This window comes from Mustela erminea, chromosome 17 (genome assembly GCF_009829155.1).
Source record: "Mustela erminea isolate mMusErm1 chromosome 17, mMusErm1.Pri, whole genome shotgun sequence".
NCBI classification, from domain to species: domain Eukaryota; kingdom Metazoa; phylum Chordata; class Mammalia; order Carnivora; family Mustelidae; genus Mustela; species Mustela erminea.
In genome coordinates, this window is record NC_045630.1 from 66,587,576 (window position 1) to 66,659,664 (window position 72,089).

General features: G+C 43.7%; 2 protein-coding genes across 2 annotated transcripts; both read right to left on the reverse strand.

Annotated features, from left to right (window-relative positions):
• Positions 1-38,069: 38,069 nt before the first annotated feature.
• On the reverse strand, positions 38,070-39,026 carry LOC116575667 (olfactory receptor 10J1). The gene has a single exon (XM_032316981.1). It carries the CDS (start codon positions 38,997-38,999, stop codon positions 38,070-38,072), a length of 930 nt encoding a protein of 309 aa, XP_032172872.1. The 5' UTR covers positions 39,000-39,026.
• An 8,254-nt stretch (positions 39,027-47,280) lies between these two features.
• Positions 47,281-48,216, reverse strand: LOC116576793 (olfactory receptor 10J4). Its single transcript, XM_032319359.1, has one exon. It carries the CDS (start codon positions 48,214-48,216, stop codon positions 47,281-47,283), a length of 936 nt encoding a protein of 311 aa, XP_032175250.1.
• Positions 48,217-72,089: the final 23,873 nt, after the last annotated feature.

Below are 72,089 nucleotides of genomic sequence, written 5' to 3' on the forward strand. Positions count from 1 at the left end.
CCGATGACCCTGCAATTTCACTACTGGGTATTTACTCCAAAGATACAGATGTAGTGAAAAGAAAGGCCATCGGTACCCCAATGTTCATAGCAGCAATGGCCACAGTCACCAAACTGTGGAAAGAGCCAAGATGCCCTTCAATGGACGAATGGATAAAGAAGATATGGTTCATTTATAGAATGGAATATTACGCCTCCATCAGAAAGAATGAATACCCAAGTTTTTTAACAACGTAGGTGGGACTGGAAGAGATTATGCTGAATTAAATAAGCTGAGCAGAGAAAGTCAGTTATCATATGGTTTCACTTACTTGTGGAGCATAAGGAATAACATGGAGGGCATTAGAAGGAGAGGAAAAGGGAATTGGGGGAAATCAGAGGGGGAGGCGAAGCATGAGAGACTCTGGATGCTGAGGAACAAACAGAGAGTTTTGGAAGGGATGGGGGTGGGGGGATGGGTAAGCCTAGTGGTGGGTATTAGGGAGGGCACATATTGCATGGAGCACTGGGTGTGGTGCTTAAACAATGAATCTTGGAACACTGAAAAAAAAATAAGGTTAAGGAAGAAGTGTTATGAGAAACTGTTTCAACCAGTTTAACCTCTTACATGAAGTTGATAAAAAAAACCTTTGGAAGTCAGATGATCAAATCTGGCCCAAGAAAAACTGTAAAATTTGAATAGCCTTTCCCCACTAAGAATACTGCAGGGCTCTCAGTGGCATCATAGGTAAATCCTATCAAACAGTTAATGAATTACTTGTATAAATTCTTTACAAACTTCTAGGTGAGAGGGAAAATGAGTATTTTCCACTTTGCGGCTAGCTTTATTTAAATCCCCAAATCAGGCAGTCTTTCTACATGACACACACAAGAAAACAAAAGAAAAATATCCCTCCTAAACCTACGTGCAAAACTCATTAAAAAAATGCTAGGAACTAAAATACACAAAATGGGAGTCTCTAGATGGCTCAGTCAATTAAGCATCTGACTCTTGATTTCAGCTTAGCTCTTGATCTCGGAGTTGTGAGTTTAAGCCCTGTGTTGGGTTCCATGCTAGGTAAAGAGCCTGCTGAAGAGAATTTATTTATATATATATAAGTTGGTTGGCTCTGTAATATATATATATATATATATATATTTCTGTATATATATGTGTGTATGTATATATGTATACATAAAGGGCATAAAAATGAAGATGCTATCATCTTCACCCTAACCGAGGTCTGTTTGAGACCTAAGAGGTTCTGGAGGATGTAGGGTGAGGAAACTTAAAAAGAAAATTATACAGAATGTATCCTATACAATGAGTAAGTAATGCTTTTTCAAGTAATAGAAGGTTTAACCTTTGAAAAAATGAAATTCATCATACATACCATATATTTAATAAAGGAGAAATTCTATGATTAACTCGGTTAAGAAAAAGGACAAAATTTAGCCCTGACTTGGGAAAAAAAACTGGCAACCTAGCAGAGAAGGGAGTTACTTGAACTGACAGGCATAACTGTAATTAATGGTGAATCATTGAAAGTTTTGTCTGTCAGAATGAGGGTAAGGTAAAGGTACCTTCTTTTGTCAATTATAGTCAACATTGTCTGCCATTTCCAGCCAGTGCAACAAGGAAAAGAAATTAAGGGCATTAAGATGGTAAAGGAATAAACCCAACTTGATTTTATTCAAATATAATCTGCTTGTGTATGGAGAAAAGTCTGAGAAATCAATAGAAAATATTCTAGAATTAAAAGTAAATTTAGCACATTTTTAGAATGAAAGATCAGTATGTAGAATCTTATTGTATTCAAATATTAGTGAACATTAGAAATGGAAACAATGTATATTTTTTATCAAAATATAATTTCTACAAGTAGGTGAAAACATCTGCACAAAAAACTATAAAATATTGCTGAAAGGAATTAAAGGCATGAATACACGAGGATACGTATGATACACATGGATTGGAGAGTAATTGTTGTTAGTTCTCCCTAAGTTAGTGCATAAATTTAAATAATCTCAACCAAAATTCCAGAAGGCTTTTAAAAATAGAAATTGACAAGTCAATTTAAAATTTATATGTAAATGCAAAAGACTTAGAACTAGCAAACCCATATTTAAAAAGGAGACTATCAAGGTTTACCATAAATCTACATTAATCTAGATACCATAGCTACAGGGTAACAACATATATGTCATTGTAACAGAAGAGGGAATACAGAAATAGATCCCATGCACATAAAGGAAATTATTAACAGTAAGGCTAATGTTTTTTAATACAAAAATACTTCTAAACATTAAAAAAATTATGTTCAGTTAGCCATTAGGTTTTGATGTAGTGTTCAACAATTCATTAGTTGTGTATAAGCACCCAGTGCTTTCAAACATTTTAAATTATTTGTCTTTATTGGGTTGTAAGAGTTCTTTCTATATTCTGGCTACTAGACCTTTCTGTAACTTGGAAATACTTTTTCCATCCTGTGGGTTGTATTTTTTTAATTAAATTAATTAATTTATTTTCAGAAAAACAGTATTCATTATTTTTTCAGACTCTGAGAAACAGTCTGAGGGGTTTGAAGTGGCGGGAGGGGTGGGTTGTATTTTTTATTAAGACTATTTTTAGAAAAAGCTTTAGGATTGCAGCAAGATTGAAGGGAAGGTACCAAAATTCCCCATATATCCCCTCCCTCCACACACAGCTTCTCCCCCATTACCATCAACCCCCAGTGAAATGTACACTTGTTACACTTGATGAACTAGCATTGATCATCTCGGCCTGGTGCTTTCTGTTTAGAAGTTTATCAATAATCGATTAGATTTCTTTTATACATAAAAGCCTATTCAGATTGTCTTTTTCATTTTGTGTGAATTTTAGCGGGTTTGTATTTCAAGAAATTGGTCCATTTCATTGATGTTACCATTATTTGTGGGCATTGAGTGTTTCATAGTATTCCTTTATTGTCCTTTTAGTTCATGGCCTCTGATATTGTAATCTGTCCCCTTTTTCTTGGTTAACCTGGCTCTGGAGGTTGAGTTTATTGATTTTTTTCCCCCAGGTTTTTATTTCATTGATCATCTTTCTTGATCTACTATTTTTCTTGTCATTGTTTTCTGCTTGGATTATTTTTTCCCTTCTGCTTACTTTGGATTTCTTGGCTCTTTTTCTAGTTCCCCTAGGTGGGAACTCACATTACTGATTTTAGATCTTTTTTCTTTTCTAATATATGGATTCAAAGCTATAATTTCCCCTCTAAGCACTATTTTTGCTTAATACCCAAAATTCTGATTAAGTCATGTTTTCATTTTCACAGTTAATTTTTTTTTAATTTCTCAATTTCTTCTTTGATCCTTGTGTTATTTAGAAGCATTTTGTTCAATCTCCATATGTCTTGGGATTTTCCAGTTATCTTTGTTATTGATACCTAATTCCACAGTAATTTGAGAACAGACACAGTGTAGATTTTGTCCTTTTCTGGGCTGTAAAACAAATTTAATATGGTCTGTCTTGGAGCACGCTCCACATGGGAGCTTGAGAAAGATGTGGAGTCCACAATTTGTTGGATGATATGTCCAGTTGTACTAGATCCATTTGATGAAAAGACTACTCTTCCCATCAAGTTGTCTTAGCACCCTTGTGAGCTGGTTGTCCAAAAGGTGAGTTTAATTTTGGACCATCAGTTCTATTCTACTGATCTATGTGTGTCTTTATTCAAGCAGCACACAGACTTAGTTACTCTGGTTTTATAGTAAGTTTTTGAAATTGGGAATGTGAGTGTTCCAGCTTTGTTCTTTTTCAAGATTATTTTGGTTATTTTTTATAAAAAAGGTAACTGTGTAATGTTAGAACCAGTGTGTTATGGGGTTTATAATATGTGTGGAAATAAAATGAATTTTGAAAAGCACAAGGAAGAGGAAGGACCATGGGATATTATACTAAATTTCCTAAAAATGATGTGAATTCAGGGTAGACACTGGCAACTTAAATGTCCATATTGTAAATTCTAGGGCAGAACTGAAGGAGGAGGAATAAGAGGAAATGAAAGGCTAACAGAGAAGATACAATGGAATTATGAAAATGCATGAATATTGCAAAGGGAAGTAGGAAAGAAGATACAAAGGAATGACAAATAGATAAAAAGTAGCCACATGGGAGACTTGAACTCTATAAATAATGTAATATAAATGGAAAAAATCTCAATTAAAAGATAGGTTGTCTACATGGATAAAAAAGCAGGACCTGTTACAGGTTTCTCTGTAATGAATATTAAATATAAATACCAGCTTATGTTAAAAGTAAACAAATGGAAAATACATGCCATATGAACCCAGGGCTTTGGAGGATATATGCTATCCGGGAAAGGAGACTTCAGGGTAAGCAATATTACCATGAATAAATAGGGACTGCTCAAAATGTGATAAAGGGTCACAGAAGGGTCAACCTCTCAACAGAACCTAAGTTGTAAATGTCTGTACACCTACTACCATGGTTCAAAACAAGTAGGAGTTTGAACCCTTCTTTCTTAATAACTGATGTAACAGACATAATATCAGTACAAATATAGAAGAAAAAGATCTAGAAGAGCATAGATGAAGAAGAAAAATATATTGAAGAATAAAGTCCGGTTTCATCTAAATTGGCTAATTGCTGTTTATTGAGTATATTTCTTCTAAAACCAGAATATACCTTCTTTTCAGGTATTCATAGGATGTTCACCAAGACAACCCATTTTCTGGGATTTAGAATAAGTCTGACTACATTGTAAGACAATTAAAATGATGCAGAATATCAAGACCATAGTGGAATTAAATTAGAAATTAATAACTAATATGTGTGAAAAATACTGGAATATTTGGAAATTAAACACAAGACTCCTAAATAATCCATTGGTTGATGGAGAAATCACAAGGAAAATTGGAACATATTTTGAACTGAATGAAAATGAGAACAAAGTACATAACATTTGTATGTGAGGCAGCTAAAGCCGTCCTTAGGGAGAAATCATAGCGTTAAATTTTCATGTAAGATTAAAAAATAGGCTAAAGTCAGTGACCTATCCACCTTAAAAAGCTGAAGGCTAGTTAAGCCCAATGTAAGTCAATCCAACCAAGTTGTTCTATGTATCAGTAGCTCATTCTTCAATATTACTGAGTAGTATTCCATGATCTGGATGCATTTTTTGTATCTATTTTCAGTTTGTTTTTCCCACGGTTGAATTTTGAGTTTTCATATTTCCCAGGACCCCACTGCCATTACCTACCAAGTCTTGGCCAGAATTAGATTATTGTAGCAGTAGTGGGTGGAACTCTGAGAAAAAGGAAGAAGTAGCAGTGTCTGAGAACCATTGTGAAGGTAATCCTTGATTATAATCATGGTTATTTAATGTTTGAATGTCGAAGTTTTTATTAGAAAAGAAGCAACATGTGGCTGCCCTTGGGAAATGTTTTCCTCAGAAATTTGAACATCTGCCATATGCATATTTGGAGTAGGTGCCAATAAGTCTTTTTGGTTTAGTAGTAGCAGAACTTTAAACTTGAACAGAAATTTATTAAAAGCTTAAGATGATAGGGAATACTACTTGCAGAACTAGCACCTTAGTGCATTTTTCTCTGACATGGTGCTGACTCCATGGTCTCATTTATGAGCCCTCAGCAGTTTCCATGTGTCCTCCTCAGACTATGAAGCAGAAATTATTTGTAAGTGCTGTTCGTTCTTATCTTTGGGTTTGGGGAAGCAGTAGGGAATTGTTTTTTCCAAAGATTAGGCCAGAGAGAGAGGGTTAAAGTATGGGTTTTGGGGTTCCAAGTGGAAAGACCCCTTAAATCTTCCTTAAGAAATTGCTCGATACAGTTTGAGCATGAGGGTGCTGAATGAGGTTGGGGGCTTGCGTACTGGGAAGAGAGACTGGGAAGACCCTCCCCCTGCCTGCCCATGGACGATGCAGTGGGGGCTGGTATGCAAAAAAGAAATGAATCAAATGATGACATCCCTCAACACTGAGGACAAGGGTGTCCCAGTCTCTTCCTGAGACCAGTGACCTGGGAACAAGAGACATTAGCCAGTTCTACTCTGAATATCCAGGGTACCCCAAGTGCTCAGCATTAGAAAAGGGTTCTGAGTCTGATGTTTTAGCTCTGAGGAGGAGAGGGAGAGGTTCCTGCAGGTCTGTAAAGACTAATGAAAAGGGACTGAGTGTAATGAAGGGCATGACAAGAGCTGAAGAGGGAGTTTGTGAACACAGTGTGGCAGGGGAACTGTAAGCTTCGGGAGGTCAGAGGTTAGGTTTATATTTATTTGTTTGTTTCTTTGTGTCCACCTCTACATGGCAATGTTGACTCCAGCTGAATGTTGATCTTTTATTGATGACAAAGCAGCAATGTTGAGGGATGTTTCCAAGACCCCAAGAGTGGGCCTGTCTCCATGCAAGTGTAAGTGTGTAACTAAAGGAGTGATCTGTGAAGGTGGGAGGTCCAACCCCACAGAGACAGGAGTACAGACAGCAGTGCCTTGGAGTGACCGGGTACTGGAGAAGTCCTCAGAGGCCATGTTGAGCTCAGGTCCCAGGAACAGCATGTGCTCTGGGCTCAGCAGTGATTCAGAAAGCCCTGGGAAGGAAGGAAGATGGAGGGCATTGTTCTGGAGAATGACTGTTCTGAGCAGGGTAGGAGAAGTCAACACGCATGCCCTGGGAGTCTGGTCTGGAGACGAGTTCAGGGAGAGCTTCCCATGGCTAAAGAGAATGGTCACCTGGCAGTGACCGTGGAAAGAGGTGTCCTTGGAGCATGAAACAAGGACCTCCAAGACTGTGCTCCTGGGACACTGAGGAGTGAGCTGTAACCATTCTTCCTCAGTCTGGCAATTCCTGGACTTCAGTGCCTTTGAATGATTCTGGGTCCTTTCGTTCCTGGAATCTGGGCCACAGAGGTTGGGATGCATGCAGTAATTGGTGCTTTTAATAATTAACTACCATTGATTTCTCAGCCAAGGGCCATTCCTTTCTTTCCTTTCAGAGATTCAGACTCTTGGCACTTGTGTGCAGACGTGAAAAATCATTGACAGACTGATACTCTGAAGCCCCCTCTCCCTCCCATTCCGTGTATGTAAATGAGCCCTGGAAGGTCTGAGCTCCTACCGACTGGCGAGCTCGCGCTTGGTGAGGTGGTTGTGCTGTGTGTGTGCAGGCACGGCTGTTGGCCGTAGGTTTTGCTCGGACAGGGAGGAGAGTTAGGCACTAACAGGAGCAAAGTGATCCCTTAAAAAAAATAAGTTCCATCTGTTTTTTCCTACCTGCTATTTTATTGTGTAAATATTTTTCTGCTTTTTCATGGACAACCATAAGGAAGGGTTTTTATTCTCCAGAGAACCCACTGTCTGCTGTGTGAGCTTGGTTGCGTAGCTGGAGCAGCTTCTGTAGAACGTTGTCCTTTGTCACAGAGCCTTCAGCGCCTTCTCCCTTAATGTCAGGCCCCTTTCCTCTACTACTTGGAACAAGGGCTCTGATTTAGCTCTTGCGAGACCTGTGATTGGAGAATACAGTTTGTAGAATGGGGCTACAATATTGCCTCCAACATGGTCAGCAACTTTACCACTCATTGCTCCTCAGTGCCAGTGCTGAGGGTCCTCCTGAGACATCAGTGGGCTCTGGGTCAATGGGGAGGCCTTGGTGAGGAAGAGTATGTGGTAGAGATCCTTAAGGAGGGCTCCTCCCAGGACTGCCGTGGGACAGGAGCAGGATTCCCGTGAGCAGTGGGTTTCATGAGGATTGCTCCTTGTGGAAATAATTGGATTTGACTGTCTGAGATTCTGGGTCTTGTGCATGTGAGAGGTGCCTTTCCAGTCCAAATATTCTAGGGTAGTTGAAAAGAATTTATCTTTGAACTCAGGTCAAGTATTTTGTGTCACCAAGTGGGAAACAAATATGACTGGCATCTGAAGGTCGTTGTTTCTAGAATCTCTTCCTTCTATTTCTAATACTACTTTTGCATTGTTTAAGTTGCCCATTAAGCTGCTAATTTCTTAAATGCTTTGTCGACATTGTGAAATGCTTCTTTTGTCTAAACAGAGGGCTTTTGTGTGTAGTTATTAAGCTCTTCATTAATCAGCTTTTTACTGCCCTGAGCAAAAAGGAATTAAGGAGCAAACCAGAATATATTTTGAACAGCCGGAATGCCATCACATAATCTATACAGTGTGTTTTCAGTTTTCCTATGGGATGCAAGTTTGCTGAGGTCCATCAGGATTGGATGCTAAATTTTGTAAAAGGCTTCTTCTGTGTCCATTGGGAGGATAGTTTTCTTCCTCCTTTCTATAATTGTGAAATAAATGGATTATAATGTGTCAACCTTATCTTGCATTCCTGGCATAAACCCAACATGATTTTGAGGTACTGTCAGTTTTGAATATGATTGCTGTCCTTTTCAGTTCGTGGTACAGGGTCAAAGTTGTAGAAAACTTGTTGGGGAGGGTGACATCTGCAAGATGGCTGAATAAGACCTGACCCGCTGCCATTTGTCCTCATGCTGAAGTGCCTCGGTGGGAGCTCTGGGGTCCAGGTGGGACCCTGTGAGGACCCCAGTATTACCCAAGACCAGGGAGAGCTGTTTGGAGAAGGCAGGTTCAAACAGGACTGGCTCTGACTGTGGTCCCAGTTATGCATCTGCAGATACCTCCGAACCCCTCGGACCTTGGCTACAGCCCTGTTTGGCTTTGGTTCTTTCACCAGCATCATACCCGGGAGGTATGACCCAGGAGGAGTCAGGCCTGACCAGTATGCACACAGACCTCAGTCCTGGTGGTGGGCCTCGAAGTGGGCAATGAACCAGCTCCAGCCCCTCTTGACTGATCTGAGAACTCCTGGGGGGTGACCCCATCAAAATGGTGACATCAATCATTCCCAGCTTCAGTCCCTCTCCTCCCAGGAAGACCACCTAGCAGCTCTCCCTTGCAAAGATCCCCGAATCTGGGGGTGAGGCTGAAGTGTTCTCCCCCAACTGCCAGAACTCAGACCCAGAAGGGGGACTGCATGAGAGGGGTAGAAAGGTGAGAGGTTCCGCTGACAGCATCATCCCTCTCCCAGGCTGCAATGACAGAGCACCACACTGAGGGGGCCTCTGGGCCTGCAGCTCCTCCAGTGGGAAAGAGCACTTGATGGACCCTTAGCTCCCACAGCTTGAGGATGCGTCCCAGGAGGCCCACTCAGGTCTTGCCTCCTGGAGATCACTGGGGAAGGATGGGGCTCAGTCCCTGGGGATCAGAGAGAGTTGGAGAAAGGACTGTGGGCTCCTGGCAGCCAGGTGCTCAGATCTTGGGTGACTATATTTCTGTGTGCAGGAGTGTGGAGGCAGCAGCCCTGTCTGTCCAGAGAGCTCAGCTGGCAGTTCTGTCCGATTTGAGTCCCAAGCCACACTGAGGCATGGAAGCCGATTTGCAGGGTCGCTCAACTGTGGTGAGGAGCCTGAAGTTCCACTGGAGCAGGAAGCCAGTCCAGAGAACACAGGCAGCCATGGAGCCCATCTTCTAGCCATGTTCAGGCAGAGAGCCAAGCCAGCAGCCCTGTACAGCGGTTGAGTGTAGCCTCTGACCCTGCTTTACCAGGTAGCCTAAACTGTGAACCTGGACAGCCTAGGAACCCAGTCTAGGAGCCCTGCCTGATTTCTGAACACAGTTGTGACCTCACCCAGGGACGGAGTCCAGATGGTGAACCCACTTAGGGTGCCGAATAACCCATGTCCCCACCCAACCAGGGAATTCAATGACCTGCCCAGCTATGGGGAATGGTCTCCAGCCTTACCCAACCACAAGCTGCCCCCGGAGCCCCTGCCTGAACAGAGAATCTAGCCAGCAGCCTTGTCCAACAGGGGAGGACAGCCATTGGCCCTGCCTGATCGCAGAGCTCCAAGTGAGGCTGTCTGACCCTGAGGCCCTGCCTGCAGGCCCACTAGAACACGGAGTCCAGCCCATGGCATTGAATTGGGAAACTCAGCCTGAGACCTTTTTCACATGCACCTATTTCAGGAAGTACCTTTCCTTTAAAACTGCTGGGGGACTTCAGTATCCCCACTCCCCTCCCTACCCCGCCACGGATTATGAGGAGAGACCAGTAAGTGATTTTACAGGGGATTTTACTTAGGGCAGTGAAACTATTTCGTAGGATTCATGATAATGGTAGATCATATTAAAAATTCGTGAGAATTTTGCGTACAACATAGAACTCTAAACTATTGCCTTTAGCTGATAATGATTTATCCGTGTTGGTTCATGGATTAGAACAGATGCTGGTGGTGGAGGAGGGAGGCTGTTGGGGGCTGGGGGCAGGGGATGTAGGAACTTTTTTGTCAGCTTAACTTTGCTGTGAACCTAAAACTACTCTCAAAGCTAAAGCCTATTAATTTGAAAATGCAGAAACAAAAAACCCACCTTATCTCCTTCAGAAAATCTCATGAAAACAAAAAGAATAGCCAGTGTCCCGAAACCTAGGAGAAGGTGTCCAGGGAATACTGTGGACATGCAAGTCAAGAGAAGGTGCCATTCACCACAGGCTGCAGAACTTTGTAGCTCCCATCAAGAGGATGGAGAAATGGCTTGGTGCGTACTATTGGCACAACTGTGAAAGGCTACAAACGTTTCAACAACTAGGCTGGAAAGCCGAAAAAAAAAAAAAAATTTAACCACTGACTCATAAATCACTGAGAAATGAGGTCTAAATATATAGGTCTCAGTAGGTTAAAAATATACTTGAAAAGATGGTTATTCTACTACATTTTAATCTTGAATGGTTTTAATCAATAGAATAGTTGAAGAGTGTAGAGTCCCTTACTTGGGAATATTGTGCATCTGTGCAGAACAATAGCTACATCTGTGTGTGTTTATACGAAATGGCACTTATATTTTAAGTGAGAAAATGCATATTGAGTAATGCATGTGGCATAAGATGGGTAAAAATAAAAATATATATCTTTGTGTAGGTCCATGAACATGGTGGGGGGGCAGTAAATGATACCAAACAAGCCCTGAACATTGACTGTTTCAGGAATGAGGGAGAGAGGGAAGATTGTTACCTTTCTCTTGTTACATTGGCAGTTTACTGTTACAGCAAGTAGGACAAGCTTGGAAGGAAAATCCAACGAATTGTAATAGAAATAAAACAAAGGCAACAAAAGACGACCCCTGGACAATTTGGTGCACAGCTTCCCAGTCTGAGATGTCTGGTGGTCAGAGCTCAGTGAATGAGTGACAGGAGAGCTCTCTCCTCACACCTTCTCTCCATTCTGTTTTTAAATTGGTGTGCATCCAGTTTAGGAAGGGTGTGGGGGGTAACGTGTCAGACCCAAAAAGAGAAGAAGGGGATTTGGAAGATTTACTCTCAAAAATTAGTAAGTCTCGTCTAACATATTAGCTGTGCAAACCCTATAATGCAAAATCCTAAAACTTTAATCCGCTTAAGATGGACAAACTGTCTCATGGTTTCTTTGGCTCAGGATGATGGGAGTGGCTTCACTGTGTGGTTCTGGCTCCGTGTCTCCTGAGGTCAAAGTTCTGGCCTGGGTGCGCCAAAGACTTGGCCAGTCCTGCAGGATCTGTTCCGTGTTGGCTGACTCACACAGCTGGCGCTTGGAGAAAGGTCTCAATTTCCCCCATGTGTGCTTTGACATAGGGCTCCTTAGTGTCTCCGGGATGTGGCAGCTGGTTTTGACCAGAGCTACTGATCCAAGAAGAGGGACAAGGAGAAGGACACAGCGCCTTTTATGACGATGTCTCAGAAATGATGTGCCATCACTCTTGTACATTCTACTTGTTCCCACGAGTCACCATACTGTTAATAACTGACATTTACACAGAAACTACTATATACCAGGAATTGTTTGATGGGCTCCATGCACGTCAGAACACGCCAAGTTCACCAGATCCACACTCATGACTCAGGTTTCCGTTCACAACATAATTCGCTCTCCCACCCCCTCGATGCCCAGGCTTTCCCATGGGAGAACCCTGACCCATCCGTGACAACATCCCCAATATCTTTAATTCTTCTCTGGAAGGTTTCCTTTACCTTTTTGCTCACACCAAAACCTGGCTCCTGGGTAGGTGTAGCGTCTGTGGTCTTATCCTGCGGCAGGTGTTTCCTCTCCTCCTTCCTTGGTATGACCGGGTCCAGGCATGGTGATAGCCCTTTGCTCCTCACTCCTGCTTTCAGTCCACCTGCCTCCACCTTCCTTAAAATCCTTGTAGCTTTGCTGCTCCTGATACCAGACTCCACTGTCTGGACCCCTCTTTGTTGTCATACTTCAGAGATATCCCTGGTTACTCTTTTCCATTCCTTGAATGTTTTTATCTCGTAGATTATTTTCTCTTCTGCTGTAGTCCATGGTGATTTTGATAACCGTACATAGACTAGCTTTCCAAAACTCTGGCTCCTCAGTTTTTGTTTTGGCCCCCAAAGATTTTTTCCACTATACCTTGATCCCCTACTTTGGTGATCATATATTAGATCTTTCCATTACTAAGAACTCTATCTCCTGTGTAATCTCTAAAACCAGAACTGCCTCTCTTTCCACGTCTCCCTCTAGCATCAAAGGGAACAGATCTTCAGCCCAAATACGACTTGGGTTCTGTGATACTGTGGTTATAAGAAATATGTATTTATGGGGCACCTGGGGGTTGAGCATCTGACTCTTGATTTTGGCTCTGGTCGTGATCTCAGAGTCATGAGTTTGCACCCTGCATCAGAATCTGTGCTGGGCATGGAACCTCCTAAGATTCTCTCCCTCTCCCCCTACCCACTCCCTCTCTAAAGAAAAAAAAAAATGCATTTGGTTTTAGTCCTGTTCCTGGCATAGAGCTCCTACAACTCTTGGAATGTCCTGTAATGAGAACTATCAGGGTGTCTTGTTAATGAGGTGACTTGTGGAAAGCACCTAAAGATGGGGGATGGTTGCCAGCAGGGCCAATAATGCAATTATAGGGTTGGAACTTTCAGCCCCAACCCTGACCTCTGTGGAGGGGAGGGGGACTGGAAGTTGAATTAATTACCAATGGCTAACAATTTAATCAATCATGCCTATGTAAAGAAGCTTCCATTAAAAACCCGAAAGGACAGGATTCTGAGAGCTTCCAGGTTGGTGAACACGTGGAAGTTTGGGGAGAGTGGCATGTCTGGAGGGGGCATGAAAGCTCAGCACCCTTCCCCCACACCTGGCCCTGTGCATCTCTTCCATCTGGCTCTTCCCTATAAATAAGCTGTCTTCTTGAGTTCTGTGATCCACTCTAGCAAACTAGTCAAACCTGAGGGACAGGTGGTGGGACCTCTTATTTTAGCTAGTCTGGTCAGAGGCACAGGTGACCACCTGGACTTGCCACTGGCGTCTGAAGAGTGGTGTGTGGCAGTTGTGTGGGACTAAGCCTCTCCCCTAAGGAGAGCTAGTGTCAGCATGGACTTGTAGGGGCCCCAGCTGTGTCAGAAACTTGCTTGGTGGTGTGGAAAACACCACACTTTGTAATTGGGAGCAGGGCAAGGGTTGGTTGATCACAATCTTCCTCCTTCCTCTCTGGTCCTAACTTCTTCCTCTGCTTAGATTCCCTGGTCTCTCACGATAACCAGTCTCTCACATAGTCTCAATGCTCTTGTTTCTTCATTGTACTCACTCGGTAGCCTCCAAACCAAGATCAATCCACTTTCCATCTATTTGCACCTACTATAGGCAATAGAACTGGTTGGAGAAGACCACAACCACTCTGACTAATCTGTTTCTGACTATTTATGTGGGCTGAGAGGCAGCAAGGCAACCTTACCGCATTTTCATGGTGCAAACCTCCCTGTTCATGAGAATCTCTTGGGCAAGTGTTGGGGAAAAAAAAAAAAAAAATCTTGATGTCGGGCCATGCCCCCAGACCAATTAGGTTCCAGTCCCAGGGGGTGGACCGAGGCCTCACCTTGCTTGTTTCTAACCTGCCCAGGCTGGTTCCAAGGTGTGGCAATGTCCAAGAGCCATTGCTGCAGCGTGTTGGCTGCTGCACTCCTTGAAGTAACAACATCTCATCCGCGCTGCCACTCCTCCAACACACCCAGCACAGTTCTGCCGCAGGGTCTCTGAAAGGATTCTCTTCCGTCTGGAATTCTCTTTCCCCCAGAAAGTTGCCTATTGGCTTCCTTACTCCCAAGTTTCTGCTGTAAATATCTATTCATAATACCTTTCTGAGCTACCCCTTATAAAATAGGACCCCCCACCTACCCTAGTACCTCAGCGCCCTTGCCTGTTTTTTTTTTTTTATAGCATTTATCATCTCCTGGATTATAGATTTATTTCTGGATCATTTGTTACCACCTAGGAAAAAAAAAAAACACAAACAAACAGCAGGGACTTTGTGCATTTTGTTCATTGCCAATAACAAAATATGCACATAAATTTATTTTACTAACAGATCAATAAATAGGTGCTCAATAAATATATTTTTAAGGACTAGGCAGCAGAAACTTGGGATTTTGTTGCGTTAAAGGCAAATGTTATTTTATGCAGTAAATGCATTTCTAAGCCTGACCAAGATGGTTGAGCTGGGAATTGGGGTAGAGGTATCCTGGATCCCTTGAGAGCCTGTTCCCTAGTGTTGACTGAGGCTTGTTGGGAACTGGGGGAGCAGCAGAGAGCACAGGCAGGAAGCGCCACCATGGGGGGTCTGCAGGCTTGTGTTCTCCACAAGCAGAAAGAGAATCAGCAGGAAAACTTTTCACTTAAGCTCAAGGCCCAGAGGGACTTAGCTGGAGATCAGAGAGTGACCAGTACTTCTACCTCAACACAAAGGACAAGCTGCTCTGGTAGTATTGGGGAGTAGGTCATGTGTAGAAGGTATGAGGGTGAAGATTCTTCCTCTTATGATTCTTTTGGGTCCCAGTGGTGTAGCTTTTCCAAATTTGGTGACTGGGAAAGAATGGATTCCACCTATGCTTTTAGATCCGAGGTACTAAAGAAAAGAGAACTTGGGTACTAAGAGTAGATCACATTTTTTTAAGTATACTCATTACAAAAGATGAAAGATGAGTTTTTAGTCAACATTATTCAACTTTACTCACATGATCCTATTTGAGTAACAAACATCTGAGTATCTTGAGCATAGACATTTCATATGAAAAGTGATAGATTTGAATCACTTCACAAGTATTTAGGAACCATAAGTGTTGCATTTCTAAGTTAAATGACGTTTGTCAGAAATTCCCATTCATCAGATCCCATGAGAAGTTGCACTGGTGAGTCCCTTCCCTCTGCTGAACTGGACTGGGGCTCCGTTTCTGAGGCAGTTCAGAGACCCATGGACAGTGAGGAGGAAGTTTCATGCCTACATCTGGGAGTCCATTTGAAGCTCCTTTCTTTCTGTGCAAGCTTGGCCATGGGGGGGGGGTCATGATTAAGATTATAGATAAAGATTATAATCTTAAAATATTTCACTTAGCCACGATCAAAAATTATTATTTACTTTTTATTTATTTATTTATATTTATTTTTTAAAGATTTTATTTATTTATTTATTTGACAGAGAGAGCGATCACAGGCAGGCAGAGAGACAGGCAGAGAGAGAGGAAGAAGCAGGCTCCCTGCTGAGCAGAGAGCCCGATGCGGGGCTCGATCCCAGGACTCTGAGATCATGACCTGAGCTGAAGGCAGTGGTTTAACCCACTGAGCCACCCAGGCGCCCCTCAAAAATTATTTTTAATGTAACCATGAAAACCCTCCAATAAGAAAGATCTCTCTTGTGTCAGGTGGTCTGCATTTTTGACAGAGTTGGTCATTTCTTAAGAAGGTCAATGAGAAGAGGTTGCAGAACTTTCATGGTCCAGCAACTTTGTGAGCATAGAGCACTGAAAGAGGGAACTTACATGTACAGAGGTTCTCTGTCTGGTTCTGTTAAGCTTCCTGAAGTACTCACAGGTTCTTCGGGGGCTATTTGTCACAAATTCCTCCTAGAATATTCTTTCATTAAATACCTAACTTGTGCGAGTTATTTAAGTTCCTCTTGAGATGTAACCATCAACTGAGGAGCATATAAGACCTGTCTTCATTTTCTGTATAAAAATACATTATACATTATGTTGCAGAAAACGGAATTTTTCATTAAAATTGCAAGTGAGCTAATCAACCATATGTTAATCTAACACATTACTCTGTAAATCACTAGGTTTTTGTGTTTTTTTTTTTTTTATGTGAGAGAAAGTGGTGGGGGGGGGGAATACCTTTCACGTCCCCTGACCTGCTTTTTCTCAAGCAACAAATAAAAGATGCCCTTAGATATTCTAATTTCAAAATATGAAGCTGGCTCTTTTCATAGAGTTTAGTCTCCATGGGTATTCGTACAACTGTCTTTTCCCTCTGAGTTCTTTCTATTTATGGGGTGCTGTGCATGAGGAGCCTGCAGATTTCCATGACATCAAGCCCTTTCAGCCCACCAAATCCTCTCGGGCTTTAGAGAAGTCAGCCCCCCTGGTCTGTGCCACCCACTCCTCTCCTTCAAGCCATGACATCCATCATTCCCACTTGTGTACACACCATCCTAATTACCCTGGTGGACTCCATTTCTGAAACACAAAGATTTCTAGTTCTGAGAATGATACAGAAAACAGTGTTTACCTCTGTCCTGCCTCACAGAGCTTCTAGAGTGAGAAACAACTCCCCGTTTCTGTGTTGGAGTGATGGAGGTGGTGGAGGGGCAGAGAGTGTGTAGGTTGGTGTTAATGAGGAAGGAAAAAGATGTCTTCTTTTTTTCCTGATAAAGCCTTAACAGAAAAGAGAAGAGAAAAAAAAATCCTCAATCCTTTACCAAATAAATAAATAAAAATAAAAAGGTTTAGATTAGCTGCTCTTGTGTGGCCTGGACCTCAACAGTGCAACTCCAACACAGGTTCACACGTCGTGAGTATCCCCAGTGCGCATGGAGCAGGTGTGAGAGGCTGGGTGCCTAGCACAGGACCCAGGGACTGCTGACCTCCCTTCTCACCAGGACATGATAGTTCAAATATCGCAGGCTATCATAATGTATTCTTAAGTTCTTTCCACGTTTCCTATTTATTTACACTTTTAGTCATTGAATTAACTTCTGTGGCTGCCATAAAAAATGATGAGAAGCTTGGTGACTTAAATTTATTTTTGACACTTCTGAAAGCTAGAAGTCAGAAGTCAAGGTACTCCCAGGGTGTCCCATTCCATGCTTGTCCCCTAGTGGCTGGGGGCTTGGTGGCTGCATGCTGACAGTCCTCAGTGTCTGTTGTCCTAAATACATAACTAAATGTTCTGTTTCGGTCCTTACCTCAACTTCTCGGTCCTCTTCCTTGCTATAAGGTCACTTATCATTGGAATCCAGGCCTACCCTAACCTGGGATGGTCTCACCTCAGGATCCTTAGTTATAGCTTCAAAGACTCCCTCCAACATCCTAATCCTGAATAAAGTCACAGGTACACGTTCCTGGCAGACATATCTTTTTGGAGGACACAATTCAACCTACAATTATCTTGGCTTTTTCATTTTTTGTGTTGTTCTGAATTTAATGTACAAACCTTTCCATACTCACTATCTCTTGATCTAAGTAGCTGTCTCTAGGGTAGAACATCTCTTCATAATTAATTGATTGGAAGTCAGGGGGTTGGACTTTGATTTTGAATTTTTTATCCATTATCCCACCATGTGATCTTGGATAAATTTAATCATTTTGAATCTTACCTTTTTTATGGTGGTTGCAAATCTAGAAATCAGGCCAAGCTTAAGGAAAAAGAAAATCACTGTAAGTTATAGCAATATCCCATAAAGCTCAGGGACAAGAATGTAGCCAGATCTTGAGAAGAAGTTTTAGGTCATGGCCCTGAAGTTTCAGCATGATGTCTCATTTTGGGGCCTACTTCTCTCTATAAACTATGTAGTTCTTTTTCCTCAGAGACCTGTTTCTCTGATCAAAGCTCTCCAACTTAATGTTCTATCTCCATGGACCACTGCTTTTCATCTTTCCTCACTGTTTATTCTTTCTTCTCTCCCCACTTTTGCACATTGCTCTTTCTGTTCTAGTTCCAGATTCCTAACGGAGGGAATAAGAATTATCCCATTGGGATCGCTCCTGATTCAACCAGTTTTTGACCAGAGATGGGGTCATATGGTACAAAGATGGGTGCTGAGAGTCAGGCCATCCAGATTGGGGCTGAAGGCAGTTTTCCTAAAACAGTTCTCATGTCATAGGTGTTTGAGGATCAGAGCAGACATTGTGCCTAAGAATACATTGCAAAGGATTCCCTGAACACTTGAAAGGATGTGGTTTTAAAGTTAATGTGTTGCAGCAAAGGAAACAGTCAACAAAACCAAAAGACAACTGAGAGAATGGGAGAAGATATCACAAATGACATATCAGATAAAGGGCTAGTATTCAAGATATATAAAGAACTTATCAAACTCAACACCCAAAGAACAAATAATCCAATCAAGAAATGGGCAGAGGACATGAACAGACATTTCTGCAAAGAAGACATCCAGATGGCCAACAGGCACTTGAAAAAGTGCTCCACATCACTGGGAATCAGAGAAATACAAATCAAAACCACAATGAGATACTACCTCACACCAGTCAGAATGGCTACAATTAATAAGTCAGGAAATGACAGATGTTGGAGAGGTTGTGAAGAAAGGGGAACCCTCCGACACTGTTGTGGGAATGCAAGCTGGTGCAGCCACTCTGGAAAACAGCATGGAGTTTCCTCAAAAAGTTGAAAATAGAGCCACCCTACAACCCAGCAATCACACTACTGGGTATTTACCCTAAAGATACAAATGTAGTGATCCAAAGGGGCACATGCATCTGAATATTTACAGCAGCAATGTCCACAAGAGTGAAACTATGGAAAAAACCTAGATGTCCATCAACAGATGAATGGATAAAGAAGATGTGGTATATATATACAATGGAATACTATGCAGCCATCAAAAGAAATGAAATCTTGCCATTTGCAATGACATGGATGGAACTAGAGGGTATTATGCTGAGCAAAATAAGTCAATCAGAGAAAAACAATTATCATATGATCTCCCTTATATGAGGAATTTGAGAGGCAGAGTGGGGGTTTGGAAGTAGGGAAGGAAAAAGTGAATAAAGATGGGATCAGGAGGAAGACAAACAATAAGAGACTCTTAATCTCACAAACTGAGGGTTGCTGAGGGACATATAGAGAGGGTGGTTGGGTTATGGACCGTGGGGGGGTATGTGAAATGATGAGTGCTGTGAAGAGTGTAAGCCTGACGATTCACAGACCTGTACCCCTGGGGCAAATAATACATTATATGTTAATATAAAATAAATAAATAAATAAATAAATAAATAAATAGTCAACAGTGCTGGATTTGCGTTCTGGACAAGTAGAAGACTTGATTTTTTTTTAAAATGAGAAATAATGATTCAACCAGTTGTGAAGTGGGTGAAGATTTTCTATAAATCCATCACCATAGCTCTTGAAGTCTCCATTGTTTCTACAATGGCAGGAAATCCCAATTTGGGAAATAGGAATGAAGCTGCAGGAGAGGGGATGAAACTCGAGTGGCAAGGTCTGAGTGGGTGATGTCTGTCCATGGAGACAACTCTTCAGAGTTTTCAGACCACAGTGGTGAGGATGCCAACTGGACCCCCATCCTCCTATGTAGAAAATGTTGGGCCTCTTTGTGGATTGGTTTCTCAGTGACTTATGTGGTTATTTTTGACAGGTCCTGAAAAGCAGGATGAGCACTCAACAACAGAAGTGACTATCAACCCTAGAATAAAGCAAAAGTTCTTCAGTTTCTTGGGAATCTCTGGTTTAGTGTGTGTATTGGGGAGAAGCAGGTTTCTCTCCTTCACCAGGTGGATCAAAGACATTAGATCTGTCAAGAACCTTGTCACTTGGGATTATTGATGCTACTCTTACTGTAAGTGGGGCTGGAGTAACCAGTAACTTCTGCTTTGGAGCATCTCTGATCCAGGAAAAGCCACCAGTGCTGGAATGGGCACAGAGGGCAGCCTGGAGGACACTTCTTGGGTCACTGTACTCTGGGCCTTAGGAAGCTAGGTTCCTACTCGTAAGTTCTATCTTTCCCTCATTTTACTATTCTTTTGAAATCTTTGGGTCTAATTCCTGGAGTAGACTTGGTAGAAAAAGCCAAGAGGTCATTTTAAGACTTTTCAAGTTAGACTGGCTGTGGGGTATGGTGGGCAGCACATGTGAGCCGGCCTAAGTCAGCAAAAATAGGGCACTGTGCTTTATTTGGGGACAAGTATGCATTTTCCTAGAGTGTATTCCATACAAAATATACCCTATTAGGAATCTATAAGAATGAGCTCTATTAAGAATTCTTAGAATGCCCTATTACCAATCTATAGCAGGAGACAGCTGGTCGAAGATTTGGGGTGCTGGCTATCTTTTCTATTATCACCGCTAGAACCAGACCCATTAGCAGGTGCTCACTAAGTGATGAATTAACGAACACTTTACTGAACATGTCCTTTTTCAATGTGGCACTGAGATTCATTAGTCTTATTTTATGAAGCATCAGCAGTTTCTGATTCGTACTCTGTGAAAATGGCAGTGTTCCCTGGAGGCAGAAATGCATAATTTTTTCTTGGCAGTTGAGAACACCACTACATTGCTTGTCTGCAGTTACAAATGGAGAGATTAGTGTTGGCCATGAGAACATACGCTTCCCCAGAGAGAGGGTCACAGGCAAAGAAAGGGAGAATTTAGATAGATTTGGGTTAAGAGATTTGGAGGAATCCATGTCAAAATGTCTTGATAAGTTTGGTATAATAAATAATACAATGATTGTATGATGTAATGATTCTATAATGGTGTAGATTACCTGGTCATGAGATAAGAACACAGCAGATAGGGTGAAGGTTGATTGGAAAGTGCTCAGTGCTGGTGAATGTGGGGGAAAATGACTCAGTCTTCACATGTTCATCTCCCGCATCTCTGCTTTATTCAGGTCTCTACTCACATGCGTTGTCTTCGGAGATTGCTGAAAGGCCCAGCCCATTAACAACCTCTCTATTACTCACAGTCCCTTTCCCTATATTATTTCATTGGAAATTGTGTTTAACATATTTTTTATTAGGTTTCTCTGTATCAAGATGGAAATCTCGTGAAAAAAGTAAACTTTGTTTTAGCTGGGTCGTCCAGGAAACAGAACCTGAGCTGGGCAAAGGTTTATGGTAGGGAAATACCTGTGGAAAAGTGAGGGGAAAGCAAGGGCAAGGAAGGGGTGTTCATTAGGCCTCAAGTGTATGTTTGGCGAAGTGTCCATCAGTCCGTTGGGAGCCATGGGAGGAATTGCTGCTTTTTGAAGGGATCGCTTGGTGGGAGTGGCCAGGCTATTGTGCTACAGTCTTGCTACTTGCTAGTCTGGGGGACTCCCAGGTGTGTGACCTTGACTTAAAAGCCCACGTGGATTTTACACATGGGTAACACATCCTTTCTAGAAAGGGGAATCCAAGCAGCGTGTCTCCATGCTTGCCCCCATCCTCCCTTTATCCCTGAACCAATCCATTCTCCTCGTACTTTCAGCAGTCAGCTCGTCCAGGCTTCTGTGGAGCCTCTTCTGAAGGGAAACCTTACGGGGTGGAGGGTGGGGAAAATGGCAGCCTTTGTCATCGCAGTGGCCCTTGGGGCCACAACTGATACAAGGAATTTTTTCCTTCTGTTCTCACTTCTAAGTTCCCCTCATTCCCCACTATCCTCCCAAAAGGTCTCGGTGGTTGGCTTGCAGTGTCACTGAAGCTCCACACCCGAAGTGTCCTGGAGAGTTCCTGCTGATCACATCCTTCCCAATTTGGGTTCATAGCCTCGTCCATTTGTGACCACAGTCAGACAGGGAAGTTCCAAGGGGGCACCTTGTTCCACATACATTCCATCCTGGTGCCCTTGCCACATCTCTGCAGAATGTGACCTTCTCGAGGACCAGGACCTTCCAGTCCTTCACAGCTCAGAATAAAGCAGATGGGGAGCACACCTTCTCTCAAGGTGTCTCTGGGAATGATGGTAAGGAGGGTTTCTCCTGCTTTCACTCCTTGCTCTTGGGCATCTTTGTTCTTCCTACTGGGGACATGGCACCATATAGGAGTCAGATCCTGCATCCATGCTGCATTCTGGAGGAAAGCACCACAGCCTTATGGAGTATTTCTGATCTGGCGCTTCCCAAAGCTATACCTTTGACAGGTCATTTCTATGTTCTCTCAGTGAGACTGTTTCTGAATTCTACAGTATGTGATACAATTAGGGGATGCCATGGTCATGAGCCTGTTTCTACCCCTGCTTCACTGCGAGGAAGGTCCTGTAGTTGGATGTTCAAGAGAGCAGGATTCCAAGCTTGTGGGTCTAGTTCTTGTAAAAGCACTGTGTGCCTGCCTCGGGTAGTGGTTCTGGTTGAGGCTCTGGGGGCTGAAAAAGCAAACCCTTTCACTGAAAGGAGCTTCTGTTCTTGTGAGAATAACTGCTGGCCCTTTCCAGAAAGAAGGAGCTTAGTATTAGGCGATAATCTAGTCATTACTAGAGAGATGATTTCTCTTTGAAGGTGCCATACTGGGGGCTCACTGTAGGTCTCTACTACTGGCAGTTGGATAATCCGAGGTGGGCAGTAGTTCTAGAAGGCCTGGTAAGTGCAAGTGCGTGGGGTTGGGCTCCTTGTAACTCCTGCATCAGCCTCCATGGTAGGTGTGGCTGTGCCAATAAAGTCAGGGCTTACCGCAGCTGCTGACAGAATTAGGCCAATGTCAATCAGTTGAGTCATTTTGTCTACTTGGTGGTTTAGTGGCTGTTGCTTCCTGGTGGGCATAAATGTGTGATACAGAGATCTTCATGCTTCATGCCCACTTCCATGCATCTGTCCACGTGGCTCTACCCCAGACTTTTCTCTCTAACCTTTTTCTTTCAAGTACCTGAGCAGCCAGTCAGGCTATTTGCTATGCTCATGAAGCCATCTATATTCTAAAGTTAGGACCTTTTGCTTTTAGCACAGTCAGTGACCATGCACACCATTTAAGGGTCCACTGATTGGGAAAGTTTTCCTTCTTCATGGTCTTTGAGATCCACTCTTGACCGATGGTCTGTGGTGCAGTCACCACGTATTTTTGACTTGCACCCACATATTGAGCCAACCCATCCATAAACCAAGCTTGAGATTTTTCTTCCTCTTTTAGTTGGCTGTACAGAACTTCCCCCCCTTCCTCCCAGCACACACAGAACCACCCTGTTGAGTGATGGGAGTCAGATACTGAGGTGACCATGGTGACATTGGGATCTAGGCTACATGCTTCTGCAGCTTGCTTGTGCCTTGTGGTTCTGCCTTTGCTCCATCCCAGATGGATCTTATAATGGATTATTACTGGACCTACTTGCCTTTTTGACTTTGAGGGTCAAACAGGACAAAGGACAACATATGAAGGATATTTCTAGAGGCACGGTCACTTGGTATCTTACTGTCAAACATTTTTTCTCTGTTAGGGCTCAGTAGCATGCCAGGAGCTGGTTTTTCCAAAAATGTGTAATTCTCTGCTCTAGATGGTATGACCTCTCTCTGGAACCTGAGATCTGCGCGGTGATATTTCCCCTGGCATTCGCTGTAAACTGTGTACCGCATTTTTTCCTACCACTGACCCATACAATACGGTGAGGTCTGCCAGTGTCTGTGGCCCCCACGACAGGACTGACGTGCCCAACCAGGATCTGCCACAGAGCTCTGTCCTTGTCTAAGACTTGCATGGAGTTGGAAGCTTCTCATGTCATATGAAGGACCAGAACATTGAGCTTGGGTAAGTATTGCCTTCAGAACCTGAAGGGGCATAGCAGCTGTTAGTGCTTCCTCCTTCGTGGTAAGGGTTAAAAGATACAGCAGCTTGTTGTTTACTTTAGAGGGGATGTTCTAGCAAACCTCTGACCACCAGACTTCTAAACCAAAGTGGCAAATTTCTCAGTGTTCAGAGTTTCTCACTCTGAAATCCATGTGTCTCACCAGGCCTTGCCATATGTATTAGCGGCCTTGAACTCACCCCACCCAATCAGCATGATACCCCTGAGATGACGGGTTGGTGTGGTGGTCTGTGGGAGTGACTTCATGGAATCATTGGGAGAAAAGAGTAGAATGTAGCATAACATTAAGGAATAATTCTGCATTCGCACTGCAGAATGGAGTCCTCAAGGAAGCTCCTGTTTTGTTGATAATCAGGACTGATCACTCCAGAACCTATAGAATTATGACCGTCACTGGGAATCCACAACTTTCGAAAATCCACATCCACACAAGTACAAAGTGCTGTCACTATTGCCAGAGCCTCTCCAGGCCCATGTATCTGCTCAGATGGGGCCCAGCAGCATGGGCGTCCAAGAACCTGCTCCTCCGTGTCCACAGGGAGAGACTGGCCACCGGCACCTCTCTCATTCTGCTGAAAGATCTGCCCCTGGGCAGGACAGAAGGATGAAACTGGCAGGCAGCCCATGCTGGCTTCACATCCAGGCTCCAGACCTCACACGTGTGTATCTGACCGGCTGAATATAATTCATGTTGAGAAATCCTTTCAAAGTCTAGGAAATGCAGTAGCTTTCTATCCTGTCCCTCACAAAGGCAGAGTAGAAGGAGTAGGAAGAGGATGTTGGGCACACGTCTGCCATTTCCATCTCCAGAAGTACCTGTTTCAGCACCTTCATGTGTTAGTTCTCTATAATTGTTGAGTCTGCTTGCTTAAAGCACATATTCATAATTTAAGGATAAGTTTCCCATAGTCAAGTGGCATACGATTAATGTTCTACACGTGGACTAACAGGTCATTTTGTCCGTGGATCTCGCTGGGAAATCTCTCTGCTTGTCTGATTATAACCCTGTGGGACTCGCTCCTGAAGTCCATGCTGCCCCAGACACTGACCTCCATCCGCATGTGGCTGAGCACCTGAAATAGGGCCAGTCCAGATTGCGCTGTGTTGCGAGTATAAAATACACAGTAGATTCCAAAGACTTAGCACAAAAAATGTAGAATACCTCATTAATAATGTCTGTGCTGACTATATGGTGACATGGTAATATTTTAGGGAGATTGGATTAAATAAAAGATATCATTATTAAGTCTTTATTTTTACACTTTTTAATTTGGCTATTAGAAAAATTAAAATTACGTATGTGGCTCACATATTTCTTTTGGACAGCAGTGGCTCAGATGAAGAACATCTACAGTTCTCAGAGTGAGCTGGGCAGGGCCCTGCAGGGGTGTTCTGCTGGGAGGGGGCAGACAGCAGACTCGTTTCCTGAACTTGGTCTTCTGAGTGTGTGTGTGTGTGTCCCCCACCCTGAGGGAGGGCCTTCTTACCACACTTAAGTTCTGTCTCTCTGGTCTTAATTTTCCACCCAACAGTGTGGATGAGGTAATTTTTAAAAACCTCATTAAAAATGTTACGAGATGCTACTAAGAAATAGAACTGTGTCTGCCTCGGATATGAGCTCTTTCTCCCCCATTCCCACTGTGCTCCGAGTTATTCCCTGGAATGTCTTGTTCTCTCTGGACAACCTTGAACACAGAGCTCAGTGCAGCTTCTAGCCCAGGAAACAATGCCCAGAAGCACAGGGAGCAGCCCAGATGACAATCTTGCAGATCTCTTAGGGAAGCCGGAGGGAGGGCTTTGAATTGCACACTCACAGTAAAGGAACACCCCCTCCCCCGTTCCCCCACCCACTACGCTCCCTGTTAGGCCTTTTTCATCTTTTCTTGAGTCCCTTCTCTGCCAGTCAGTAGGGGTTCTCTCTCCCTCCCGCCCTGGCACCCACTCCTCCCCATCTTCCTGCCTCCTGCCCTTTCTCCCTCCCCAGGACTCTCCCTGGTTAGAGTTTCTCATCCTTTTATTAGGCGGAACAATTTAATTGCTGTATTGTGTTACTCGAGCATTTCCTTAGGGCCTCATACTCCAAAGAAAGTAATTTCTTTTGAATAAATACAACGTCTCCCTAAGAGGAATTTTGGGGAATATGATTTTCTTCATTTCATTACACAGAATAAATTGGATAAGTTTAAAAAGTAAAGGTTTTCAATGTTAAGAAATTTGGTAAATATAATAAGGAGCTTTACCAAGTCCCAAGTCTCCTTAGTGTACGATAGCCTTTCTGTAGCCACATCTGGGCCGGCAAAGCCTCCTGCGGCTTGTGCCCGGCTTTGTAAATCTTCGTTCGGGTCAGACCAGACCGGTTGTTACATTATCAGGAGTTGTCTGTCAGTTCGGGGACAAAGGCTGGCTCCTCTTTCTAACTTAAACTCTCCCTGGGGTCATTAATACTTTTTCTCTGAGAACCGGCTTCTTGATTAAGGTCAAAAATAGGTCACTTGTGGGGCTGTGTTCTGTCAGCCCCCTGAACTCTGGTCTGTGACCTAGTCCTTGTTGGCTCATTGTCAGCCCTCCTCGGTTTTGCTAGTTCTCAGAAATGCTAGCGTGTCTCACCTCCTAAGATAAAAATTTCATAATCATAATCAAAATTTCATATAATCAAGGTCTTTATAAATTGGTCGAGCTAGAGCCTACTAGAATGATAATAATGAAAATAGTTTCCATTTATTAGCAAGAGGCAGCAGCAGGTCTTTGATATGCTGTTGGCATGTTCTGATTCTCATAACCACACAAGGGGCGGGTGTCGTTATGCCATATTTTCCCAGGCAACCGAAGCTGTGAGAAATGAAGGCGTTTTCCACAAACCGTGCAACACTGGACTCCCAGTGGTGTGACTCCATGTCAGTGCTCCACATGCTTCTTCACTGCACCATACTCTCTGATGGGTGGCCTAGAAGCATAGGGAAGCATAGTGAACTAAGGGGCTTGGAGATTGGCAATCCTGTACCCTCACTTAACAGATTTGTACACTGATTGCAGATGTCCCAGTTAGAGCCATTTGGATTCCAAGCAGAATTGTTTGATACACATTCAGAGACACCCCGGAGGTAAAGTTAGGAAGTTGGCTTACTAAAGCCTTGAAACACCTTGTCCTATTGATCTTCTAAATGAAAGTGAGACAATGGCTTTCTAGGATAACAGGCCCACTCAGGAAGGGGCAACACATGAGCTGACTTACTACCAGCTCCTTATTTACCCGATCAGTGTATTACTATCAACTTTGAGTAGCGGAAGAAAGTCTTGAATGGGCCTCCAAGTAAGAAAAATTGAAAAGAATGTTGGGAGCACGGTGGCTGTCTTGCTTACGGGCTTGGAACTGGGTCTTGGATGCACGAGGATTAGTCAGCGGGAGGACGGAGCTTGCATCACTGGAAGGGAGGAGGTGCTGTCAGGAGAAAAACAAAGTTGCTGAGCTCAAAAGACAAACTGCTTACTTTGAAGTGTTTTCTAGGACTCTCACAGAACAAGCTTCTCTCCCCATGGAAACCTTCCAGATGTTTTTGCCTGGTTATTGCAGATAGGTCCATGGTATGGCACTGCCAATTAAGTTAGAGTGTACTCTGCATTTCGTAGACTTGATGGTTTTCCTGAGGGCGGTGTGATGTCTGTCTCTACTGAGTCTGAAATAGATCTGCGGAACTGAGCAATCCATGCTTAATTATACATTGTTCTTTCCTATGGCCGGACCATGCTTTTCTTCTTAGAAAATATACGATAGTGGGAAATAGTGAGTTCTGAAATAATCAAAACCAAGAGTTCCATCATTTGTTCATTTACCACAAATATTCATCAGAGACTTCTATGCTGATAACTAGCAAATGTTGTAAGCAAGACTTGGAATGTCACAGTTGTGCTGGAATGTGTATTCTAAAGAGAGGAGCTAGTTAAGAAACAAGGAATACATGAGTAAAAGGAGTGTTGTAAGGACAAAATACAATGACAGGGTCTGTGGCAAGAAGCTGCCTTACACTGAGTGGGCCGTCAGGAAAGGCCATTCTTTGGAAGTGACACATGAGACAGAAACTTCACCTGAGTGACCAGATAGAACCAAGTAGGCCATAGTAGAGTGCAGGGATTTGGCATGTTATTTTCCCTGAAAAAGATCAGATAGTAAGTGTTTTAGTCTTCACAACCTGTGTAGTCTGTCTTAACTCTTCAACTCTGCCATTACAGTGTAAGTGTAGCAGTAGGTAAGAGTATGGGTGTGGGGTGTGCCAATAAAACTTTATTAAACAGGCAGAGGTAGAGGAGTTGAATTTGGCCCACAGGCCATGATTTGCCATTCTCTGATCTAGGGGAAGGAGCATAGGGGGCATAGCAAGTTGACAGACCCAAAGCTGGGTTCATGCTTTGTCTTCTTGGAACAGAAGGAAGAGGTGTGGCTGGAGGGGGGTGAACTGGGGTAAGAGCCAGTCGTTGGAGATACAGGGAATGGTCAGGTTGGTCTTTGCATACCTGGAGAAGACGTTGGCCCTTAATCCTAACTCCAGAGGGAAGCCTCCAAAATAACTGAATCGGGATGGTGATGGGTCTGACCTACATTGTTTCAAGGTTCCAGTTGCTGAGTGGTGACCATTAGATGGTATGGGACTTGAGGAGACGTCTTAGGAAGCTGTTTGAGGAATCCAAGCAAAATATGGTCGTGAAGACAGGGAACACTGTGTAGAGGTAACAGTTTGAATCACTCTCCACAGTCCCTTCACTGTATATGACTTTGAGCTTCATTTCCTTCGACAGCTAAGTACAGATACAATTTCTATTTGTTAGGACAAAATAAGATTATAAGTCAAATGTCCAACACATGGTTAGCTTTCAATTATACTGGTTATTTCCCCATCCTTGTCTATAGATCACATATTCCCTCCTTTCTCCTCTCCTTCTTTTTTTCCTCCTTTCGTATTTCCTTCTTTCTATAGATATTTAATGGTGAACGAGTTTGCACAAAACAGGGTACTTGGTACTTAATCACACTGGGAGGCCTAGAGGTAGCTTGCCTTTAAACATGTGCTGGCTTGTGTAGTTTTATGCCCCCAAAAACAAAACTTAAGATTTTTCCTTTTTGTGTTTCTCTTTATTATTATTATTATTATTTTTTAGTAAGACAAGCTGCCATTTTAAAGTTCCATATATTTATGTAAACAATAATGGAGAAGAAGTCACCTTGGGGAAGGTGTCATTTGTTTGGGGAAGAATTACTTAAAGAGTCACAGTGATTCTGAAAATATATTAGAAGTTATATCCTGGGTAAGAGAAAATATGTATACATTTTCTATGGCCTGACAAAAATGCCTTAACCCGTAACCCTTGCAAGTACGCAGCATGAGAAGATTGCTGGGAAGGGAGGATTATTAACATATTCACAGTAATTAAAGTAATAAGTCAGGATTCAAGATCCCATCTTCCAACCCATCATCATGGCTGGGGCAGGGCAAATGAATCATGAGTCAGACTTTGTTCCAACTCTTACTGTCCTATTCCTCTTTTGCATTTGTACTTTGAACAAAATTTAAAATTAAAGTCCAAATTCATTCTGCATTTTCCCACTGAGTGATTTACCTTCCTTGGGCAGATTATTTCCAGCTAACTTTCAATTATCCATCTTTATGATGCAGGATAGCATTCGAAAATACACTCATTTCAAATCAGCCATGGACTGGCTAGCTTCGTGTTGTTGGACAGGTCCCTTAACATTTTTCAGACTCTCCTACCTCATTTATAAAATGAGGTACTAGATCATTTCCATGTCTCTTCTAGCTCAGTGATTCCATGAAAGGGCTAAACCGCAGATCTGCACTATAACTTTGGGAGGTCCGAGAGGCTGAGGGAGGAGGCAGTAAGAGCAAATGCTAATCCGGTATAAGAGAGACCCAGGAGCAGTTGTTTCTAGAGAAAACCCTCTATAGCTCTGTTTTGAAACTATGCCCTACCCATGTTACGTATTTTAAATTACTTGGTTGGAAAAATTTTCATAAACTGTCAACAAATTTTTAGTCCTTGATCATAACTATCTGCCACGTACCCAAGTCCTGTTATGCACAGTTCCTGAGAATCCAGTCCCAGGAGAAAAGAGCAGACATGCCTTCAGATAGCAGCTTGCAGCAACAGGCATATCAATCTGAATACTTGATTATAAGAAAGATAGACATTCTTTCTCCTTATTGGAATACCTGTATGTATCCAAAGCCCGGGGAATGTTAAGGCACAAAATGACTAAAAGTAATTAGAATGATTTTTTTTTTAAAGGGAAAGGAAATAGTTATTAGAAGAGAGATTTGAGGTTAATGCACTGAAGGAGAAGGATTAACTCGAGGTTCACATTCGTTACCCCGGCCCATTTGTGTGCGCTGTGGGGATTTCACATGCAGAGAGGACCTGCACGTCAGGGCATCCATGAACACCACATTTTTGCATTTTACGGAAACTGGTATTCATATTAAATCTGTTTCATGTGAGGATGAGCCAAAATGGATTATTTTAAAAAATAGAAGCGACATTTTCTTAGGTTTTTTTTTTTTTTTTGTACTGAAGAAAATGAGGTGGCAGTCCAAATGCTAAAAACTAATGACTGAAGAAAAGAGTGAACATCTATATGATAGTTTATGATGAAGCTTTAAAGTATTATCTTTATGAAGAGTCTGCAACAATATGGAGAAAATCTTTTACTATATTAAGTGAAAAAAGCAAAGTGTGACTCTCTGTATAAAATCATCTCAGTAATGTAAAAAAACAAAGCCTGGAAGAAATGTGCTTTACTAGAATGTCCAGTTGGGCTTCTAAAATCACCCCTATGTTATGTATTTTGTTTTTTCCAGAATGGGCATACATTACTTTAGAATTGAGAAACGAAATACTCTGGAAACCTTGTGTTGTGATCTGTGGGATTCTTGAATATATACGGAACCTATTGTATTGTTTTAAAAGGAACAGCTGTGTGTTGATGCAAAGAATCACAAAAGCTTTAGTAGCAATGTGCTGAAAGTAGGGATGATCTTTCCTGAAAAGGTAACACTGGGAATGATTATTACAAGATATCCTATTACTGGTATCTGTGCAGAGTTTGTCTTCTGGCTTTCCCAGGCCACAGGCCCCAGAAGGTTCTTTCAGTCTTCTTGAGGAGGAGGGAGGTAGGTTGTGAGGCAACGGAGAATCAGCAGCAGTGCAAATACACAAAACAATACCAACAGGAAACGAAAAACTGTCTACGTTAAAACCGAAATTAGTGTAATGCCTGCCGTGGAGGAAGGCTCTTTGCTCCTTCTCGATGAGACCTCTTCTAGTTGACGTGGACCCCTTCTGCCACCTGGTCTGCGCTCAGCCACTAGAATGCTGCTCGTGAATTTCAAGTCTCAGTCCTCAGCCTTCTGTTTCTCTCTGGGTGACCTCTCCCTCAGGGAAAGCCTTTATTCCCACAGCTTGACTCCTCACCTTCTATGGGTGGCTCCCCACTCTCTATTCTCAGAGGTTCTCACCTACATTTCCAAACTTCTGCTGATTATTTCCACTTAAAGTCTTCACAAGCACCTCAGATCCATCGTGTTTACAACTGAACTCACCCATATCACATATTTTTATGAATCACCTCATGCTGTTTCTACTGAGAATGAGAAGAGTGATTTTGCATTCTGTCCTCTTCTTCAAGCTCCATATTGAATCTGGGACCAGAGCCCGATTTATTCTTTGTGATACTCATGTCATATGTAACACGTTTCCCTCCATTCATGCTCTCATCATTTGCGTTCAGGTTCCAGTCACCTCATTATTGACGACATGATGAAAACACGGAAAGAATAGTCTGCATGTGGTGTCAGGGTCTCCGTTTCCGGCTTAGTTGTGTTGCCACTGGGATTCAGACATGTCAGGGTCAGGCCTACAAGAATCCTTCACATAAAATACTTTGTGATAGAACTTTTGTGATTCATACGGGAGAGAGAAAGGAGGGTGGAGGAGGCTGGAGAGGCGCGTTTTCTGTTTCCTAGCGTGATGCCTGGAAGAGGGGCTGTGAGACAGCTGGTTTCGGGGGCAATGTTACGCATAAGCAAGTCTGTCTCTGTTGTCAGGTAATAGGGAGCGATGCAGTTTGGGAAAGTTTCTCCACTCTTGAGGCCACAAGGACACAGTGGAAGTCAGTATAGGGCCTGTTGCCAAAATCCCTAGACATATTTGAACCAAATGACACAAGGAAGCAACACACAGAAGTTGAATACACAGATGTATGCACTTGTGTGTATAGGGGGTTAGATCTTAAGCGTGTCAGGTTCCTGAACGGGAATAGTCAATAGTACACAAATATGTAGAACTGGTTTTTGACAAAGATGTCAAAGCTATTCAGTGCAGAAAGGATAATCTTTTCAAAAGAGGAAATTGTAATAATTAGCTATCCATATGTAAAACAAAATGAATCGACCTAAACCTCCTATCTTACATAAAACTCAAATGTATTCTAGATCTGTCTGTGTAAAACCTAAGACTATGAAACTTTCAGGAGAAAATCTTCATGAACTGGAGTTAGGCAGCAGTTTTTCAGATATGATACAAAAACATTAAAGACAGAACTGAAGGGGAAGCAAGCTCCCCGCTCAGTTGTTAAACGTCTGCCTTCGGCTCAGATCATTATCCCAGGATCCTGGGATCGAGTCCTGCATTGGGCTCCCTGCTTGGCAGGAAGCCTGCTTCTCCCTCTCCTACTCCCCCTGCTTATGTTTCCTCTCCCACTGTCTGTCTCTCTGTCAAATAAATAAATAAAATCTTTAAAAAAAAGACAAAATCAATAAATTGAACTTCAGAATTTAAAAATCTTTGTGAACTAAGACAAGCAAAAGACTAGAATGAGATATTTGAAGATAACTTATTTAACAATCGATCTTATATCCAGAGTATATAAAGAACTCTGAACATTTAAGAGCAGGAAAACAATCCAGTTAAAAAATGACACAATATTTGATCAGACCTATCACCAAAAAGATATAAGGATGATAAACACATGAAATGCTGTTCAACCTTGATAACCATTAGATAAATATAAAGTCAAAACACTAGTGTAACTGTATACCTATTGGAATGGTTAAACTAAAAACTGACAATATCAGCAGCTTACAAGGACACAAAGCCACAGGGATTTTCATATTGGGAAAGTACATCGTCATAGGCATTCTGGAAAAGTTTGACGGTTCCCTTTCTTTTCTCTTCTTTTTTTTTTTTTTTAAGATTTTATTTATTTATTTGACAGAGATTACAAATAGAGAGTCAGGCAGAGAGGGGTGGGGAAGCAAGCTCCCCACTGAGCAGAGATCCCAGCGTGGGACTCGATCCCAGGACACTGGGATCGTGACCTGAGCCGAAGGCAGAGGGTTTAACCCACAGAGCCACCCAGGCGCCCCCAGTTTGATGGTTTCTTATAAAGTTAAACACACACTTATCCTATGACCTAGCACCCCATTCCTTGTTAATGAGCCAAATAAGCAGTCACTAGAAAAGCTAAATGAAGAGACCCACTCAAAATGCCATGAAAAGGGGTGCCTGGGTGGCTCTGTCAGTTGGGCGTCCCACTCGATTTTGGCTCAGGTCATGAGATGGAGCCCCATGTTGGGGTCTGCGCTCCACACTGAGTCTCCTTGAGATACTCTCCTTCTCCCTTTGCCCTTCCCCCTATGCTTGCTCACTTTCTTGTGCTCTTCCTAAAAATCTTAAAAACCAAAACAACAATAACAACAACAACAAAAACAAAAAAACAAACTATGGAAAAACCAAAATGTAATCTTAAGGTATGTTCAGATAACCCATAGAAAGTCATGAAAAGGAAAACAAAATAAAGTGTCTTTGCACCCTGACATGTCAGTAATTATATCAAGTGGTCTAAATAGGTCCCCTTAAAACAGATTGGTGTGGTGGATTTAATAACATGACACAACTATATACTTTCCACAAGAAACTAACTTTAATGTGATATAGGCTAGTAGAAAAAAAAACAAGCATAGTGTAGACATCAGAAGAAAGTAGGACTGGCTATATTAATAACGGGTAAAGTAGACTTCAGAGAAAAAAGTACCAGGGATTATAGTTTGGGGGAGGAAGCCCACAGAGAAGACTTCTGTTGATGTTAATTCCGATGGCCTGGATAAGGTGGTTTTACAGGTTTCTGAAATAAGTTACTTTTTATATCCCACCTTCCCACTGTACCCTTTGGAAGGATGTCACTATGTGCATTGCAAGTTACTCTTAATACAGTTATGCTCCACCTCCTTGAGAGTAGAGTACAGACATTATTTGGAGTTCTTCCCAAAAGACTTGTCTACTCTCCACCATGTATTTCTAGCACATCAGTATTGACTCAGATATATTTTATCTTTTGGTATGTAATCTGGTACTACTCATTTGCTCACATTGCTCTAGCATTGGTGATTGTGTCCCATTGGCAGCCCCAAACTGCTGAGTTGTTGGATCACATTTGTGTTTTCAGGCTCTAGAGGATGCTTCAGGCTCATCTTGCCCTAGTTCTTGCCCTAGTTCAGGATAGCTCTTTGTCCAATATTCCAAGCTTCTTTTATTGGAGAGCGGTATTAGAAACCAAGATCTGTGTCTTTGTAATCCATTAGCACAGAGATCATTTCTAGTCTTCTCCTCTTGCTTGTCTGTAACGTCCCACACAAACCATGGAAAACCTGGTTTCCACCATCTGCTATCCATTTTCATATGGTTCAGTTCCAGTATACCTTTATAGCACTGGAAGGATTGTTAACCTGGACCCCTGTAGGTAACAACTTTAAAAAATTAGAAGATGGTGCTTTTGTGGAGTTCCTTTTGCTTTTAGTTTTCATAGACTTTGCTCATTTTCAGAGTTCTCGAGGTCAGCCCCTACCCCATTCAGTGGGCTTGTTTTGTGTGTTTGTAATACAGTTACATTCTTCTGCTTCAGCTTGAATTCTATTCTGGGATCTCAATCTCCTAAAATGATTCTTCTTTCATTTGCATACATTAAGGTTCACTCTACTGCAGAATTCTACGAGTTTTGCCAAATGCATAGTGTCGTATCCACCACCATAGTGTCATGCAGAAGAGTTTCAGTGCCCAAAAAAAATTGCCTGTGCTTCCTCTCTGCAACCTTCCCTCCTTCTCAGACCTCTGACAACCACTGATTTGTGCACAGTCTCTATAGGTTTGCCTTTTACATATACATATAAATCTGTCTAGAGGTCAGAAATTCAGCAGGATTCACTAATCTACTCTCAGTGCTTAGCACCAGACCTAATCCTCTTAACTGAGGGCCAGTCTTGCTTCTGGAGCTCTAAATACTTTTCTGATTTGTTTTTATTTTGGAGAAAGTGGATGCCCAAGTTGTCTAAAGTCTTAGCTGGTTTCTCATGAAAAAGATGTTACAGCTTGAACTTCTGCCAGAGACACACTTCCTCTGGGGTGCCCATTGATTGGCTAGGGTGAGGCCCCAGTGGCCCTTACAACAGGATGTAAATCGTTCCCTGGAAAAAGCTCTAGTGACAAGGTCTCATTTTCTTTGGGAATTCTGAGGCTCTAGGGAATTCTTTAGCACATCCCTAGCTGTACTGTGAATTGCCCTTGGGTGATGTTACACTATGGGTAAACAGAAAATGTCTGTTGGCTGGTACAAACTCAAGCTCTGTTTTCACCCCCTTTTCAAATTTAGCCTTATTTGTACAGCAGAGAGCCTCTTCCCTGCCTCCTTCCTAGGGTTGTTCTAAGAACCCAGTGAGAATAATGATTGGGAAAAGTGATGGTAAGACAGCTCCTATGGAATGGTGTTTGCCATAGTGAACAGTGTCCAATAATCCCAGGGAGCTAGAAGGGTGGCAAACACAGCCAAATGTTCTGTGAGTGCTGGGACCATCAGAGAAAGTTGTGTGGCTGGTTCCTCCATGGGTCAGAAGGGCTGTTGAAACTTTGAACTCCATGATGTCTCATTGTGAAGCTGTTCCTTTTAGACAAGGTTTCCGAAAAACCTTGGTGGCCCTCGTGCCAGAAGTCCATGGTCATCAGGTGATCTGAGTGATGCTGAGCCAGAGCTGCACAGCCCTTGGCCCCTAGAGACAGCCACACCCACACACAACAAAAGCCTAGTGCCCAGGGAACACACATTTATTTCACTGAACTGCTGCATGCAGGGCTCTTGCCTCTGCCTGAGGAGATAGAACTTTATGTAGATCAGAAAAGAATATCCCAAGGCCTTGATGTTTGTCATTAAATATGAAGCACACTTTGTTCATTTCCCTGTCACATTGCATGGTGAGTTCCGCAGAAGCCCATCTGCCCTGCAAGACTGGGAGCTCCCTCCTTCGGGGCAGGTGCAGGGCCTCTGTTGATATGTCCCATGTTTAGCACAATATGTGGCATAGAAAAATGACTCCATGAGTGGTGGTTGAATGACTGGCAAGCCCTTCACCTGCATGGGGTTGCTTTTAATCATTCTCTTCCTTCCTTTGCCAGTTAATGACTTCTCCTAATTACTCAGAGCCACTGTAGATTCTAGAGGACCATATGCAGAGTTTGATTTTTGTCATTGCTTCTCTTGATCGTAAGAGAGGTATGGTAGTTCTGTTGTGGTCTGGAGAGCAGATACATGTGCTGTATGGGTTTCTGTCTGGTCTTTGAAAGGCTTTTCTGAGTGATGAATCAGCCCTTGAGTTCTAGTGGAAGGTGTGTCCTGGGGCCACGGTGACCTGTGTCTGAGATCCAGCCCACTCATGGACTCAACAGCAGGTCCTTGTTTTCCATCCCTGGGTACTCACTGGAGCCTCAAACTCCAAATCCGTACGAGACTCCTTGATCAGCTCTGCTCCGTGCTCTGATGGCAGGATTCAGCTTCATCACACATACATAGTTATTTCTGTGTATTACCTCCAAATACTCTACTCACATCCCGTTTCCCCTAATTTTCTTGGCTTCGAGTCTAGAGATCCTTAAAACTCCGAAGACGTCTCGGCGGAGCTGTGTAAGGACATGAAAGATGGCAGCGACCCGCGCAGATGCCTCCTAGACTGAAGCCTCGTTTTCCTGCATCTTGGTGATTTCCATTGTTTTTGAGGGTTAAAGCTAATTTCTTAGAGTTTGGTGAATAAAGCCCTCAGAATCTGACCCTAGCCTCCACCTCTGGTCCTATCTCCCTCCACGTTCCCCCGTTGTCCCTTGGTGTCAGGATGCTATTTTTTCACCTCCTGAACATTCCTCTTCCATACTTGTGAATACGCTCTTCCTTCTCTCTGGGGTGCCTTTCCTCCAACACACGGCTCACCAGGCACTCTCCTACAGAGGTTCTAAAGTCAGTTCACATGGCAGGTCCCCGTCCCTAAGACTTTCCCAACATCTCCAACACGTGTTCTCCTTCCCCTCCTCCCTCCTCCACTCCTCTTGCCATCTTTTGCATCATACAACCTATTCCCCCCCAAACTGGAACTATACTTTTAAATGTTTATCTCTGCCACCGGAGTTTGAGCTTCTTGAAGTCAGGCAAGTGGGTTTTTTTTCATCAGTCTTCTCCAGAATGCAGGACATGGCCCCTTCTTTGCTACTACCCATTACATGGTGTCTGAATTAACAACAGCAGAACCAACCCAGGAGGATCTTTGAATGTGCCCTTAAGACTGACAAGATCTGGAATTGTGAGACTCTCTAATTAAACTGTCTATATAGTCCATCACCATCCTTAATAAGCAGTTTTGCAAGAAACCAAGATAAATTGAAGCAACCAAGGGAAGAAATATATTTTCTTTTGCTATCCCATTCATAGGCCCCTCTCCCTATCCACATGGTCACTTTTACTTGACATATGATGTATGAACAGCTTCTAACAGGGCCCAGTTGGAGAAATCCTCTTGTTCTTAAGTGAGAAGGAATTGTAGGGAATAAGCATACCATGGGTTCTGCTTTTCCTCTCTGTTGCCTTCATAAGAAACCAAAAGGTCAATGAAAAGTCCTGGGTCCACACTATTTCCCGAACTTTCTTCAGGCAATTCCTGTCCTACTTTGCCTATTTACCCACAAAACCAGGGATAATATTTTGTCCAAGGGCTTTAAAGTTTTCTGACTCACAGTTGGATGCTGCTTCTGTCCTGCTTTCTTGTGGGGCAGGTGTCTGGGAGTCCAGAGCACATGGCTCTACTCCTAATCCTGCTGAGAGTAGATGCTAAGAGCCTCAGGAGAATGTTTCCCATCTTGTCAAGAAGGATTCCTGCCCATGGCCCGGAGCAGAGCATCCTTGACCTCCTTGTTCCTCAGGGTGTACACCACAGGGTTCAGCAGGGGGGTGATGACCGTGTAGGTCACAGAGATCAGCTGATCTTGATCTCTGGTGTTCTCAGACTTGGGCTTGAGGTAGGCAATGGAGGCACAGCCATAGTGGACAATGACCACCGTGAGGTGGGAGGCGCAGGTGGCGAAGGCCTTCTTCCGGCCCTCGGCTGAGGCGATCTTGAGGATGCTGGAGATGATGAGGACGTAGGAGATGAAGACCAGCCCCATGGGTACAACGAGCACCAGGACACTGATGATCACAGTCAGGATCTCATTGATGGTAGTGTCAATGCAGGAGAGCTTCATCACTGGTCGGATGTCGCAGAAGAAGTGGGCGACCTTTGTGGCACAGAAGGGTAACCGGAACACAGATGTCACTTGTGTTGTGGCTACAACCAGCCCAATGCTGCAGGCACCCCCCACCAGCTGGAAACACTCTCTCTTGTTCATAATAACTGAGTATCTCAGGGGGTTGCAGATGGCCACATAGCGGTCATAGCCCATGGCTGTGAGCAGGAAGCAGTTAGTGATGCCAAAGGTTACAAAAAAGAACATCTGTGTGGCACAGCCTGCCCGTGAGATGGACTGGTTCATCCCCACAAGACTGGAGAGCATCCTTGGGAGAATGACCAAGGTGTACACCGTCTCTGAAGTAGACAGCATGCTCAGGAAGAAGTACATGGGCGTGTGGAGGTGACGGTCAGTTCGGATGATGGTCACGATGATGACGTTGCCTGCCAGGGTGAAGGCATACAGCACCAAGAACACGGCAAAAAGGGTGAGCCGGTGCTCGTGGAAGCTGGAAAACCCCTGGAAAATAAACTCCATGATGAGAGTATGGTTCTCTTTCTCCATAGAGTGGCCACTAAATCTGAAATGTGGAAGAACAGAAGGTACATAATTTCAGCAAGGCTGTTGAAGCAAATTGATTGAACTTGGTTCTCAGCTGCAAACCTGGGGATACATTTCCCGGTGCATTAAAGTTTATCTCTGGGTTTATTTAAAATGCTTTTTCTCTGTGGCCATCTATCACCATTTCCTATGCATCCCAGATTCCTTATTTATTTTTAGGTCATATTCCCACAGCATAACTACACTCATTCCCACTTCACCCTACTTCTCTTCTTTGACATCTGGAATGCCCTTTCTCCTTTTCTCCTCTTATTTACATCTTTCCCTGTTCCTCAAGGGCTGGCGCAGGCAGTCAGTACATCAACCCCTCTTGTGCTGTGATGTTCTCAGTGTACGTGGATGATCCTCTCCCCGCTGGGACCACACTGTCCGTGCACAAATGTGAAATTTCACACCTTCCACGTCTGCCTGTCTCACCAGCTCTGGGTTATGGATAAACTAGAGAATTGAAAACAACTTAAGGATTGACTGGAGACTTTTTTTTCCCCCCTTTCCAAGATTGACTCATACCCTTGCTGATCCTTTAGGAAGTAGAAGCAAAGCCAACTCAGAAAAGGGTCATCTTGTTTTCAAGGAGGAAAAGGCAGGTCTTCACCGACCACTGTCCTCTGCCCACTGCCTTCTACATGATGGAAGACCACGGACAATTTGCAGCCCTGGCTCACATTACACGGTCAACTCTGTTTCAGCTTTGCCTTCCTCAACTGAAAGGCAAATTTATAACTGCTACAACTTAGTAGGCATACACCTTCTCTGCAGAGGTAAATAGTTGGCACAGAACAGAAGACACAGCAAATTCATGCCTCTCATATAAAGATAAAAGCAGACCCTGAATATGAAAAACAGAGTTAGACTAAAGATACATCATTATGTTGAAGGATGGGGCTCAGTCCAATTTATGTAATATTTCACATTTTTTGTCCCGTTAGACAGTAAGTTCCTGTAGGGTACTTAAATTATATTCTGATTTGCTTATGCATATTCAGAAAGACTCTTTACATAAAGTAAATCACATCAGCGATGAAAGTTAGTAGGCATGGAGACCTCCTTCAAGTTTATAAAAATTTACTTAAAAGACATTGGCTACCAGCTGTTAATCATTTACACTAAAAATGCTAAGAGTAAGGCTGCAACGGAAGAAATCTCTGAAGAGAGAAAATCATTTGACACCAAAATATGTGGCTAAAGACACTGATCTTCTGTGAGGCATCTGGGCAGAAACTAGTCCATGGGGTGGCATATGACCCCTGAGCCACAGCTCCTGAGTGTTCTAATGATGGACATGGGTGCTGCCAACAACTAATAACACTTAGTGTCCTGCTGTCCATGTGATGGTCCCACCGGAGGAAGACTTGGCCTGTTCCAAATACCAAGTAGGGTTTCTCCTGAGAACCTCTGGGCTAGGGTGATCTCTGAGCTTGCTGATGATGTCTGTCATAAGGCGGTAGGATGGTGCTCTGACCTGGCTAACATCCTCCACCCTTGGGAGCCTGTAATTCTTCCACAGAACTCAAGGGGAAGAAGACTGAGCACCACCTTACGAAGATGCTGAACAGAGCTGTTAAACCACACAATTAAAGCCAGCCCATGGGCAATAAGCTCCTTTTCATTTCCTCTTCAGAAGAGCACTTACATCTGTCTGCTTAGCGCTGAGTCGCAACAGGCGCGCCAGTCTGGAGGCGGCCCCGGTGGGCAGGTGTGGGGATGAGCCTGGTGACCGAGAGCGAGACCCATCCCAGGCGAGGCTGAGCGGGCAGCAGGCACACACGCTGTAGCGGGAATGGCGGGAGCTGGGGTGTTGCAGACATCACCGATGGCGCCTCTGTGGGAAGTCTTCACAGCCACAGAGATGCTCCCCAGGAGCAGCCACCTGGGCTCCTGGGGCTCCTGCCCTGAAGATATCCCGAGAGCCCCAGGGCGGGGGTGGGGGGAGGATGCAGACAGGCCCCTGGGGGCCTCATTATGGGAGGGGCTCATTTATCCAGCCCCAGGGTTAGCGGTCTGGGAACTTGGGGCAAGTTTTCGCTTCAGGTGAAAACAGCATTAGACAAAGCTGACTTATTTGGTTGAATTTTCCTTGTGGGACTCCGTAAGCCCATCGTGGTTTTTCACAGATGGGCCTTGGAAATCCATAGTTGACAGACACAGGACATTCAAGCTTGGAGTCCTGGAGTCCTATCAGTTTGTGTGTCAGGAAGCTTAGGTCTCTGCCCCTGCTCAGTTGAAGAATCTGGTTTTCTCTTTGGAATGAAGGTAGTCCGTCAGGCCGTGACTCTGCCGAGGGCAGTTCATGCTGCCTTTCTGCCCGCCATGCCCCCGCCCCCGGTTTTTGGAAGTGGCAGTCAGTCTGTTTAGATCCAAGGACCCTCTCTTGGGGTCAGGAAACAGACCACTGATTACTCTTTCTCTTTGCCCAGAATGTACTCCGTTCTCCATGTGGCAAACTTGTAGTCTTTTGAAACCTGATGCCAAATTTACCTTCCCCGAAGACTTTCTATGGGCTAACTTACCCCTTGCTTATTAGTATGGTTTTCCTTCAGTGTGTGCTTGTCTGTGTCGGTTCATTCTTCAAGTGCCAAGCACGGCCCAGCCCCAGGCTGGCTGCCGGGAACCTGGGGAATGAAGGCCAGGCTGCTCCAGCCTTCGGGAACTCCTGTAGTTTAGGTGACAGACAATGATAGAAAAATGCGGTGAATACTGTGTGGACGCGGAACCGGGAGGCGGTGGTCCTGGGTTAGACTCCGGCTGATTATGGAAAAAGTCCTGCAGCACAAGACCAGCTCAAGAGCTCTGGGAGTATTTATATTTCGCCACTTCTAAGGGCCTCTCAAGTGCCTTAACGTACTCCTCCTGCTCAGGGGTTTCAAAGCTCCTTGCTAACTGGCCCTCAAGGATGGCTAGCTTTTACCACCAGCACTCTGCCCCTTCCTCCCGCCTGTCTGCTGACCTTGCTTCCTTGTGGGATCGATGCAGCCGCTGTGGGAGGGGTGTTCAGGGTTGATGAGAAGAGGTCGGCAGATGAGATAGGATGCCAATGGCACAGGTCAGGCCAGAGATCAATTGGGATTGATCTAGAAGGGTGGCAGTGGTCCAAGGAGGTGGGACAGATGGGAGAAACATTTGAAGTGACTCAGTAGGCCTTCTAAGGAGTGTGTGGATCAAGGGAGAGGAGCAGACCAATCATTTCATAAGCTGCTGTCCTCAGGGTCATTAGTGCCAACTTCCGGACACGCAACAGAACAAATAAGTTGACCAAAATGACCACTGTGAATGGGCAGCCACTGGGTGTAATTGGTGGCTGTGGGATCCCAACAGGGAGGGAGGAAAGCTAAACAAAATAGCTCAATGCTTCGTGATGCCTTTGCTTTGGGACAAACTGGGAAGAGTTTGGAAACGGGGCACTTGGGTACATGTTATAAAAATGTGGTACCTGGTGAAACAAGAGGTTGAGTTTCAGAGTCAAATAATACTTATTAAATATTTTAACAAATGTTTGCCTCTGTCCTTCAAATGACCTCTGAAATCTGAGGTATCAGAAGTTATGAGGAATGCACTCTACTGTCTATTGTAAACCCACTGGATGTTGGCGTGAGCCGGAAATGTGCATGTGGGGGTAACTGCAGAGAAAAAGCCGGGGGACAGCCAGGAACACCTGTTGTAAGCTCCCTCAGCTCTGCCGACCGTGTTATTTGAGGGCTAGATTCTGGAAATTCTTACTATGGCTCTTTCATGGCATTGACATTAATGTAGGATTAATTTAGTCTAGACCTACTAATGATGCATTAGAATTGTCATGGAGTCAACAGATGAATGGATAAAGAAGATGTGGTATATATACACAATGGAATACTATGCAGCCATCAAAAGAAATGAAATCTTGCCATTTGTGATGACGTGGATGGAATTAGAGGGTATAATGCTTAGCGAAATAAGTCAATTGGAGAAAGACAACTATCATATGATCTCCCTGATATGAGGAAGTGGAGATGCAATGAGGGGGTTTGGGGTGTAGGAAAAGAATAAATGAAACAAGATGGGTTTGGGAGGGGGACAAACCGTAAGAGACTCTTAATCTCAAAAAACTAAATTGAGGGTTTCCAGGGGGAGGGGGGCAGGAGAGGGTGGTTGGGTTATGGACTTTGGGGAAGGTATGTGCTATGGTGAGTGCTGTGAAGTGTATAAACCTGACGATTCACAGACCTGTACCCCTGGAGCTAATAATACATTATATGTTTACTAAAAAATTAAATTATTAAAAAAAAAAAGAATTGTCATCGAGGTTTCAGAACACTGAGGAGGGCTCATCATAGTTTTAGCTGAGGTCAACGTTGTTCCTGAATGTCATATCCGGGCTGCTTAACAATATAACCGTAGACTGGGTGATTAACCAGCAGACCGTTAGGTCTTACTGTTCTGGAGGCTGAGAATCCCAGGTCAAGGTGCCAGAAGATTCAGTTCCTGGTGAGGGCTTGCTCTCTGGATTGCAGATAGATTGGTCTCTCTGTCTTCATATGGTAGATACAGAGAACTCTCTGGTGTCTCTTCTTAAGGGGCCCAGTCCTATCATGACCCCACCTTCATGACCTTATCCAAACCTAATTCCCAAAGGTTCCATCTCCAAATACCATCACACTGGGGATGGGGCATCAACCTATGAATTGGGGGGGACCCGATTCAGTCCATAGCCCTGATGTTATGCCTGTTCTCACACCCCAACCTTATCCTTCTCATCCACAGCTGGGGGCTCTAGTTTTGTACATTTGAAAACTCCTTTTTTTTTTATTTATTTTTTTTATTTCCAGCATAACAGTATTCATTATTTTTGCACCACACCCCGTGCTCCATGCAATCCGTGCCCTCTATAATACCCACCACCTGGTACCCCAACCTCCCACCCCCCGTCCCTTCAAAACCCTCAGATTGTTTTTCAGAGTCCATAGTCTCTCATGGTTCACCTCCCCTTCCAATTTCCCCCAACTCCATTCTCCACTCTAAGTCCCCATGTCCTCCATGCTATTTGTTATGCTCCACAAATAAGTGAAACCATATGATAATTGACTCTCTCTGCTTGACTTATTTCACTCAGCATAATCTCTTCCAGTCCCGTCCATGTTGCTACAAAAGTTGGGTATTCATCCTTTCTGATGGAGGCATAATACTCTATCCCCAGGGGTACAGGTCTGTGAATCACCAGGTTTACACACTTCACAGCACTCACCAAAGCACATACCCTCCCCAATGTCCATAATCCCACCCCCTTCTCCCAAACCCCCTCCCCCCAGCAACCCTCAGTTTGTTTTGTGAGATTAAAAGTCACTTATGGTTTGTCTCCCTCCCAATCCCATCTTGTTTCATTTATTCTTCTCCTACCCACTTAAGCCCCCATGTTGCATCACCACTTCCTCATATCAGGGAGATCATATGATAGTTGTCTTTCTCTGCTTGACTTATTTCGCTAAGCATGATACGCTCTAGTTCCATCCATGTTGTCGCAAATGGCAAGATTTCATTTCTTTTGATGGCTGCATAGTAGTCCATTGTGTAAACTCCTCCTTTTTAATTTTAAAATATTAATGGCTCTCCAGCTTTATAATAGTCAAATAATAGCGTTGTACTGTTTGTATCTACAGATAGTTCTCTTTTTCAGAATTTGCTTTTTTCTACTTTATTTAGTAATTGGTGCTTTCAGACGGATTAGGGCACAAAAGTAGTCGCATATGTTTTTATTAGTGTGTATCCAGCCTCCCCCTGAAAATCGCATCCCTGTATCCTGGGCCTCCGGGGCAACCAGGAGAGAAGTGGGAATGATACCATACATGGTTGACAGGCCAGCAAGTGGGCAGAGCACAGGAGAAGGGAGTGTGGGGTAGGAACTGAGAGGGGAGGGAAGTGGTTTTATTAACACGTGGCAGGTATAGCCAGGAAGTGATTCTTGCAAGACCCTGGGAGAATAGGTTTGTGTGCTGAACTATGGGATCAGAGATGACTGGGTGAGGGAAGATGGGGGGCGACCCATTGCAAAGTCCCTTCCAGGAAGAGGGATCTCATCCTGTGAATGAGAACTCAGTTGTCCAAGCTGGCTGCGTGTTCCTATTAGGTGACCTAGAAAGGAGTGCATGGTGGGGGTGGGTAGTAGAGGAGATGCTCACAGCTCAGTTGCTCCCATGAGCCAGGAAATGTTCTGCTCATAAGGTTTTCAATCCTCTCAAAACCTTGTAAGGTTGATCTTGCTGGCCCCAGTGTGCAGATAGGAAAAGCAGGCCAGTGAAGTTAAGTCACTTTCCTAGAACACACGCTTATAACTAGGCAGACCTAGGATTGGGACGTGTGCCCCCAAGCATGTGTACTCCATCTATGTGGTAGCTACGTGGCGGCCACACGTATGGCCCCCTAGCCCATACTCCATGTATAATATACCGCCTAAGTCTCTTCTACGTCAGGTCATGAAGGAGGAGAAGTGGATAGGTGCTGGGTTAGCAATCTGATGGGCATGAGCTATCACCCCATGCCCCTCCAGAGGTCTTTGGCCCAACTTATAGTCTTTGCATCTTTAGGGCTGTGCTGAGTGGGGGGAAGGATGCACCAAGATTTTCAAGGGAAGAGTCTATTACAATATGTAATTCCCGAACTTCCTGGCTGATTTCCAAGACCGAAGGATGTTCTGGCGGGATGTGAGCTGTGTGTAAATCCACTGTGTATGGAGCTCCTTCAACAATTATTTTAAAGGAGAAGAGCTGGTTAAAATCATCAGCATGAGCCCGTAATGCAACCACAGACTCTGGGGCCAGGCCACCTGCTCCAGGGTCCTGATTCAGGTCCGCATGCTCTGACCTTGAGGAATTTACTTAAACTTTTCGGGCTTTAGGTTTCTCATCTGTAAAAGTAAGTTTAATGAAATACCTCCTAGATTAATGGTGAGGACTAAATGAATAAAGTGTTTAAATTACTGCTGGCTGTCTAGAATGCATTCAATAAACGTACAAAAGGACTGTCACGAGTGGGACAAACAACGTGAAAGTCACCTCATAATAAAAGGAAAAGGTAGAGGAGAGAGCTGTCTGCTGATGCCAGTAGTATTTTAGCTGCTCACGGCTGTGCTCTTTCTCTCCTTTTCTTCCTTCTTCTCCTAACTACTGGGCAGCTGCTCTGGACCAGGCACTGTGCTGGGTGCAGCAGCAGAGACATGACCCAAGCAACGGGTGCAGAGCCTGCACCTGCCCCGTGCGGGAGGCGAAGAGTGAATGCTCAGAACGCTCAGAAAACGGAGTGAGGGAAGCAGGCGGGGTGGGTCAGAGCTCAGTCAGGATGTGGTCTGGGTCACAGGCTCCCTGCAGCCTGATACGACAGAAGACTCTAGATTAGTCCCACCTTGAGGCAAGATGGGTGGCCTTTTGTGCCTCCTGGGTGGGAGGGAGGTATGTGTCCCCCCTCCCCCGAGAGAGCCTCCTACCAGCCAGCGGTGATTGTTCAGAGTGGGGGTGGGGGGAGCTAGGAGCCCTGGGCACTCACGCATCCCCATTGGCTGGTGTGGGGGTGCCAGCCTATGGAGGGGACCTGGGTAGAGCAGCCGCAGAGTCTGTTAAATCGCCCAGGTGTCCGGGGATGAGGGGATGGACATGAAAGATGGGGGCTCTTTTTCTGCAACCCTCAACATCTGAGAAGTGGTTTTTATGGTTTTTGCTTGACACTTCTCAACCAGTTTGTCAACCGGCTATCAGAGCCTGTGTCTGGCGTAGCTGTCTAGGGTCCACGCAGGTAGGAGTAGGCACACGGTAGATGAATGGAGTGGATTTTTCCTTTATTGTCATATGAAATACAGCCTAGAAAGTGTTATGTGTAAATAATGGAGGACTTGTTATTTTAGTGCTCCCGGTTTTCATGCTGAGGCCAAGTTCTGAGTCCATAAATTCCTCTGATGGATACTATATCTTCTTCCATTCTCACTACTAGCTCACTGTCCCTTATGCCAAGGGTAAGAGGAACAAGGTCTAACCTGATAGTTCAGCTCCTGAATAGTCTTTCTTACTTGGTTTTCATTAAGCCTGGTAAGCCCCTCTGTTGGTTTAGGGCATCCCTCCGTCTCTTAGTGATCTTTCCCTTCCTGGTTTTACCCTATCCCCCTCTTTCCCTGTTGCTGCCTGGACTGGGTACCTGGTGCCTCTTAGCTGACGAGCTCCCTCACTGCGCCCCCTCAGCAAACTGTATTATGGAGGCTGACCAGCACCTAAGAGAAAGGCTTTTTGCCTAAAGCTCTGAGCAAGGCATCCTTGACCTCTTTGTTCCTCAGGCTGTATACAACAGGATTCAGTAGGGGGGTGATGACTGTGTAGGTCACGGAGATGAGTCTGTCCTGCAGAGAATTTTGGGATTTGGGTTTTAGGTAGATGAAGGAGGTGCAGCCATAGTTGACGATGACCACGGTGAGATGGGACGCACAGGTGGCAAAAGCCTTCTTCCGACCCTCAGCAGAGGCCATCTTGAGGATGGTGGAGACAATCAGGACATAGGAGATGAAGATCAGCACCATGGGCAGAACAAGGACACACAGACTGATGAGCAAAGTGATAAATTCTTTGATGGTGGTGTCAGCACAAGCCAGCTTCATTAGGGGCCGGATGTCACAGAAGAAGTGGGAAATGACATTGGCATCACAGAAGGGCAAGCTGAACACAGAAGACACCTGGATGATGGCTGTGCTCAGACCAACGCTCCAGCATCCGCTTGCCAGCTGTATACAGGTCCTTTTGCCCATGACAACCGAGTACCGTAGGGGGTTGCAGATGGCCACGTAGCGGTCGTAGCCCATGGCCGTGAGCAGGAAGCAGTTGTTGATGCCGAAGGTGAGATAGAAGAAGAGCTGAGTGGCACAGTCTGGAATGGAGATGGCTTGTTGGGGGCTCAGGAGACTGGACAGCATCCGGGGGATGATGGCCACGGTGTAACAGGTCTCAGACATGGACAGGACGCTCAGGAAGAAGTACATGGGTGTGTGAAGTTGACGGTTGAGGCGGATAACCGTCAAGATGATGGCATTGCTGGCAAGGGTCAACAGGTACAAGACTAGAAAGACCACAAAGAGGATGAGTCTGTGCTGCCACCCAAAAATGGAAAAGCCTTCAAAGGTGAAGTGTGTCACCACAGTGAAGTTGGGTCTTGGCATCAAGGGGAACCTGGGTCTGAAAGCGATGAAGTGGGAAGGTTGAACATCCAGGCTGGAAATGGGAGGCTCCAGGCTCCTCATCAACCACGTGCAGGGACTCAAAACGGGTGTTGCTCCAGAATTCCGAATCTCTTTGTTCTCAGACACTGGCCAGCTTCTCCAGGTCTTCCCAAGTTCTCTGGGACCTGGCACTGGGGACAGATACAGGGGGCTGGGGATGAGAATAAATATGTACAGAGAGTGGTAGCAGCAGCTCACGTGCTTGGCTGGAGCAGATGTAGAGCAGAGAAGGCTCTAGAGTGAGTGCACAGCACTGGACGTCCACCTCAGCTCACTGCTTCAGTCCGGCAGTGACAGCACTTGCCAGAACCAGTTGTGAAGGGACCTGTATAAGGCAAGAATTCAAGCCAGGGACAGATCGCCATTGGTGGCATGCTTCTGGGAGGGAGGAGACCGGTCTGGCTCTGCTCACAGCACAGAGCTCGGCCTTCTTCCGGCTTCTACTCAAAATCCGATGCCTAGAAGAGGCAGTGAGAGGGTACACTGCCTTCTTCCCTTGATGAGAGTCTTGTGGACCCAGGACATTCTGTAACCCAGAGCCTGCTCCTTGCTTCCTTCCTATATTCCCCAAATACCACTGATTTTTTCAACATCTTTGTTGCCTTCTGTGTGAAGGTCCTTTCTGCTTGTTTCCTAGTCTCTAAACACAGTAGAGCATCTGAAACATCCTAAAGGTTTGAAGTAGCAATAGCTAGAAGAAAACAGTGATAAAAAGAACAAAATATTTAAGTTTGTAGAAGTCTCTGGCTTTAACCCCAGTGTAAGTGCACGGATGCTTTTCTTTGCTCATTTCATTTGTCTGCGTTTGTTCATCTATAAAATAGAATAATATATTCTCACAGTGTTACTATGGAGATCATATGAATTACTATGTGTGAAAAGCCCAGCGTAGTTCCTGGTATGTGAGAAGCAAACGGTACGTTAAGTACCCTGCTCTTTCATGCAGCCTCACCTTCCCACTCTCTACTGGGTTCTCCTCGACCAGACCCCCCCCCCGCCCAAATACATACACTGTTTCTCATGTTCTTGAATGGCCCTTGTCATTGATTCCTTGAATCTCTATTGACTTAGAAGCCCAGGCCCCACTTCCCACCTCCTGTCTGGTTCTAGATTCTGAAATCTGGGTGGGGCTGGAGCTGGTCTGGGGTCCATACACCCCCGTGAACAAACCCCAGCTCCCACAACTTCACATGTGACCTCAGAAACCTTGGTCTCTTCAGGCTTCAGGGCCTTTCCCTGTAAGGAGAAGACAGTACCGATCTCCACGATGGAGGGCTGATGGACGAATTGTGTGAGAAGATGGCCAGAAGATATTTACCAGAGGGTCCAGTGTACAGTAGGCCATCAATAAATGGTCACCATTGGTAGAGATGAGCACAGATGCCAAAGTATGAAAATTTTAGGTCGTTGTATTATCTTCACTCCTCCCCTCCCAAGCCTGGCTCAAATTAGAAGGTGGCTGGTCTTCATCTAGAACATACACAACAGCTTGTGGAGTTGAGGGTCCTACTCTAGATTTTGGAAGCCGCAGGGGGAGGAGGAGGTGGGAGGGCAGGAAATATGCCAGCAGCGGAGCGAGACCCCTGGATGGGGAGGGTGTGAGTGTGGGCTGGGCTGGGTAAGCCATTCCCAGGGCAGCCACTCTGCAGACATGCCCGTCTCCTGGAGCTCCTGCCTGGGCTCCTGCATCCACAAAACACTGATGTTTGAGCCTGACCCTCACCTTCCTAGCCTCTGGTTGGTATCTGGGGCAAGAAACGGGAGGCAATGGTGGAGACTTCCATATTCAGGAAATAGGCTTTTTCTGGTATAAAGGGGACTCTTAGGTTTACTCCATCAGAGTCCAACGTCCCATGGCTCGCCACCAGCCCTGTGTACCAGGAGCGTGACAGACGGTGAGGGCTGCGATGGCATGTTCCCAGTTCCCCTGGCTCACCCTGTGTGATGCCCTGAATGCTGTATTTTGGGGTCAGTGGACCAGTTAAGCCCTTTGAAAGTTCTGCCTGAGATTTTCCAGCAGGGCAGAGGAGTCCCCACCGAGTCAGACAAGAGTCCCCACTCTACTGAGTCATGGGGGGTGACTTACATCTCTCCAGGCAGGGCTGAGATCTGCGCTAGCTTCAGAGGGTAACGCTTGAGAGTGTAGACCCACGATTGCCAGTGCCCGCTCTGTGGGGCAGGCACAGCTTGCACAGATTCTTCTGAAGGGAGGCCCTGAAGATCTGAGAACTCACTGAGGTCTGCCGGTTAATTCTGCTCCTGATTGGTCCAACGTGGGAGAAGCAGAAAGCAGCACCAGGTTCCCCTGTGCCTTCCGTAGCCCTGCCCCTTAAGTGTGGATTGTAGGCTGAGGGAGGACTGTGCTCCTGGCCTCTGGGGTCTCTCTCCCCGAAGTCACAGTGACTGTCCCCAAGGCAGCAGTGGCAAGATCCAAATCTCCTGATGTCTGGGGATCTCATGAGACCGGAGCTCATCAGTCCGATCCCACAGACTCTGTGTGTGTGTGTGTGTGTGTGTGTGTGTGTAAGCAGCCTGATGTTCCCCAGGAGCAAAGCCTTTGCATCAGGATGCAGCCCTGCTCTGCTCAGTCGATGGGGAGGAGCCCTGGCCTCAGGATCCAGCTGTCTAAGGGAGCAGGCAAGCCACGCACACTCGGATCTCAAGGCCCCTTCCATTTCCAATGTTCTGGAGCTGTGACTCATTCACTCCTAGATGCTCTCAACAAGAACTCACAGAGCACATCCCACGTGCCAGGTGCAGGGAGCGGAGCAGAGCCCACGGCCACAGCGGCTGTACCCGGTGCCAGCTGCGTGGCTCTGCACGTCCCCCTCCAGGCCATCACTGTGTGTTACAGGGACATCGGAGACCCTCATTCTGAGGAAGAGGACAAAGGAAGCCTGACTGGAGTCATTCCTGCCTCTCTCACGTCTCCCCCTACATTTGTGCAAGCAGCAGACCCAGCCTTGTCTGTCTTTCCTGCCGTGAGCCCCAGACAGGCTTTCCCACAGGCAAATCAGACCCCAGATCTGTCAGCTTCCCTGGGACTCGGGCTCCTGGGTGTCCCCTAGTTCTGGTGCCAGGTTCATGCCCTTCTCTTGGACACCCGTCAAAGTGGGAGAGCCTCCCTTTCTAAGAAGCAGCAGACTGAGGCATGAGTACTTGAAAGTAGGGCAGTCCATTAACCTCTCATGCCTCATGACTCGGGAGAACCCGGAAACACTTGGCCTCCTAAGCCATGAAGACGAGAGAGCCCCACAGCGGAGAGAGACACATACGGACTGTGTTAACCAATGCAGGGGGCCCAGAACACAGCCCTGTGGGGCCGTGGAAACCGTCTGCAGCGGGGGTGGGGGAGGGGGAGGGCGGGCAGCAGGGGTTACGAAGACCTGAAAACCATGGGTTAATCTTGGGCCTAATTTGCCCATGTCCCTTCTTTGCAGTTTTTCTAGTAGCTTGATTCACCTATTTATGCAGCTCTTTGGAATTAGAAATACAAGGGGTTTGAAATCCATGAGAAAAGAGGAAACCCTGATGGATTGAAATTACGAACTGGAAAATGAGTACATTTTTAGAAAATGTAAGATTCTTAGTGTATGTTTATCTGACATAAGATGAGTTTAGATGTAAAAAGACTGTGAGAAATCTGGAGTGGACGGAGGCTTTTTTCTGAGACGGGAGAAAATACATTGATTACATCATCTGTCTATTTTGGCAGTTTTGTCTTTTCCGTTCTGACTTTTTATATCTCCTCCTGTTGCACCCAGCGACGGGCTATGATCCTGTATCGAAAACTAGCCATTCCGGGGGGCATTTTTCCTTTTTTTTTCCAGATTTTAATGAAGATGCTTCTCCTGGGGCAGCTGGGTAGGGCAGCTGGTTAAGCGTCCCGCCCTGGGTTTCCGCTCAGGTCGTGATCTCTGGTCCTGAGATGGAGCCCATGAGGCTCCGCACCCCGCAGGGAGTCGGCTTGAGATTCTCTCTCCACCTCTGCCTCTCCCTGCCACACCCCTGTGCGCTCGCCCTCTCTCTCAGATCTTCGAGGCGCTTCTCATGCTTCCGTCCCCATGAAAGGGGCTGCTGAGCTGTACCTGCCAGACCGATTCCCTCTGTCAGATGAAGGAGGGTCCGTCTATTCCCCAGTCCGTCTGCAGCTTTATCCCAAGGCCTCTCCTGAATTTTCGGCTGGTTCCTTTTCTAGATCCATGGATGCAGTGGATACAGTTGTATACTTTTTCTCTTTAATTGGTTAGGGTGGTGAATTACATTAATAGATTTTTCTAATGTTGATTCATTCATTTTTAAGGAAAACCCTTAGTCAAAAAGACCAAGACCAGTATACACTACTGAATTCAATTAGCTATTTTTTCATCTACCCGTTATTTGCCAATAATTATCTCTTAAATATCTTTCTCTTCTTTGCCTATTTTTGGTAACAAACATTTGCAATTAGCAATGTTTTTCAGTGCTGGGGAAATTTCACGCCTTGTCTAAGCTCTGAACCTGGTATCTTTTCTTGTTTGTTTTTTTGACAGAGTAGTTTTTTTTTTTTTTTTCCCACTGCTTTTCCATTTTTGTGGGGTTATTATTCTGATAAATTTTTTATTCTTGGTATAATTATGGTAATTTATATCCTCCTCTGAATTTGCCCATTTTATATGCTTTTTCAAATATTTTATGTTGTTCCAGATATGTTTTTATAATTATTTTATGTGTACCTGTCTTTGTGGCCTTTTTTCCTAATTTTTAGTCTGTCTGATTTATCTTCATTGTTGAAGGTTGTTTTAAATTGATCTTTCCAAAGATTCTGAATTAAAAAAAAAAATAACATTTCTGTTGTTTCATGTTTACTTTGGTATTTAAATTCTACTTAGTTATTATTTGTTTCTACTTCCTTTGGGTTTATTTTGTTCTTTTCCAAGCTTTCTGGATTAGAATCTTTTACTTATCTTCCCTCTTATGCTAAATACACAAAGCTATAAATTTCTGAGAACTGCTCTGAATAGCACTCATTACTTTGATATGTAATGTTTCTGTTTTAAGTTGTAATACTGTCTATTTAAAAAATTTTTTGTTTTTGTATCTTCTTTATTTTTTTTTATTATCTTAGTCACCATACAGTCCATCATTAGTTTTTGATGTAATGTTCCATGATTCATTGTTTGCACAGAACACCTAGTGTTCTGTGCAACATGTGCCCTCCTTAATACACATCACTGGGCTCACCCATCCCCACACCCTACCCCCAAACCCACAGTTTGTTTCTCAGAGTCCATAGTCTCTCACGGTTCATCTCCTCTTCTGATTCCCTCCCTCCATTTGTCCCTTCCTTATCCTAATGTCCTCCATGCTATTTCTTATGTTCCACAAATAAGTGAAATCATATGATAATTGACTTCCTCTGCTTGACTTATTTCACTCAGCACAGTCTCCTCCAGTTCTATCCCTATCAGTGCAAATGGTGGGGATTCATCCTTTCTGATGGCTAAGTAATATTCCGTTGTATATATGGACCACATCTTCTTTATCCATTCATCTGTTGAAGGCATCTTGGGTCCTTCCACAGTTTGACTATTGTGGACATTGCTGCTATGAACACCTGGGTACAGATGGCCCTTCTTTTCACTACTTCTGTATCTTTGGGGTAAATACCCAGTAGTGCAGTTGTCAGGTTATAGGGTAGCTCTATTTTTAGTTTTTGAGAAACTTCCATACTGTTTTCCAAGTGGCTGCACCAACTTGCATTCCCACCAACAGTGTGAGAGGGTTCCCCTTTCTCCACATCCTCTCCAACATTTGTTGTTTCCTGTATTGTTAAGTTTTGCCTTTCTAACAGGTGTAAGGTGGCATCTCAGTGTTGTTTTGATTTGAATTTCCTGATGGCTAATGATGATGAACATTGTTTCATCTCTCTGTTAGCCATTTGTATGCAGGAAAAAATATCCAATGGAAAAAACTCTCTTCAATAAATGGTGCTGGGAAAGTTGGAGAGTTACATCTTCTTTAACTCCTTTTACTTAGAGGTCTGTGAACAGAATAAGCATGAGGCAAGAGTCAAGGGTCTACACCCTGGAGTCACGGAGCTGGGTTTCTGTCTCTCCATGACTTTGGAGGAGTTGTTCCTTCTCTCCTTATTTCTACTGCCTCGTTCATAAGATCTGGGGGATGATAGTACTTCCTCAAGCAGCTGTTGTAAAGATTGGATGAGTAAATATTTGAGTAAATATTTGGTTGGCATGAAAGTGTTTATGAAGTAAATATTCCCATCTATGAGGAGGAGTAATTAAGTTTGGCTACCTTTTTAGGATGGGGCTTGATTTCTTAATGCATTGTGGTCGATGAAAATTATTTATATAATATCAATAGTTCAGAATTTGTTGAAGCATTCTTTAGGGTCAGAATTGTGGCCATTCTTGGTAAGAAGGTTAGGTAGATCAGGTTTTTTATTGTCCTTCTACCCTTTTTAGCCCTCTTGACCCATTGAATGTTTTATTAGTTTCTGAGAGAACTGTGTGACAATCTCCTGTTACTGGGTATTAAATTTCTTCCAGTAGTTTTATCAATTTTTGCATAATACAATTTAAAGCAAGGCTGTTAGGACTTTATAAACTCATGAATGGAATAATTTCCTGGTGAATTATTTTCCTTATCAATAGTCTAGGTCCTGGGCTGGTTTTCAGTTGGTATACAATTTTTGTCTGATGTTAGTAATATTATATCAACTTTTTTGGTCAACATTTTCCTGTATCCCATTTCAACCTCTTCATTTTCAACCTATATCATTTTATTTTCATAGTGTAGTGTCAGATTATTAAAATTCAGTCTGAGAGACTTTTCGTTTCAATTGATTAACTTAATCCACTCACATCTTTTATAATTAGAGAAATTGCTGGGTATTACTGTCACCCTCCATTTTCCATTTACTACAATTTCTTACTCTGTTTGTTTCTTCGCCAGGCTTTTGTTTGACTGACTCATTTCTGGTTTTATATATATACCATTTCTAGTCATCCAAAAGTCAAACTGAATTTTTACAATTGAATTTAGTTTTTATAAATAATCCAAATGCAGAATTCAAAATACAAAATGATACTGCATTATTAAAACTGTTGTCTATCTACCCATGATTCTTGGTTCTTAGAAGTCAGCTCTTCTGCCTCCTCCTCTTGGTATTCTCGTGTTTCTATTCTATGTAAAATGCCTGTAGTGATACATCATTCCTAGATTTTAGGCATCCCCTCGTGTCTCCCCAGCTCACTTACAATACTGTGTGCACATGAACACAAATACGCCCGCATACTTCTCCTCTTGTCATTCTCTCACTGAAGATGAAATCTGTTTTCAGAACGTACGTCATTATAATATGCAAATATTATTCTGAGCCCTGTAGCATACTGTACGTCTGTCTCTTCCAGGGTGACTTTTGTTTTCTCACTGGATTTTGGTAATTGAACCTTTCAGTTGTCAGTTCTGAGGAATCTTTAATTACTCCATCCTCACCTTTTTCTTTTCACCAGAGCAGTAAGACCTTTTTCCAGAACTAGTTACATACAATCAGACATATCTAGTCATTTCTGTTTGTCTTTCTGGATGGATGGATGGATGGATGGATGGATGGGTGGATGTCCATCTCTGTTTGGCTTGCTAGGTAGCTTCTTTTTGTCTCAGACCACTGTTCTGTGGTCCTCTTTCCTTCAGCTCATCTGGCCTGAGGTGTTTGTGGGACTACACTAGGGCTCTAACCCTGGAGTTTTCTTTCATCAGTGTTCTCTCCCCCACACCAACTTCCTGCTTTATTAGAGTAAAATCAACAATAGAAACTGTGTATGTCTAAGGTATAGAATGGGATGATTGGATAATACCTTGTGAAAGGATTGCCGCAACCAACCTAGGTAACACATTCACCACCGTGTGTGTGTGTGTGTGTGTGTGTGTGTGTGTGTGTGTGTGTGTCTGTGTTGGGTGAGAACACTTAAGATCGCTTCTAGCAAATTTCAGGTGTACAATACAGCATTATTCGCTGCAGTCTCCATGCTGCACAGTCAATCCCTAAAACTTATTTTATGATTGAAAGTTTGGACCTTTTGACCAACATCTGCCCAGCTCCCCCAACCCCTAGCAATACTGTTCTACTCTGCTCCTGTCACCTTAACTTTTTAAAATTCCAGATATAAGTGAGATCTTTTAGAGATCATACAGTATTTCCTTTTTTGTGTTTGGCTTACTTCACCTACTGTAATGTTCCGCAGGCCATTCATGTTGTTGCAAAGGTCAGCATTTCCTCCTTTTTTTATGGCTGGATAATTTGAGAATGTATGTGTATGTGTGTAAGCACGAATGTGTGTGCGTTCACACCTGTAGTCTCCCACATCCTCTGTATCTATTTGTCTGTTGAAGGACACTCATGTTGTTTCCATATCCTGGCGGTTGTGAGTCATGCAGTGGTGAACAGGGGAGTGCAGCTCTCTCTCTGTAGAACACCCACTGTGCAAATTCTGGAAGAACATATTTAGAGAATTAAGAGAATTGGAATAAAGCCACTGTCAAGAGCTATGAAAGGTCTGAGATTTAACTTACTTGCAAGCTGGCAAGTTATCCTGATACCGTGTCACAGAGGCAGGCAGAAGACACAGATTGCCGGGTCTGAGACAAAAGACCTCATTCCTCACAGCCAGAGTATTGGCATGGGCACTGGTTCTTCGAGCTCTGGTTCTCACACAGGAGCAGAAAGAGGGCCAGGAGATACTTGAACGTGCAATGAGTTGCATTAGAAAAGTGGAACTCTTGAGATTGGGGAACCAGAATCTGCTCTAATGGGCAGTAAGCGTGCCTGCCCTACTCTCCAGAGGGACACAGCAGCATCTAGAAGGGAAGGAGGAAGTCGTGTGGGACGGCAGGAGGGGGTAGGTGTGGGCGTCTGGAACGAAGTGCAGGTGCACGGGGCCTCACCCATGAGGGAAGAGCGGCATGGATTTTGTGTGGGGAATGTATTCTTGAGAGCCTAGTTGAACCATTTGCTGTAAAAATAAAAACAATAATCTGGCTCGCTAATATTTGAGCCATTAAAATAGCAAAGAATCTTTATTATGTTTAGATTAGAGGCAGGTAATAAAGGTCAGGATAAACGGTTATCTCTCTTGATAGAAATGTATGTATTTGAAAATATGAAGACAAGAAGTCAATGAGAATAAATGACAGAAATTTCTTTGCAGCTGGCAGAAGGAATAAAAAAATGTAAAATAATACATTTTAAAAAGAGAGCAGAGAGTACGATTAACGCATAAAGTTCTCTGAGCTATTAATTTAAAAGAAAGTAGAATTGAAACCACTGTGGGCAACTTCTAAGTATATAGGCCTGAAAGATTTAAAACAAAAACAAAAACAAAAACCTCAAAACTGGGTGTGATCAGCGAGCAGCACAAACCAAAGATCCCACACACACCTTCGGTTCTTTTTCATGCCAGTAGGTGACCCCATCCACACCAGGAGAGAAGAGCCAGGAAACGCCTCAAGAGGGTGGCAGGGGCTCCCGTGCGCAGGTAGCGTGATAAGACTGAGGTCTGCGGTGGCAGAAGCAGAGAAGGGGTGTGATCCGGGCCTGTCTAGTAAGAGCGGTGTGAACAGAGCTAATGCAGGCTCATTCAGCTCTCCCAATAGTAGAAAGTGCATCATGACCTATTTGGTTCGAATTCAACCTTTGTATTTTGGAAAAATCCCAAACACTGAGCCACTCTTCAACCCTAAAGTCTCAGCTCAGTTTCTCTTCCTTACAGTTGGCACCAAGGATTCAGCCTCCTGAAAGCTGCTACAAACCACATGGCCCTAGACCCATTCAGAACTACTCTTTCATGGCCGACATTTTTAAAGGTCTTACTGTGTCCATCGTTTTTCTTACTGGCTTATGCTTTAACCTATTTGAGCCTTATGGTATTCTGACCTAAGGACTCAAGTGACCCCTTGTATAGATGAGGGCAGTGTGTTATGCAGATGACCGGACCCTGCCCAAGGTGAAATAAGATTCAGTGGTAGAATCTTCTGGCTCTAGAACCTTTCCTTAACCACTGATTTGTAGTGATTCTCTTGCTGCTTCATCAGAATCTTTCTAAATGCAGATCCCTCTAACTAGATGCCCTCTATGAGGCACACATTGGTCACCTTTCCCTTACTTGTTTGGATAATGTCTTTTCTAGTGGGTTGAGACCCTCGGTCTGGTTTGGTGCCCTTGTCTTCTGCTTCTTTAGCCTCCATTACTCATTCCCATCATAGTCCCCACTATTCTACACTGCCATTCCCATTTATTTTTCTCTCCTAATGGTGTTTTGAGTTCCTGACCATCAGAAGCTCTAATTTATTATTCATTCAGTAAATGTTTACTGAGAAAGTAGTATGGACTAGCCATTGCATCCATAGATCCTGTCACATGTTGGGGGACAAGAAGATGCTCAAATAAATAAATGCTCTTTTTTTTGGATTCCTCTCCCCTTAAAATCAATTGCGAATTTTATTGCTAATCTCACAGAGAAAGACGGGAGTCGAATACATAGCCACATTGAATGAGTTATAGAATTGATTGTATATACAAGCTTCCTGTGAATATTGCATTTTCTCTTTGGATTCCTGTCCCCGCTCTAAAATCATTGGCAGTTTTCCTGGGTAAGCACTGGGTGTTTCATGTCTCTACTGGTGGGAAGCCTCAAGCCTTATCTGTACTTAGTTTACTTAGATAGCTTTTACTAGGTGCCACGTCTTTTCTAAACACTCTGCATATATTAACTACTTTGATCCTCACAAGTCTGAAGACGTCGCTGTCATTAAGCCCACCTCAGAGACAAACCGAGACAGAAGCGACTTGCCTGTGGGGATGTTGCTAGAAGGAACAGGATTCAGTCCCAGGCAGTGGAGCTCCAGATTGAAGCTTTCCGTCACGGAGCTCTCTTGCCTCTCACAACACTCTTTCCTCTTTGAGACCTACTGACGAGAAATTACATGTTGACACCTTCTTTGTGAGAGATCACTTGCCGAGAAACTTTATAGAGAGAATTGCGATGGTCTGTCGAAATTTAGGATGCTCCTAGCCTTTGACTTTGCATTTCACTTTCTTGTGTTCACTTAAGTATGAAATGACATATTTATAGTTGTCTGTTATAGGATTGTTTATAACGGCAAGAGTTGGAAAAAAAAAAAATGTCAGCAGTAAGCTGAGTTAGTAATGACCTATCTATAAAACGGAAAATTATGTCACCATAAAAAGAAACTCAGATGAATCTTTAAGTACTCTGTGGAAATGCACCCAACATGATATTAAATGTAGTAGGGAAGGTATGAATGTGCGTATGAGCCCATGGAGGCTTGTGTATTAGCCTGTAGTTGAAGGCCTGTCTGCAGAAATATATACTGTGTCTTGCCTGGACGGGACGGGAGAAGGAAGGTGTGTGCTTCCTGACTGTGGTAACGTGACTCTGCTATGCGTTGGTTTTCAGTAGTACAACTTTACTGTTCTTCATTAGCATGCATGACTATTCCAAACAGTCCTTGCCTAGGAAGACAAAAGTTGTGAGCTACATTGTTCTTCTTATGAACATTCACAAGAAAAAACTCAGGTTGGAGACCATCAAACTCTTCAGCTTTTTAATAGCTTTTAAAGGACTGTTAACTCTCTAAGGCACAGGAAACACTTCCCTCAAAAGTCTCACTTGGTTGAGCCTACAAATCCTAAAGTGTTATACCATGGTACTCACCCAGTCCTAATTAAAACCCCTGAATTGAAAACCTGATCATATACCTCACCCCAAAACATCAGGAATAGCCTTACTTTTCACTCCCCTCTAGTAGATACTAGTACTCTGTCAAGGTCATACTCTCCTTCATCAAGATAGGAATAAAGTCGGCTTTGTTTATCAGCAGGCTATTTTGATGGTATTTTCAGAGTCAGCATTCTAAAAGGGACAGGAAGGAGGTTGAAGGCAGACTAATATTTATTTATTTTTTAAAAAGTTTTTATTTATTTTTAAATTTCTTTTTAGTGTTCCAGAATTCATTGTTTATGCACCACACCAAGTGCTCCATGCAACACATGCCCTCCATAATTCCCACCCCCTTCAAAACCCTCAGTTTGTTTCTCAGAGTCCACAGTCTCTCATGCTGCGTCTCTCCCTCCAGCTTCCCCCAACTCCCTTCTCCTCTCCAGCTCCCAGTGTTCTCCGTGTTATTCCTTATGCTCCACAAGTAAGTGAAACCATATGATAATTGACTCTCTCTGCTTGACTTACTTCACTCAGCATAATCTCTTCCAGTCCCGTCCATGTTGCTACAAAAGTTGGGTATTCGTCCTTTCTGATGGAGGCATCATACTCCATAGTGTATATGGACCACATCTTCCTTATCCATTCGTCCGTTGAAGGGCATCTTGGTTCTTTCCACAGTTTGGCGACTGTGGCCATTGCTGCTATGAACATTGGGGTACAGATGGCCCTTCTTTTCACGACATCTGTATCTTTGGGGTAAATACCCAGTAGTGCAACTGCAGGGTCATAGGGAAGCTCTATTTTTAATTTCTTAAGGAATCTCCACACTGTTTTCCAAAGTGGCTGCACCAACTTGCATTCTTAATATTTAACTAGAGCCTGTTTTCGTTTTTGTAGTGTTGTGTGATTACCTATTCAACAAAAACCGTTGGAGGAAGGGATGAATGAGTACTAAGGTGCTCAGTAGAAGACTTTAGGAAAGAATGTAAAAAACCCAGATGTAAGTCATTTGTCATTCCAATTTGTAGAGTCAGAGAAGGAGCAACCCACTGAGAAAAAGCCTCTGTAATCAAACGAGTTAAGAAACAGAATTCTTTAAATTTCTTAGATAGAAGCAGGGTCATTTGTGGAAGAAAGGGGAAGCGGAGGGTTGCCCTTTATGTTTGCACATGTGATTCAGTTCCATGAATTCTAGAGCAGCTGGGCGCGAGATGCACCTGAACTTTAATGCCCCTGGATTAAGTTCATTGTTCCTAGAAAAGTAGAGTCTGTCTTTGGAAAGGAGGAGAGGCTCCAGCTCTTCCAGTCCAGCGTGACGGGGTAGAGCCGCCTTACCACACTGGCGTACCGCTGCCACCCCAGTAAATCCAGTGGTCTGGACCCCATCTGGAGAGGGAGGGAGTTCAGGAGAGAAGGTGTAGAGGGGAGCCGGAGATGGAGCTGGAAGCCCAGCACACTGTCACCTTCTCCAAAGACCTTTGTGCATGTCTTCCTCCTTCAGTGTCTCTGTGGCCAATCTGCCTCCCGAAATGTGATGAGAAATGTTGATCTATGCATCTAAGAGGCCTCCCTTCCCCTCTCCCCAAGGAAGGGTAAAAACAAAGACAGCTCGTGTAGAAACATTACAAACTGTTGATAGACAAAGACAAGGAAAAATCATGAAATCAGCAAGAAATAAATGACTCCTCACACACAAGGGAACTGAACAGTTAATGGGATGACACGTTTTAAATGGCTGGAGAAAAAGAAAACAGTTATCACTTCTTGCTCCTTTGCAAGCATTGTTTTAAAAGACATGTTTAGGTACCTAAACAGAAATGTGGCTTCGGGGGAGGGGGAAAGAGATGGGAACAAATGGGACCCTGGGGTGTCTGTTGAAAGGGGGATCCCAGCTGCCTCTTCAGCTTTCCGAGAGGAAGGCCCAAGGGCCTGAGATTAAGAATTCCATATTTGGCAAAACCACCATTCAAAAACGACGGCAAAAGAGACTCTGGGTGTGGTGCATCAACAGTGAATCTTGAAACACTGGGAAAAAAAGAAAAAAGGCACATTCCCAGGAAATCAAAGACCTGAGAGTGACTGTTGCCGGCACACCTGCCTTACAAGGGTGGAAGGAGGTTCTCCAGGCTGAAAGGGAGGGATGCTGGACAGCACCTCTGGGTTCTGCTGGGATGAGGGCACCAGTAATAGGAATTACAGAAAGCGCTCTACAGATACATGGTTTTGTTTAGAAACATTTTGATACCAAAAGTGATCATCTATTTCTGCTTTTCCAATGATGAAAACATTACACACTAACAGATCACAAAAGTAACACGTGGGCTCTTGAGAATTTTGAGTTTTTCCTCTACCATTGGTACCTGGATAATTAAAGGAAGTACCTTTTCTAAACGTATTTTGGCTCCTCTTGTCTTTCTACCTTCCCGTTGCCCTGTTCTGTCACCAGAAGCTGTTCATTCCGATCTGCGTCTTTTCTGCCAGTCGTACAGCATTTTCAGCCATGAGCTCTGTCGTCAATCTCGTGCACGAGGGACCTGTTGCTTCACCACAGCGCCTGAGCCTCATGTGGCTTTTTCCAGCCAGAAGAGATCATATGAATCCTATAAAACAGGCCAAATCCTGTGACCCTGTTGACATGGCCAGAGTCTGGTATCACTCTCATCTTGTTAAAAATCTTCCCCCAGTTTTCTGCTCTCGACAGAGTCCTAGACATGTGGAGATAGATACGTGAGTGAAGGCAATTTGATTGGAATTGGTAAAAAGTATCCACTGAAGAAAACTTGGAGCTTACCCCCACTCATCCCTAGAAGTTCTATCTGAATGATATATTACAACTGTAATCAGTTTTTTTTTAAGACTTAGTTTTTTAATTTTTTTTTTTTTGGTTTGGTAGTATTTTTTACATTTTAATTTAGTTATTTTCAGCATAACAGTTTTTAAATTTTTTATTAAAGATTTTTAATTTATTTATTTGACTGACAGAGATCACAAGTAGGCAGAGAGAGAGGAGGAAGCAGGTTCCCTGCTTGAGCAGAGAGCCCGATACGGGGCTTGATCCCAGGACCCTGGGATCATGATCTGAGCAGAAGGCAGAGGCTTTAACCCACTGAGCCATCCAGGCGTCCCTGTTTTTTAATTTTTTAATTTTAATTTTTTTATTGATATATAACATATTTGTTTCAGGGGTACAGGTCTTGCACTTTGTCTTTTTAGAGATGATTTAGGTTGGCAGCAAACTTGAGAGGAAGGCACAGCATAGTCCGCGTACCCTTTGTTCCCACGCAGGTGCACGTGCCTCATTACCTGTATCCGCCTCAGAACTGGTACGTCTGTTACAACGATGAACCTGCATTAACATGGCATCACCCACAGTCCCCAGGTCATGTCCGGGTTCAGCCTTGGTACTGAGCGTTGTGTAGGTTTGGATGAATGTAAAATGATGCATGTCTGATAGATTATGCAGATACTGTCCCTACCCTGAAAACCCTCTGTGCTCTGCCTGCTCTTCCCTCTCTCCTTCTCAACCCTGGTCATCACTGATCTTTTTACTGTCTCTGTAGTTTTGCCAGTTCCAGAATATTACGTCCTCAGAATCGTGCAATGCGTAGCCCTTAGAGTCACTGCTTTCACTGCATAACATGCATTTAAGTTTCTCCCGTGTCTTTCGCTGCATAATATGGATTTAAGTTTCTCCCGTGTCTCTTCATGGCTTGAGAGCTTGTTGTTAGTATTCAACAATGCTCCATTATCTGAATAGACCACAGTTTCTTTCACCATTCCCCTAGTGAAGACAGCTTGGCTGTGTCACCGTCTCGACAATTGTCAGTAAAGCTGTTACAAACGTGCGCACGCCGGTTTTGTGTGAACAGAGCTTCCAGGTTCTTTGGGTAAATACGATGGAGTGCAGTTGCTGGATCGTATGGTGAGAGCGTGTTTCATTTTGTAGGAAACTGCTCACTGCCTTCCCACCTGGCCGCACCATTTTGCACTGCCAGCAGCCACAAGTGAGTGTTCCTCTTGCACCACATCCTCCCCAGCGTTAGGTGCCCTAGGAGTCTGGATTTTGGCCATTCGGGTAGGTAGTGGTGTCTTGTTTTAATTTGCGTTTCTCTGATAACATATGTGGAGCACCTTTTCATAGGATCATTTGCCACCTACATATCAACATCATTAAGGTCTGCTAAGGTCTTTGATCAATTTTGTTTTAATTTCTAATTTTTTATTAACATATAATGTATTATTCACCCCAGGGGTACAGGTCTGTGAATTGCCAGGTGTACACACTTTACAGTACTCACCATAGCACATACCCTCCCCAAAGTCCATAACCCCACCACCCTCTCCCTACCTCCCTCCCCCCGGCAACTCTCAGTTTATTTTTTGAGATTAAGAGTCTCTTATGGTTTGTCTCCCTCCCGATCCCATCTTATTTCATTTTTTCCTTCCTTATCCTCCAAACCCCCAACTTTGCCTCTCAACTACCTCAAATCAGGGAGATCATATGATAATTGTCTTTCTCTGATTGACTTATTTCACTCAGCATAATGCCCTCTAGTTCCATCCATGTCATCACAAATGGCAAGATTTCATTTCTTTTGATGGTGGCATCGTATGGTCTTTGATCCATTTTTTTTTTTTAAATCAGATTGTTTTCTCATTGTCGAGTGAGAAACTTGTTCGTTTATTTTGGATAAATGAGATGTGTCTTAGGTGAGCATTTTCTCCCAATCTGTGGCTTGTGTTTTTCTTCTCTTGCCATCTCTCACAGAGCAGAGGTTTTTATCTGTTACCGATGGTGCCGTTGATGTTGTATCTGAATAACCATCACTATACTCAAGGTCAGTGAAGTTTTCTTCTCTGTTGTCTTTTAGGAGTTTTAGAGTTTTGCATTTTTCACTTAGTTCTGTGATCTATTTTGAGCTCATTTTTTGAAGGGTCTGTGTCTAGATTCATTTTTTAATGGTGATATTCAATAGTTCTAGTGCCATTTGTTGAAAAGACTGTCTTTGCTCTATTGTATTTCTTTTACTCCTTCATTAATGATCTATTGACAGTGTTGTTGTTGTTGTTTTTAAAGATTTTATGTATTTGCCAGAGAGAGACACACAGTGAGAGAGGGAACACAAAGAGGGGGAGAGGAAGAAGCAGGCTTCCTGCTGAGCAGGCAGCCTGACATGGAGCTCGATCCCAGGACCCTAGGGTCATGATCTGAGCTGAAGGCAGGCACTTAACGGCTGAGCCACCCAGGTGACCCAAGTTAACAGCTTCTATGAAGTTCTATTTCTGAGCTTTCTTTTCTTTTCCACTGATCCATGTGTCCATTCTTTTGCCAACACCATACTGTCTTCATTACGGTAAGTCCTGGAGTTGGGTAATATCACTTCTCTGACTTTGTGCTTCTCTTTAGATATTGTGGATCTTTTGCCTCTCCAAATAAAATTTTTTTTTTTTTAAAGATTTTATTTATTTATTTGACAGAGAGAGAGATCACAAGTAGGCGGAGAGTCAGGCAGAGAGAGAGAGAGAAGCAGGCTCCCGCTGAGCAAAGAGCCCGATGCGGGGCTCGATCCCAGGACACTGAGATCATGACCTGAGCCGAAGGCAGCGGCTTAATCCACTGAGCCACCCAGGCGCCCCTCCAAATAAATTTTTTAGAGTAAGTCTGTTGATATCCACAGAAGAACTTTTGGGGATTTTGTTTGGGATTGTGTTGGATAGACAAATCTATTTGGGAAGAACTGATGTCATGACAACTTTGAGTCTGCCCGTCTGTGAGTGCATAATATCTCTCCATTTATTTAGTTCTTTATTTTCATTCATTGCAGCTTTTGTAGTTTTCCTCACATGATTCTTGCCTATATTTTGATAGACTTTTACCTAAATATTGCATTTGTGTGGGGGTGTTAACATAAATGATATTCTTTTTAATTTCAAATTGTACTGTTCATTGCTGGTATAAGAAAGCAATTGACTTTTGTGTATTAACCTTGTGTCCTACAACCTTGCTATTGTTCACTGGTTCCAAGAGTTAGTTGATTCTTTTGAAATTTCAACTTGGACAGCTGTGACCAAATTCCAACAAAATTTTGATTTGGACAGTTAGAGAAACTCTGAACAAATACAGATTTATTTCTTCTTTCCCAATCTATATACATTTTATTTCCTCTTATTGTCTTACGGCATTAGTTAGAAATTCCAGTATCATGTTGAAAAGATGTGGTGAGACAGGACATCCTTATCTTGTACCTGCTATTTATTAGTGGGAAAGCTTCTAGAATCTATTATGATGTTACCTATATAGAGTTTTTTGGTTTGTTTTTGTATCTTCTTGCCCAAGTAGAGGATATTTCCCCCATTCCTAGTTTACTGAGAGTTTTTACCACAAATGGATGTTGACTTTGTCAAATACTTTTTCTGTGTCTATTGATAAGCTCTTGTAATTTTTCTTAGCCTGTTGATGTGAACTTTATTAATTGATTTTCAAATGTTGAACCAGAATTGCCTGCCTGCGATAAATCCCACTTGGTTGTGATGTATAATTCTTTTTACACATTATTGGATTCAATTTGCTAATATTTTGTTGAGGGATTTTGAATTTAGGTTCATAAGACATGTTAGCTTTTAGTGTTTTTCTTTGGTAATGTCTTTGTCTGGTTTGGGTATTAGGATAATGGTGGCCTCTTTGGATAAATTAGGAAGTATTTCCTGTGCTTCTATTCTCTAACAGGAATGGAAAAGAGTTGGTGTAAATTCTTCCTTAAATACTTGGTAGAATTTACCAGTGAACCCATTTGGGCCTGGTGCTTTCTGACTTTATATTATTTTCTTTCTTGTTAAATAAATTATTTTAACATTTCTTGGAAGACAGGTCTACTGGTAACAAAGTCTGTTTTTGTCTGAGAATGTCTTTGATTCTCTTTTGCTTTTGAAGGATGATTTTACAAGGTACAGAATTTTAGGGTGGTCATTGTTTCCTGTCAACACTAAATATTTCACTCTACTCTCTTCTGCTTGCATGAATGCTGAAGAGAAGAGATATGTAATGCTTATCTTTGTTATTCTATAGGCAAGATTTTTTTTTTTTTTAACCGCTGGCCCTGAACTGAACTTAGTGATAGGAGCAATCCTGTGGTATAGACTGAGGGTGGCAGTAGGACACGGGTCTTCTAGTTCTTGAGTTAAATAAGGATGGGTAGCCCATATCAGGGTATTACCCTGTTACTGCTACAGGTTGGTAACAGGAAAGCAAAGAAGATGACCCATGCACAGGGAAATGGGCTGTTTCTTGCTTCTACAAGACTTGAAAGCCAAAGTGAGATAAAGTCCATGCAGTACATTTTTTAAGGAAATGGGTCATTAAGAAACACAGGAGGACTGTGGAAGGGCTGGTCACAGTGATGACATTATTAGCCAGTGTTGCGAAGTTTAAGTATAGGGGCAGAAAATAATCCTTGAAAAATAACTTCCCTGTATGTTTTTCTTTTTGCTGAGATATTTCACATCAGAAAGAGATTTAGAAAAAGTAAACATGGTTTATTAACACTCAGTATTGCTTTTTTTTTTTCTAGAGAGGATACTGTATAAAGCAAGAAACACGGTAGAGGCAGAACTTAGTTCAAAAGAGCATTGATCCCATTTCTGGGAGCATGACGAGCACTGTAGCTCGAATGGCCCTTCCACCACCTGATCTTGTACTAGTTGTCTTCTGTACATGAAGGAGCTGGGCCAGGGAGAGGAAAGCTCAGGACTCAGAATATTTGGGAAGAGCACCTGTTCTGGGACAGTCCCAGGGTGCTTGGTGATGGCTGTGCATGTTGGTAGAGGTGACTGGATCAGTCCCCGGTGGTACAGAGGAGGCTGAAGTGCCAGGGTCACTCAACCCCTGCCACCTCTGGCCCGGATGCATCTGTAATGATCGAGTGTAGTAGTTAGCTTCACAACTCTGCTACTCACTAATGTTGAAACATTTCCTCCCTCTCATTCCTGCAGGAAATGAAGCAAATCATGAGAAATTTCTCGATTTGCTCTCAAGATTGCTGACTCCCAGGCCTGTGGAAGAGCACTGGGATGCTCGAGGCTGGGGCATAACTCAGGACTACAGCTCTGTGTGGCACCTGGCTGGTTCAGTCATTTCAGTTATTAAGTGACTGCTTTCAGCTGGGGTCCTAATCCCAGGGTCCTGGGGTTGAGCCCCAGGTGGGCTCCTTGCTCAGTTGGGAGCCTGCTTCTCCCTCTGTCTGCCTCTCTCCTTGCTTGTGCGCACTCTCTTTCTCTCTCTCTCTCTCTCTCTCTCAAATAAATAGATAAATAAAAATTTAAAAGGTACAACTTGGAGCACAGTGTAACCTGTTGGGCAGTGAGAGCATCACCCTTGCTTCCCTTGGTCCAGCTCATTCAGATGCAGACCTTCCTCAGTGCTGAGGTTGACTCTTGATGTAACAAAGCTCCTTGCAGATTTCTCCAGCTTTGGGTGGTAGCACAGCCTTGTCCATTTTTTTTTCCCCTTTCTAACTTTGTACTTGCTGACTCTTCCTGGCCTCCTGAGTCCTCACTGGCCCACCGCCTTTCCAGATGATGTCATCCACGCTTGCTGTATCTTACCTGTGCACTGGCCATGGTTTTCCCACTCATGGCCATGCAGTGTGATCACAGAGTCACCATCAGCAGCCCCTGTGGTGTTCAGTCCTTGTACCTATCAAAGTTCTCCAGAGGAACAGAACCAATAGGTGTTGCTGTGTAAGAGATTTACTGTAGGCGTTGTTTCATGTGCTTATGGAGGATCCCAAGCTGAGGAGCCAGGAAAGCTGATGGTGTAAATCCCAGTCTGAGTCTGAAGGTCCAAGACCCAGGAGCCCTGATATCTGCAGGCAGGAGAAGATGGATGTCTCAGCTCAGCCACAGACAAGGATTGGCCCTTTCTCTGCCATTTGCTCTCAACAGGTTCAGGCTCTCAACAGATTGGATGATTCTGGCCCACACTCGGTGAAAGGGAGCTCGAGGCACGAGTAGGGTAGAGACCATGGCTGGTTCCCCTGCCTGCATCCATGGACATCTTCCTATATGGACAGGAGCTCTGATGTTAAACTCCCAGCTCCCAGCCCAGCACTGCTTGCTTGGTGTCAAGGGAGAACATACTGATGCTTTAACTATTTACTGGGTAACAAGCTCCATGTTAGAAATTGTACGCTTGTTGTCTGATTCAAACTGTACTGCGTCCTTCAAAACATAGTATATGGATTCTTTTGTTCCCTCGTGAATCCAAGTAGTGTTTATTGAGGGCTGTGTGACCCATAAAGCGGGCTCTACGCAGGCAGGGGCCATCCTACACTTGGTGACGAAACTCTCTTTTAAATCCTTAAAAAAAAAAAAAAATGATTGAAGACCCAAGGGCTTTTTTGTGTTATTTTACCGACAATAAAAAATAAAACTGAAAAATTTTGAAAAACACTTCTTTATTTAAAAATGGCAATCCACATGATAAGGTCAATAACATTGTTATGAAAAATAACCATACCCAAAACGAAAAATTTTAGGAGAGTGACACTTGTTTACGTTTTTGCTGTTTCTAGTGTCTTACTTCATAGAGAGGAAACATGCATTTTCATGTGTGCTTCTGCATAAGCTCTGACACCATCTCATGTATCATGTAGCTTCTGAAAAACTGTGTCTCAGGAGAGAATGAGTGGAAAAGGTGAAGAATATTAGTTTTGTCACGAAAATAGTTCTGACCTAAAAGACCCTCGGAAAGGGATCCCAGAGTACTCTGGGCATGCCTGAGCCATGCACAGGCCCTCATCTCTGGGCATCTGCCAGCCTTACCTGACCTCATGGACCATGCTGGTTTTAGAATCAGAGAAATGGGCATGGGGAAGCATCACTCCTTGGGGGGTGGTTAGCAAAGGAACCGATGAGGAGGTCCATGCTTCTCTTCTCTCAGAGCAGTTTTTGGTCCATTGAAGGGGCATCAGAAAGCGTGTTTAGAGGGTTCCTGGCTCAGTCAGTTAAGCATTTGCCTTCAGCTCAGGTCATGATCTCAGGGTCCTGGAATCCAGCCCCACCTAAGGATCCCTGCTCAGCAAGGAGCCTGCGTCTCCCTCTCCCTCAGCCTGCAGCTCCCCCTGCCTATGGGCTCTCACTCTCAGTCATCCTCGGTCAGATAAATAAAATCTTTAAAAAAAAAATGAAAAATAAAAGCAATCCTGGGCCACAGTGGGGAGAAACAAGATAGAGAGCCGAGGTCAGGAGGCTCGTCACCCCTTGGTGCTCTGTATGTGGGTGAAAGGCAGCCTTCCCAAAACTTGTTTTCCTGTTGATTGTGTCTTATTCCTGACCCCGACCAGCAAATTAGAATCTGTTGTGCTTCATAGTACCGGGTGAAACTCAAGGGCAACCCTTTCTTTGGATTGCTAACATCAAACCAGGAGAGAAACAACTGATGAATGTTTTTTGTTTGTTTGTTTTTTGCTTTTGTTTTTTCTGGTAGTTGGCTCCGAGTGCACTGGAGTTCAGAGCCAGGAAGTACAGTTAAAAAAAAAAAATCTCATGAGAACTTCATGTTTTCACGTTTCTAAGTGCTATCTATTCTATCATAGTCCTTTCTGGGTCATGTGCCAAACTGGTCTCTGTATACGCATCTGTTTTGGGATTCTGCTCTATGGATCTGTTTTGGCTATTTTGTGCCAATTTTGTGCTGTTCTAATTAATATAGATTTATGGTGTGTCTTGGTATCCGCTAGATCAAGTAAAAACCGATCGTAATTTTTTTCTGAAATAGCCTTGTCTGTTTTAGCACATTACTAAATATAAGCCCCACGAAAGCAGGGAGGTGGTTTATCATTTTGATTGTTGTACCCCAGCAGCTTTAATAAAAGTGACATAGTCTAAGTACTCAGTAAATATCTGTTAAATAAAGGAATGAGCTTACACTTCTGAACTAATTTTAGAATTTGTCAGTATGTGCGCCGCATCTGACTGGGCTTTTTATCGGGACTGCCTTGAATTGTAGGTTGATTTGGGAAGAATCGACATCTTTGCATCCTTGAATCTTCTCATCAATGAATTGGCCCCACTTATGCGGTGCTCCCTTTCTGTTCTTTAGTAAAGGGGCATAATATTCTCCAGAAGGATCTCATATAAAAATATCCATTGACAGTATAACACCTTACAAAAACATAACAAAAATACACAACGGCTTCATTGAGATGGCATTCAGAATGTGAAATGCACCCTTTTAAAGTATGCAATTCAGTGGTTTTTGCCAAAATCAGAGTTGTGCAACCATCACCACTAATTTCAGCACATTTTCAGCACCCCCACGGACACCCTGTAGCCCTTAGCGGTCACTCTTCCTTACTCCCCTCCCCTAACCACTCACTGATGGAGTTTCTATTTATGGATTTGCCTCTTCTGCACATCTTCTATAAATGGGATCATACTATACGGGACTTGTGATTAGCTTCTTGGACTTGGCACACTGTAAACTTCACCCATGCTGTAGCCTGTATCAATATTTTATTCCTTTTTATGGCCAAACAATATTCTAACATATTGATATCCTGTATTTATGTATCCGGTCACCAGTTGATGGAAATTGGTTTCCAGTTTTCAGCTGTTATGTAGATAATGCTATTATGAACATCAGTCTGTAATTTTTTGTGTGGGCGCATTTTTCATTTCTTTTGGGCTTATGCCTCAAAGTGGAATTGTTGCTGGATTCCATCTTGTAGAGGATTTTAGTACCTACTACCTCAGGAGTATTGGGTCTACATCTTTTCTTTGTGTGTGTGTGTGTGTGATGCCATTGTCTCGGTTTAGTATCAAAATACTGACCTCATAGAGTGAGTTGGAAAGCATTTCCTCCTCCTTTCTGTTCTAGAAGAATCTGTGAAGGATTGATATCTGATGTTTTGTAGACTTCGTCAGCGAAGCTACATGGTTCTGGGCTACTCTTTGCGGGACTTCCGTTCGTCACTGATGCAAGCTGTGCTTATTGTAGGTCTCTTTAGATGTTCTACTCCTTAAGTCAGGTTGGCTGGTTTGTGACTTTCTGGGAATTGGTCCGTTTCATCTAGG

Bases quoted from the DNA above. Each gene is read 5' to 3' on its own strand.
- LOC116575667 (XM_032316981.1), bottom strand. From the start codon at position 38,999: ATGGAGAAAGAGAACCATACTCTCATCATGGAGTTTATTTTCCAGGGG.
- LOC116576793 (XM_032319359.1), bottom strand. From the start codon at position 48,216: ATGCCAAGACCCAACTTCACTGTGGTGACACACTTCACCTTTGAAGGC.